Source organism: Gossypium raimondii, chromosome 8, assembly GCF_025698545.1.
Source record: "Gossypium raimondii isolate GPD5lz chromosome 8, ASM2569854v1, whole genome shotgun sequence".
Taxonomy (NCBI): domain Eukaryota; kingdom Viridiplantae; phylum Streptophyta; class Magnoliopsida; order Malvales; family Malvaceae; genus Gossypium; species Gossypium raimondii.
The window spans coordinates 49,347,232-49,419,320 of NC_068572.1; the positions used below are offsets into that span (position 1 = coordinate 49,347,232).

The 72,089-nt window shown below is 32.3% G+C and overlaps 4 protein-coding genes and 1 long non-coding RNA gene across 7 annotated transcripts; 1 reads left to right on the forward strand and 4 right to left on the reverse strand.

The window, feature by feature from the left end:
• Positions 1–18,720: 18,720 nt before the first annotated feature.
• On the reverse strand, positions 18,721–26,717 carry LOC105791871 (DNA (cytosine-5)-methyltransferase CMT2-like). The gene is given in 22 exon segments (XM_052635075.1): positions 18,721–19,087; positions 19,329–19,432; positions 19,517–19,586; positions 19,738–19,781; positions 20,153–20,257; positions 20,332–20,450; positions 21,822–21,909; positions 21,995–22,225; positions 22,416–22,745; positions 22,853–22,919; positions 22,987–23,045; positions 23,222–23,467; positions 23,555–23,610; positions 23,692–23,919; positions 24,093–24,186; positions 24,364–24,483; positions 24,571–24,675; positions 24,872–24,980; positions 25,089–25,123; positions 25,493–26,315; positions 26,452–26,593; positions 26,672–26,717. Coding segments are annotated over 21 exon segments (3,231 nt in total). The 5' UTR covers positions 26,478–26,593; positions 26,672–26,717; the 3' UTR covers positions 18,721–18,915.
• Positions 26,718–29,096: 2,379 nt separating this feature from the next.
• Positions 29,097–39,018, reverse strand: LOC105791870 (DNA (cytosine-5)-methyltransferase CMT2). Of its 3 annotated transcripts, XM_012620146.2 has the most exons (23): positions 38,239–39,009; positions 37,604–37,647; positions 36,720–37,485; positions 36,305–36,339; positions 36,058–36,169; positions 35,757–35,861; positions 35,550–35,669; positions 35,277–35,370; positions 34,898–35,094; positions 34,741–34,806; positions 34,403–34,651; positions 34,172–34,230; positions 34,034–34,100; positions 33,599–33,928; positions 33,343–33,411; positions 33,171–33,257; positions 32,995–33,082; positions 31,361–31,479; positions 31,155–31,259; positions 29,929–29,972; positions 29,756–29,825; positions 29,570–29,673; positions 29,097–29,455 (listed from the first exon to the last, which is right to left on the reverse strand). In XM_012620146.2, exons 1-23 carry the CDS (start codon positions 38,686–38,688, stop codon positions 29,278–29,280), a joined length of 3,558 nt encoding a protein of 1,185 aa, XP_012475600.1. In that variant the 5' UTR covers positions 38,689–39,009; the 3' UTR covers positions 29,097–29,277. The 3 variants fall into 3 exon arrangements, with proteins under 3 accessions (XP_012475600.1, XP_012475596.1, XP_012475602.1); XM_012620142.2 differs by having other exon boundaries at positions 35,550–35,861; positions 38,239–39,010; XM_012620148.2 differs by lacking the exons at positions 29,097–29,455; positions 29,570–29,673; positions 29,929–29,972 and having other exon boundaries at positions 29,762–29,910; positions 35,550–35,861; positions 38,239–39,018.
• Positions 39,019–43,163: 4,145 nt separating this feature from the next.
• Positions 43,164–44,925, reverse strand: LOC105791874 (uncharacterized). Its single transcript, XR_001133127.2, has 2 exons — positions 44,858–44,925; positions 43,164–43,487 (listed from the first exon to the last, which is right to left on the reverse strand). It is a non-coding gene; the product is annotated as an uncharacterized LOC105791874 (long non-coding RNA).
• Positions 44,926–64,331: 19,406 nt separating this feature from the next.
• Positions 64,332–66,659, forward strand: LOC105791873 (uncharacterized). The gene is given in 5 exon segments (XM_052635355.1): positions 64,332–64,829; positions 64,832–64,865; positions 64,968–65,060; positions 65,139–65,179; positions 65,182–66,659. Coding segments are annotated over 5 exon segments (342 nt in total). The 5' UTR covers positions 64,332–64,789; the 3' UTR covers positions 65,316–66,659.
• A 1,570-nt stretch (positions 66,660–68,229) lies between these two features.
• Positions 68,230–70,349, reverse strand: LOC105791872 (uncharacterized). Its single transcript, XM_012620151.2, has 4 exons — positions 69,988–70,349; positions 69,791–69,894; positions 69,616–69,700; positions 68,230–68,510 (listed from the first exon to the last, which is right to left on the reverse strand). The coding sequence occupies exons 1-4, from the start codon at positions 70,198–70,200 to the stop codon at positions 68,421–68,423; spliced, it is 492 nt and encodes a 163-aa protein (XP_012475605.1). The 5' UTR covers positions 70,201–70,349; the 3' UTR covers positions 68,230–68,420.
• Positions 70,350–72,089: the final 1,740 nt, after the last annotated feature.

A 72,089-nucleotide genomic window follows, 5' to 3' on the forward strand; every position in this document is an offset into this window, starting at 1 on the left:
TTTTAATTCGATTTCAAATTCTGTCTTTACTTCACATTTCCCCTTGAACCGTTTAGAATTATAAAGGATATTAGGATAGTCGGAAGGCTCGTACAATGCCAATGTCCCAGACGTGGTCTTACATGTAATCACATATCGATGCCACTGTCCTAGACAGGGTCTTACACGTAAACACAAGTCGATGCCAACGTCCCAAACGTGGTCTTACATGAAAACACATATCAGAATCCTATGTCATGACATATATATATCCTAATTATTCCTAAGGTTCGTACGAGGTTTCGAACATTGAATCTCGATCGAATCAAACACGAAATAAAGTTTCCTGGCGTAATATACATTCGGCCAATACACATATAATCCACAAAATTTAATTCAACAAATAACATTTATATATTTGCAAATTTAACATTATTTATATGCTTATAGGCTTACCTCGGATGTTGTCGGATGATATAATTGACTATTCGATAACTTTCGATTTCCTTGATCTAATTTCATTTTCTTTCGTTCTTGATCTAAATAAATTCAAATTTAATTACTTTAATCACACATTCATTCAATTTAATCCAAAAACACATAAATGAGAAAATTGCCATTTTGCCCCTGACATTTTGCCCTTGACATTTTACACTTTTTGCAATTTAGTATTCCAATACAAAACATATTAATCTAAAACATATCTTTCATTATTCATCATCAAACATCACAAAACACAATTATTCATCAATGGCATAACTCAAAATATTCATCAAAATCAAAAATTCAAGCATGGGTCAGATAGTATTCAAAGCAATGATTACAAAAACGTAAAAATTATCAAAAACCGAACAAAAACTAACCTAGAATCAAGCTTCAAAGATGGTCGAACCTAGCTTAGGTTTCTTTCTTTTTCTTTTCTTTAGTTTCGGTCAAAGAAGATGAGAACATGGCTTTTTAAATTTTGTGATATATATTAAACATATATTAACCTTATTATTAATTTACTATATTAACCTTTACTAATATATATATATAACATATACTATAAGGTTACTTTAGTCCATTTCCGTCCATTACCTTTATTAATGGCTAAATTACAACATAAAGCCTTCATATTAAAAGAACAACCACTATTCGTCCCTTTTAAAAATAACCACTAAATTTTCATTTTACGCGATTAAGCCCTTTTATTTTATCGGACACTTAAACGACGAAATTAAAACACGAAAATTTCACACAAACAAATTCACACATAATAAACACAAAAAATAATATTAAATTTTTTTTTGGACTTGGATTTGTGGTCCCGAAACCACTATTTTGATTAGGGTCAAAATCAAGCTGTTACAGCATTAATGCAAAGGTTCTTCGAAAAGGCAATATCAAATCATATTCAAATAACACTGGCACCGAAAACAATATTCAAATAACACTTGCACCAGAGAGAGATGAAAATTTATTTTAATTGATAAGGTAATATAATAGTATGCCTATTTTTTATTGATTTTACATTTGTTAACTTTTTATTGATTTCAATTATTTCAAAGAACTAAAATTCAAGTAATGATATTCAACGAAGCTATGACAAAATTCAAAGATGTTTTCACAAGGAAAAAACTTATATAATTACAAATGACCTAGTAAAAAATCCTTATGATGAGAATAATAGTGCTCATAATAAATATGAATTGTCATTGAATTTTTTACTATTGTTAAATATGCAACTTCTCTCATTCACAAAAGTGTTTTATTTTATGATTTTGTTTCTTTTAATAATCTAAATATAATAATCTAAAAGAGCACATGGGTAAGCAAATCAGTAAAAATTTATTTTTCACTTAGTATTAAATATATTTTTCACTTTGTATAATCTATAATATTTACTTTTTTTGCTAGATATTATTGTGTGGTTATAAATGTCAAACTATGTAACACTTGATTATCATTATTAACCCGAAAGTTAGGAAAATATGGGATTAAATTGAAATGACTAGTAAATTATCGAACCCAGTTGGGACATTTGAAAGCTTTAGGGGTTGAATTGTGATTAATTAGATCACAATTCTAGTTTAGTTAGATTAAAATTGGCTAGTTCCAAAATGTGAGACAAAATGATTTAGAATGAATGGTAGAAATGACCGATGAAGACTATGCCCAAAAAGTATATATAGGAGTGAGTGGAGACAGAATTTTCTCAATTCTGTTTATAGATCTTCTCCTTTCCATAACATCATCTTCTTCGACCGTTCTGAAGAATAAGGGATGTAGATGAAGAAAGCTCTGCATGTTGCAACAGAAGTGTGAATTTAAGTTTAGGGGTGGAGAAATTAAGGAACTGGTAAGCCTCATTATCTCTTTGTGCTTATGGATTTAAGAAAGGAATAGAGTAAGACTCTCAAAGCTTCTGTATGATTTAAGGTTCTAGGCTTCTAAGAGCTGACCACTATTAGATTAACCGATAAATGGTTGTCATATTTATCTACCAGAACAAAGGAGACTCTGGCAATTTGGATAAGCTAAATTGACAAGGATAATGAAGTGAGGTGAGTTCCTACACCCTACCTTCTAATTGATAGACGTTGTTGTGTGATTTTGTCAGTTATGTGTTGATTGTTTAACAGTAGATAGTTATTGAACATTATCTGGCGTGTTGTACTTATAATAATACGTTGTATAGTATGCATGATATGAGAGGGAATCATCTATGGGATAGACGAAGTTAGGATTGGGAATAAGGAGTGATTTTTGTAAATATCACCATACAATATTGTTGTGTGAAAATTGTGTCATGCAAAGCTCCGGGCCTTTCAAAGTGGACACTGTGGTGTTCGAGCATTAAGGTTAGGAATGGCAAAATGGAAGAATGGGAGGAGGAATCGGGAAATTAGAATTTTGTTAAGATTCCGCCAATAGAGTCCGTTTGGACATTAAACATGGAACCTAACGGGTAAGGTTATAGCTCGGTCACGACGTCTAATGCAGTCTGTCAGGATAGTAAAAATGGGTTAGTCCATCGGGACGGTAAACGCGAGAAATCTTCTAGAATATTAAAAATGGGGATTATAATTAGAAAATCCACGGTTCATGAAGAATGTCAATGGTGAAAATAGAGTTCGCAGTGTGATTGGAGCGCTAAGTTACAAGAAGAAATGAGTTGGTGTGTCTATGGAACATAGACCACCGGGATAATGAGTTGTAACACCCCAAAAGTTACTACAGTAAGAAAGTGATATATTGTCCTTGATACAATAAAATAAGGAAATAAAGTGACAAAAAAGGGAAATTTTGAGTTATGTCAACAAAAATCTGTTTAGGAAGTATATTATGATGTATTAATTCAAAAAAGGACCAAATCGCAAAAGTGAGAAAATTTTTGTGGTCCAAGAGTAAATACTCAAAATTTGAGGGGTTGAAGTGTAAATATAAAAAAGTTGAAGGATCAATAGTGAAAATATTTTAAGGGTGGAAGGATCTAGAAACTAAGGAAAATGGATGAATTAGGACCAATTTACATAACTGGAAAAAGTATGTAACGCCCCTAACCCGAATCTATCGCCAGAATAGGGTTACGGAGTATTATCGAAGTTTACAAATTAATTATCCGACATTTCATTTCATCTAGCATTACATTTGAAACCAATCAAAAATCATACATATTGTCCCTTAAACGAGCCATCGAGGCCCAAATTTACGCATTAGAAACACATAGGGACTAAGTCGAAAACTCAGAAAATTTTTCAAAAATATTTAAAGTTTCCAACATTGTAGAGGTTACACGGCCCTGTGGTCATGCCATGTGACTCACACGGTTTGGAGGCACGCTTGTGTCTCAAGTCGTGTGGGTATTCAAAATAGGGACACACGGCCGTGTTTCAACCCATATCCGTGCTCGTGTGAGTATACTGACTTGGGTCACACGGCCAAGTCACATGCTCGTGTGCTAGGCTGTGTGAGCATTCTCTTTTGTGCAAATTTAAGATATAAGGGACACATAGTCGTGTCACCTGGCCGTGTGTCACACATGGTTGAGACACACGCCCGTGTCTCTGCCCGTGTGGATGAAAATAGGTCATTTTACAAGCCATATTTCTCACCCAATTTTGTGTCTATCTACAATCAACATTACACATATCAACAAGCCATAATCAGATAGTCAAAACAAGCCAAAATAAATGGCTAAACTCAACACACTACATATAAGCCACCATTAAACAAAATACCTATACATGCCATTATAACCAAAATCAAAACATTCGAAAATACCGATAGAACCGATAGATAGTGTGATATATCTCCGACAAGCTTCCAACCCAATCAAGCTTCCGATAATTTGAAAAGTAGAAGAAAACAAATTCATAAGCAATGAATGCTTAGTAAACTCGTATAAATTTTAATCATAATACTTCCTTTTCAAATATGAAATTTATACTTATCAAGAATAATCTAATATTGGTACCACAATACTCATGAAGTTATATTTAACAACTCACTAAGTGAGATCTACAATATCACTTATACATAATATTCCTAGCATAGTAGGATTTTAAACCAACTTTAACTCTTCCAAAATTTCTTTATTTTTCATATGCATTTCTTTACTTTCCACACTCATTCCATATGCATAACACACCAGTCATAAGCATATCATTCAACCATAGATACAAGCTAGTGTATTTAAACATGAACCTTTTTCGAATTAATCACACAATAACTCATTTTATAAGAAATTGCATAACTTAAAACTTACCACTCTTTCATGAGCACAAGTATATTTTCAATTGAGCACTTACCCTTTCAACGCATCATATAATAAACATATTACCATTTAACCAATAACTTGGCACTTGTCTAAGTGTCAACAACAGCACTTGTTAGCATACTTGAATATATTTTATATAAATTCAACATTGATAAACTTATTTTATCAACATATCACACTTGAGTTTATTACTCATCACAACTTACATAATTTCCATGTATCAACATATCAAGATATTGATATATATACATATCATGACACATATCATTCTCTTACTATTTTTTGATATACATATATCATCCAAAAACAACTCTTATTATTTTACCATTCAAAGAACAACTTACAGATGAGTACATTGTTTTCAGAAGCCCAAAGGTTGAACAGAAACTCATGAGAGCTAAACAGAAAGTAAACACGAAAGTTCGCAACAAATGTTGAACCTCAGTTTACTTAGGTAATCTGCCATCAATTCATCCTTTACTTTTTCTGTCAATTCATCCTTTACATTCATAGTGCCATAACCCAGTTATGGTTTTATCATTAGAATGCCATAGCCCAGCTATGGTCTTACATATAAACACTACCATGGTCCAACCATGGTCTTACGTTCATAGTGCCACAACCCAGTTATAGTCTTATCATCAAAATGCCATGGCCCAACTATGGTCTTACATATAAACACTGCCATGGTCCAACCATGGTCTTGCATTCATAGTGCCATAAACCAGTTATGGTCTTATCCATCAATTCATCTTTTTCCACAGAACGATTGTACTCAATCCCGCGTTCTACTTGTTTTGAACATTTAATTCAATTCCATAATTTAACAATAATTTTGTTTTCAATAATAGATATGAATAAATACATAATATCATTCATCATTTTAATAAATAAACATTAAAGTTTAACCATACAAACTTACCTAAATTGAATTGTAATAATTGCAGGAGTTCAGGGACTATTCCGCTATTTTTTCTTTTTCACGAGTATCTACGAAATCTTGATCTAAAATATAAAATTACTTATTCATTAGCATATATTTCAGTTCCAATTAATTTCACTTTTATACCCTTCAATTTTTTCTAATTTACATAATTTCCCTAACTTTTACAACTTTTACAATTTAGTCCCTTAACTAATTAATCTATCAAATCAACTAATTTTCCTCAATTAATAATTTATCCAAATATTCTAGGCTATCAAAAAGCCCTTAATAAAATATAAATTTAATACCAAACACTAATATTTTAACCATTTTCACAATTTGATCCTAACATCAATATTTAACAAAATCACTTTATAATATCATCATACAACAAAATTAAAGTTATAAACCCACTTGATATTAATAAATTCTTTAAATATATTAATTTAGACAATAAAACAATTCATTTCATGCAATTTGGTCATTTTGACATTTTTACTAAATTGCCCTAAAATTTTACTTTTATTCAATTTAGTCCCGAGCCTAAAACAAGCAAATTAGTCATTTTAATGAAAACCCATGCTAGTTGAATAGTCATATACATTTTACTCCTCCTCTCCATTCCACATCCTTAATGTATATAACATGCATATATGTAATATTATTTATAATTCCACTATTTACTTATATGTTCATATCAAAGTTGTCCACTTGAGTCATAATCACTAAATTATTTATATCTTGAGCTACAGAATTCTAAATTAAGATCCGCTTGATGTTTTTGAAACTAGACTCAAATATACTTCTACAATAAAATTTTTAGAGTTTATAGTTTAGCCAATAAGTACAGTAAAATCTTCAAATTTATCCCTGTTCGTTGTTTTACACTTGACCTTTCCTTACTAAAAATTAATTATCTTTTAGTAAGGGTTTTGGATGATGTTTCCATTTGTTTCTTTTGAAAATAGACTCATTAATAATTTAAAATATAAATTTAAACCCCTAATTATTTTTTAAAATTTTGATGATTTTCCAAAGTTAGAACAAGGAACTCGAAATCAATCTAACCATGTCTTACAAAAATTCATATATCTCACAATATGAAATTCTTTTTCTTACATGTTTCTTCTATGTAAAACTAGACTCAATAGGCTTTAATTTTAATACTTTAATTAAACTCTAATTAAATTTCTACAATTTTGGTGAATTTTCAAATTCGGACTATTGTTGTTGTCCAAAACTGTTTTAGTGTAGAATGTTGATAACCAAATTTATAACACCCTCCTTTCCTATCTCTACAATATTTCTCATCACTTTCTCTTATTTCCTTCACTAACATATCAAGAACATAGAACCTTATATAATAAAATTCTACTTTAACATCATTTTCATACTTTTCAATAATATCAAACTCAAAAATATATTGAAATCTTGATGTTCTTACCTTGTCCTTTTAATTTCAATCTTTAACTTGATTTTCTCTCTCCTCCAGCTTCTATTTCTTGAATCTAACTTGATATTCTATCTCCCCATTGTCTCATTATTATTTTTCTCTCTTGGTAGCTATGGAAATTCTTTTGATTTCCAAGTGAAAATGGTGAATTTTTGGTAAAGGACCAAATTGTAAAGAAAGAAAATTTTCTTTCTTCTCTTCTATTCTCAAGTGGGTGCATGGAAAGATGATGAAAATTCTTCATCTTTCTTTCCTTTTTACTAAATAAAATAATAAAATATATCATGAAAATATTAATAAAATAATATTTTTCTAATTAAATAATTATAAAATATCATCAAAATATATCTAATATCATCATTTCCTTCTAGAGTTCTCTCTCTTCTAATTGACCATTTTGCCCTTTATAATCTTTTAAATTTCATCCTTGAGTCATCACTTAATTTGGTAAAATTGTGATTTAATCCTTCATAATTCTTCACCTCTTCAATTTGGTCCTAATTCATCCATTTTCTTAGTTTCTAGATCATTCCACCCTTAAAATATTTGTACTATTAGTCCTTTAACTTTTCATATTTACACTTTAACCCCTTAAATTTTGAGTATTTATTCTTAAGCAACAAAACTTTTCTTACTTTTGCGATTTAATCCTTTCTTGAATTAAAATGGCATAACTCGAATTTCCTTTTGTCACTTTATTTCCTTATTTTACTATATCGGGATACTATCTTACTTTCTCACTGTAGTAATTTTTGAGGTATTACAAAGTATGAGGATTAAATCATAATTTTACTAAAATGAGTGATGATTCAATGGAGGGATTTTGAAGGATCATAAGGGTTAAAATGGTCATTTAGGAAGAAAGATATTTTGAAGAGTAATGATGATGTTGGTGATATTTTAGATTAATTAAATAAATATTAGTTTATTAATATTTTGATTGACATTTATTTATATTTCATTAATTTTACTTAGTATATAAGGAAAGAAAGATAAAGAATTCTCTTCATCTTTCCATGCTTCAAACGTGAGAAGAAGAAAAGAAAGAAAGAAAAATTATTTTCTTTACAATTTGGTCCTTTCACCAAAAATCCACCATTTTCACTTAGAAATTAAAAGAATTTTCATAGCCACCAAGAGAGAAAAATAATAAGGAGACTATGGAGAGCTAGAATATCAAGTTAGATTCAAGAAAATAGAAGTTGGAGGAGAGAGAAAGTCAGTTAAAGTTTGGTTTCAAGAGAATAAGTTATGTATGTTAAGGTTTTATGTTATTTTTAAGTTTAGTAGTGATAGAAAAGCATAAAAATGGTGTTAAAGTAAAGATTTCTCATGAGAAAATATTGTGTTTTTGACATGTTGATGAAGAGAGAAGTTGAGTAAGTGAATCAAGTGGTAGGAGAAGAGCAAAACAAGAGATTTTATTAGAAAAGAGGTAAGTACCCATGAAATTCCTTGTTATTTAAGGATTAAAATGTGATCTTTGTAAAGTAAGTGGTAATTAAGTAAAAAATAACAAATATTAAATAATTTATTAAGTGAAGTATGAATTTATAATAAATGTATAATAGTTGGGTTATATGCTAGCGAAAAATATACAAAATATTAGATAAGTGAAATTATGGGAAAATGTGAAATTTTATGGAAACAATGACTAAATTGAAAGACTTGAGAAATACATGTGGTGGAAACAATACAAGTGAAATACATAGAAATTTGATGTTGAAAATAAGATAGTGGAATTAATTATGTGAATTAAGTGAGATGTTAAATGAATAGAGAACTTTTATGAAAAAGGTGATTAAATTGGAAAGCTATAAAAGTTTACAATGAAATATTAATAATAAATCACATAGTGAAAAATAAAAGAATATATGAATTTTGTAATCCAAACTACAATTATTTCCTAAGTTGTGGAAATTAAGGGTTAAATCGTAAATTTAGGAAAATTTATATTAGAAATAGAAAAGTGAAGTGCATAACACTTAGAATGGAAAAAAATTGATGTTGTAGTGAATTTTGGAATATTAATAAGTATTGAATTACGTTATATGTGTTATTAAAAGTAAAATATATTGCTACATGAAATATTGTGCTAATGAATAAATTACAAAATATATAAAAGTGATGTGAAATACATGATAAGGATTATTAGTGAATTATAGGTGAATATTGAATTTAGAGATATATTATATGTATTAAAGATAGTGGAAGATATAAGTATATGGATTGTAGTTACAAGGACTAAATTATAAAAAATATCAAAATGTTATGTAAAAGTGATATGTGTGCATGATATAATTTGCCCAAGTAGACGAGATTAGAACTATTGGGATATAGATGGCATGCCATTAAGGAAATTTTAGCGTGCATATCGTCTTGCGCTTTAGCGTTTACCGTTTCACACTTCGGTGCTTATCATTCCGCACTTCAGTGCCTACTGTTTTGCACTTCGGTGCTTAATGATTTGCACTTCAGTGCCCACTGTTATATTAGTGCACTTTAGTGCACCTCTATATCAGTTCCTTATATCCTAAATGTTCTATTTAGTCTACTAGGTCTTTGCTAAAAAGGTAAACAATTTTCGTTACAAGGTAAAGGTTTATCTCCGATTAATATTAGAAACATTGAATCAGTAAAGTGAATACATAAGTAAATTGAATGTATTTGAGGGAGTATAAGAAGGACAATGACTAATAAGTTAAATATGTAAAGATAAAGTGTGAAAGAAATAGTGATGGGATTATGAAAATTTACACTAAATGGTGAAATATGATACATGTATTAAAAAGAGTAGTAATTTTATAGGTTGATTTGAGGACTTAAGGACTAAATTGTGAAATAAGTAAAAGTTACAAATGAATATGATAATAAGAAATTGAGATGTAATATGATAAATAAACAAAGGAATGAGATATTGGGAATTAAGGAATTTAATAGATTTTGAATATCATGGGTACTTACAAAGTCTTCACCAACTTAATGCATTTATTTTCAATGCGTAGGTACAATGATTTTGAAGAGTCGTAGTTGAGGTCGTGGACATCCATCTCATCACATCTCCAAGTGCCAAGAGGGTATGTTTCATAATTTGGAATAGAATGGCATGTACTTAGGAAGATCAAGTGAGTTCCAAGTAGTAGGGACTAAAATATAAGTTACGAAAAATTTACTTATTTTAGAGTCTAAAGAAGAACTTTGTTGATATTTGCATTTGTCGAAACCATTTTTATTTTGAAAAACGGGGTCGACTTTTAAAACGAAAATGGAGTCGCCACCGATATTTTTTCGAGGTGTGATCGGGTCACCTTGAGATTAATCATTTTAATAAAACATTTTGATTTATTAAAATAATGATTTTGGTCCACAAAATTCGAGAAAACGGACTCGGGAGTCAGTTACGCACGAGGAAGGTTTAGAACCCTCGTGACGCCCAAAAATTGGTACCTAATTGATTAACTAACGTCCTAATGTCGAAAATTTGAAAAGATTTTAAAATACGATCCTCTTTAAAAACCTGAATAAATCGAATTTGATGTTAAGACCTCCTTGTCTCGAAGTAATAAGATGTCACATCCAGTAAGTTAGGATACGACATTTTAACCCTCGAAACTAAGCTTGTCTCATGCATTAAAGTTTAAAAAGGATATTCGGTTATTTGGATAAAAAAATCGAAACCCAGTAAGTTAGGACACGATTTTCTCAAACCTCCAAAGTACCAAATATTGCCTTATTTTTAAAAGTTTTCTTTTTTAAAATTGTGCAAAATTGACGCAATATTAAAACGATGCGTAAAAACTTTGATAAAAAAACGGCAATATGAAAATACAAATAAACAATTTATAAAACACATAATGGCAATTATTTAAATACTAGCATCAATAATCAAAGACTATGAATTTAAAAAAAAGAGTATAAAAAATATAAGGCAAAATAAAATGTAAACAAATTTAAAAATAATGAATTTGAAAATGAATAATAAGGAAAAATAAATTTGAAATCAACAATATACAAATCAATAAATAAATTATATATAAAAAAAGTAGGTAATATATGTATAAGTTTGGAATAAATAATATATAAAAATGAAAATAAATAATATATATAAAGTAATAATATATAAATGAGTTTAAAATAAATATTGTGTAATAAGGAATTTAGAACAAGTTATACACAAAAACATCTTAAAAATAAATGGTATATAAAATAGATAGTATAAAAAATTTGCAATTGATAATATATGAAAAATTTAAAGCAAATAATCAAACAATTTAAAATGGACGATTTATAACACAAGTTTTAAAAATAAACAACATGTGTGACATAATATTAAAACAAATAAAGTATATAATTAATGGAAGAAAATAAAATAATGATAAGAATGGTTAAATGAATGAACAATATGTAAATAAGAAAGTTGACGGATAAATAAACGAATAAAAGTAAAAGAATAACTAATGATTAAATAATTAAATGGATAAATAAAAAAAGGTTAAAAAAACGCTTAAGTTAGCCTAACTCTCACAATATGAAGATTCAACGAAATTCCTCCAACAAAATCCAACTCAAATGAAAGCAACTTAAAAAGAAACGAAGATGAACAAAGAACAAAATAAGAACAAACCATAGAAAATAAGAACGCAAGAGAGGGAGAAATTTGAGTGAATGCTCTTAAGAATTATTATTGCTCCAAACTCAAGTGTTTTACAGTGAATGGAGAGGCCTCTATTTATAGTTGAGCCTCCCCAAATCCAACGGTACAGATCAATTACATCAACTGTTAAGATTAAAGGGTATCTACAAATTAAATCTCTAAGATTACAAAATCATATCTTCTAAGATTGCATATCATATCTAAGATTGCATATCCTTGAAGATTATGTTTCCATATGTGTCAAGCTTGTAGATGGACCTTCAACCTTTTCAAGTAATGGGTCATTCTGATCGGGCCAAATGATATAATTTTGGACTGGACTTGGACTTTGTTTTATTATTTTGGGTTTTTTTTTGTGAGCCCTGGCTAAATTGGCCTATTACAGCAGTGATTATTAAAAATCTAAATGCATACATGTATAATTGACGGGATATATGTTAAATAAGGTTGATTTGGGATTGTTTTGAATTGGTTTTAAACTTTGAAATGGCTTTAAAACAATGTAAAGGGTCTTTAGCAATTTTTCCAAGTATTTTGTTCAAAAAATTTACCTAAGGTATCGATACCTAAGGGTAAGGTATCGATACTTAAGGGTAACATACCGATACCTAGAGCTTGGTTTTGAAAAATTCCAAAACAGAATGCACTTTTGGTATCTATTTTTAGGTTGGTATCGATAATGAAGGAAAAGTATTGATACTTAGGCCAAAGGTATCGATATTTTGCCCCTGTTTTGTGCAAAAGTCATATTTTTAAATATTTCCAAGCATAGTAAAATATTTGATATTGTCCCTAAACTTTGAGAATGATAATATTGAATTAATTTAGTGAAAACTTTATTTTTTTTATGTCCAAATTTATTAGTGATTAGCCAAAGTTACTTTGGCACCAAATGTAATATTCCTATATCAGGTTCCTTGGGTCGAATCAGGTATAAGAGTGTTACATGAGTGGTGTCAAGGTTATATCTCAACTCCAGATAGAGTGAAAAGGGAAAAGATGCCCATTAAATAAGGAGGTATACGTAGTACATGCAAATACTAGTTCGCCAGGGAAGCTTTGGTGTTCATACGATCTAAACAGACACAGATTAGTCTGCGTGAAGATGTAGTTATATATTGTAAGTCGATAAAAAGTCAATCGAAGGATTTAATAGACATATCAGGGTCTTCATGGGAGGAAATGCACGCCTGTGGCTAAAAAGCCAGAAGGTCTGTTAGAGGATAGTAGAAAGTGGAGGTCAGACATAGTCATGTAGAGTGGTAGAGATCTTGTTGAATTCCAAAAATAGGTGTTGCATGTCCTAATAAGCCTCATTGGGAAATAGATCGATAGAGTAAGGGATTCGGTGTTGTTAATGAGCTCTAATACTCCAAGGTAGTGAGAACATTGGAATCTAAAAAAAACCGTAGATGTAGCAATTACTTAGGCAATCGCCAGGCGTCACTCGCCAAAAATAATGAAGATGATTATTAGGGAGTTTAATTCTGAGCTTGGATGTCTCACATTTTTCCTAAATCTTTATTTGCGGATCTCACCAAGTTCCCCCGAACTTTAAAGTTTTCTGCTTGAATGCAGGTTAGTTAAAGGTTTAGAAATCGAGAGGGACCAAACTAGACTTCGCTAGGAGCTAAGTAAAATGCAACAGATGTGCATGTGTATAGAGGGCCACCTGTAGAGGCTCCGCATCAGGGTTTAGTTGTCATTTTATATTTTCGAATCTGAAATTTTGTGATTGACTCATGAAAATAAAGCTTTAAATTTTTATTACTAGTTTAATACAAGTTGTTTAAATATGTAATTTAAACCAGATTAGAAATTTTGTTAAGTCATTCGGGTTAATGTGGCACCCAATACCCAAACCTGGCGGACGGGTTGGGTGGAGGGTGTCACAAACCTTCTTTTTCAATGAAAAAAAAGGAAACAAAAGCATGATGGGTACAAAGCATACTGTGTTTTAGTTTATAATTTTATTTCTTTTGCTGATCTAAAAGAACACATGGGCAAGCAAATCAATAAAAATTTATTTTTCACTTAGTATTAAACATATATTTACTTTTTGTAATCTTTAAAATTTTATTGTTTACTTTTTTTTTCTAGATATTATTAGTGTGGTTATTAACGCCAAACCAACTTTTCAATAAAACAAAAAAACAAAAGTAGAATGGGTAAAAAGATAAATTATTATTGTTAATGATAGGTGCTTAATCTTTTTACTTTATACGTTTAGATTTTTCCATTTTAATTTTATATAATTTTTAATTCTTTTTATTTTTAGGTTTTATAATATTAATTTTTTTATTTTTTTAAAATTAATATTTTTAGGATTAAAGGTGTAAAAATGCTCAAATTTTTCAAAAAATCAATTAATCCCCTCCTTTTTTTGCACTCAATTGAGCACTTAAACTTTCAAAATTTATCAAAAAGGCCCTCAAACTTCTTAAAAAAAGCATTTAAGCCCCTGCTTTATTTTTTTCACTCAATTGGGTACTTGAACTTTCAAAATGCATTAAAAAGACCCTCAAAATTTTTCAAAAAGCAATTAAGTCCTTGCTCTTATTAAAATTATAAAAAATAAATTTTAGAAAAATTATTAAAATTAATAAAATTTTAATATTTATTAAAATTATAATTTTTTATAAAAGCGTAAAAATAAAAAAATGTAAAATTTTATAAAAATCATAAAAAATTGACCAACACCTAGTTTTTTTAATTAAAGTCATCACATGTCACAATACATGGGAAAATGATTAAAAATAAAAAATCAATACAAATTATAGAAAAATTATAAAATACTTCTTTTGATACGATAATTTTTATAATTTTTTACAAAATTTATATTTCTTTACATTTTATATAATTTTCTTACAACTTCATAAAATTTTATATTTCTATATATTTTATATTTTTTATGATTTTTAGAAAATTTTACAATTTTTATATTTTTACGATTTTTATATATTTTTAAATTTTTAATAAAATTTTAATATTTGAATTTTTATTAAAATCTAATAAATTTTATTGCTTTTATTGGTTTTAATTTTTATAATTTTAAATAAAAGCGGGGCTTAATTGCTTTTTTTTAATTTTAAGGGTCTTTTAATGCATTTTGAAAGTTCAAGTACCTAATTGAGTGCAAAAAAAAGTAGGGACTTAATTGTTTTTTAAAAGGTTTGAGGGCCTTTTGTAGCATTTTGAAAGTTTAAGTATCAAAATGAGTGCAAAAGAAAAGCAAGAGCTTAATTGTTTTTTTTAATAAAAAATTGAGAGCTTTTTGCACCCTTAAGTCATATTTTTATTATAAATTGGACTAATTTCATGTAATTGGAAAATAAAATAATTTTAAAAATTATAAATATATTATTTAATAAATTTAAAGAATAAACACGTAGATTCAAATAGAAGTCATTAGTTTATTATTGGTACATTATCAAAGTGGAAGATTTTTGTTGAGATGGAAAATCACTTTTTTGTTATTTAATCACATCGAAATTCCAAGTGGCAAAAATATATACACAATTGCACCTTTTTACACTTTATGCCACGGACTATGTGACTAGTGGTGTTTTCCCTTGTCGAGGTAAATATCTTGTGCTTTCTTGTGATGAGACGAAGGCTCTTATTTCAGTGGTTTTGGATGAGGTACGTAGAACACTGTTTAGTATGGCTCCTTTAAATGCCCTCGGTGTGGATGAGTTTCAGGCTAGTTTTGTTCAGACTCAATGGGAAATTGTGGGATTGTCGGTGTGTTCTTTTGTTAGACACAGTTTGGGTGGGCTGCGGTTGGATCTGAAATTGAATAGAACATTACTAGTTCTTATCCCAAAAACACTGAATCCGGAGAGTTAATCAATTTCGGCCTATAAGCTTGTGTTCAGTGTTGTATAAGATTCTTACAAAGACGATTGTTAACAGACTGCGACCTTTGATGGTGAATTGATAAGTCAAAACCAATCAAGCTTTATTCCAGGAAGAGATATTGTCGATAATATTATAGTGGCGCAAGAAGTGGTACACTTTTTGAGGAACTTTCGAGGAAACAAATATGGTATGATCATGAAGATAGACCTCGAAAAGGCTTATGATAGAATCAACTGGGAATTCCTACGAGATACTTTGTTAATGGCAGGAATTCTTGAGCAGTTAATTAGTGTCATATTGCATTGCGTTTCTTCTACTTCACTCCAGGTTTATAGAATGGAACTTTTACTAACGCTTTCCAACCGTCACGTGGTATAAGGCAGGGTGACCCTTTATCGCCCAATTTTTTTGTCCTTTGTGTGGAGAGGCTTGGGCATCTTATTGAGGAGGCGGCCGTGAACGGGAGTTAGAAGCCTTTGTTCCTCTCAAGAAGAGGGTCCGCCTTGTCTCATATTTTTTTTGCTGATGACCTTATGTTGTTCTGTGAAGCTAGTAGGGATCAAGCTATTATAGTGAGCAGTATACCGGAAACTTTCTGTTACTTTTCTGGGAAGAAGGTTAACAAGTCCAAGTCGCAGGTGTTTTTCTCCCCTAATACTCCTAGTTCGGTTATTGAGGTGATTTGTGAGAGTGCAGGATTCAGCCGAGTGGATGATCTTGGATGTTACCTTGGCATGCCATTGTTTCATAACAAAGTTACTGTGCATGCTTTCGGCTTTATTGTAAGCAAAGTTAGGTAAAAACTATCTGAATGGGATGTGAGGAAACTTTTGCTAGCAGGACGAATAACTTTGGTTCGGTCAGTTCTTCTTATTCCTAACTACTTTATGTTTACTGTTCGGGTGCCTCTTTCTGTATGCAATAAAATTGAGAGACTTGCTCGTAATTTCATCTGGGGAGCAACTAATAATACAAGGAAAATTGCGCTTCTTTCTTGGGAAGATTGTTATCGACTTTTGGATAGTGGTGGACTGGGTTTGCGAAAGTTATATGATCAAAACAAGATTTTCTTAATGAAGCTTGGTTACCGTCTGCTTGTGAATACTGAGTCTCTATGGGTTCGTGTGTTAAAGGAAGAAATATAATGTACAAGGGACACTTCCAAACTCTATCTCTCGACGCAATTGTTCATTCATATGGAAGTCATTAACACTAGTTTGGCCAAAAGTTGTGGGTAATGTTTTTGGTCAATTGGTGATAGCCGTATGATGAATTTTCGGAATGATGTATGGGTTAGGCAGATGGGTCCCTTGCGAGATATTCTTAGAGGACAGGATTAACTTGATAACACATTGCGCGTTTGTGACTTAGTGACTGAGAATGGTCTTTGGGATTGGGATCGTCTTACTAATCTCGTTCCACGCCCTATTATTCAATAGATCGCAGCAATTATACCCCCATCTGATGTTGAAAGTCAAGATTGCTTGGCTTGGAAATGGATGGAAAAGGATGGTTTCTCATCATTTGTGACTTCTAAGAATCTCTTTAGTTGAGTTTCTGATGATGCTGCTATTTGGAAGATGATTTGAAGAGTTTTGGCGCCTCAAAGGGTACGTGTTTTCTTATGGCTTTTATGGCATGATAGATTATTGACAAATAATGAGAGAAGACGTAGGCATATGACAGATGATGGTCTTTGTCCTTTGTGTACTAATAGTTTAGAGACAAGGATTCATACTTTTCGAGATTACGCTTTTGCTAAAACTGTATGGCGAATAGTGGTTCCTTGGCAAGCCCATAATATTTTCTTTTCTTTGTCAATGAAGGAATGGTTAGTTTGGAACTTGCAAGATAAAGGTAATTTCACTGTGAAGGAATGGAGTGGCAAACACTGTTTGTAATCTTGTGTTGGCTACTTTGGAAGAGTAGAAATAAATGTGTTCTCTAATAATCACAAGAATATTCGGGCTATTGTGGATACCGGCTACGTGTGGGCTAGGAGTTATCGAGATTTGGATGTGCAAATGAAATCCTTAGGGACTATGAGGAGTCTTTCGAGTTGGACTCCTCTTGTAACGGGTTGGATAAAACTCAATTCAGATAGAGCTGTGTCGAATTTGGAACGAAGGACTTTTATTGGGGGTGTTCTTAGATATTCAAATGCAAATTGGTTATGGGGCTATGTGATGAGTTTCGGTAACAAGTCAATCTTTAAAGTTGAAACAAGAGCGATGTTGGAAGGATTATTCTTAGCTTGGGATAAAGGGTTTCAGAAAGTTGAAGTTGAGTGTGATAATACTTTGTTGGTTGAATTACTTTTGTCTGGTGGAGGAGCTAGTAATAGTTTAATGGAACTGCAGTTGTTACATCAAGTTTTGCGTCAAAAATGGGAGATTCGTATCCGACATATCCCGAGAACTCTTAATGGTGTTGCTGATCACATGATTAAATGTGCTGATATAGGTAGTTCTTTGATACGTTTATTTAGATCTCCACCAGCTTCGGTCATGAACTTGTTGAGAAGAGATCACAACATGTCTATTTACTCTTGATTATGGTTTTATCTAATGTAATCGCTTAATGTTATCCTTTTCTACAAAAAAAAGTATGGCTGTAAAATAATAATAATAATATAATTCTTTAACCAAACAACTAAATATACTATTTTAACTTAATGAAATTTTAAAACAAAAAAATAAAATATCTTTTAATTTTTTATAAACAAATGAAAGTTAATCAGTTTTATTTAAAATAAAAATATTTTTAAAAATTAATAATAAATAAGCATTTGTGTATATTTTTATCAAAAACTAGAGTTGTGACCCCTTTATATTAAAATTTTATTTAATTAATATTTAAAATTAATTTTAAAATAAATTATAGTTACTCGGTACCGGTCCCTTTATTACGCCCAAATTTGGGATCAGGCCTCTATATTTTAATTTCCCCTATATTAAATGCATCGGTCGATTTTTATTTCAAAAAAAGAAATATTAAAAAATTTGAAGGAAAGGGAGTTTACAATCATCCCTTTAATTGCCTTCAATCCAAAGATAGAAGGAGAAGCATTTTTGAAGAGCCTGCAACTTATCTCATTTCTACAGTTGTCAAATTTCCAACATTTTACCAAATAACCACTTTTTTGGAACCTAAAATACTCGGATGCATAGCATTTGTTCATATTAAATGTGCCTTCTTTTGGGTATTTTTCCAACCAAAATACACAACTACATGAATGTTACATTTTTTGAACATATAAAGTAAGAATTCAATTCAATCTATCAGTGTTTTGGGACAATGATTTTGCTAACTGGATATTGGTGGAAAGAGAAAACTTTAGGAGGGAGGATCATCAGTGGTTCATTCCCGCTCCCTTTCTGAAATGCCATCCCCATTGTGTATCCTAAGGCTCGACCAACTGGAACAGCAACAGCATTCCCAATTTGACAATACCTATCAATATAGAAACATAGAAACAAAGATTATATTTGTATAACTTGCTAAATCAAAATGTTCATAAAGTTCCCTTGCTTTTTTAAGGCCGAATTTCTCTGTTCAATACGCAGCTATAAGAGCTTATTCTCTTCTTTTCAAATAGCTGTATAATCTTAAAAGATCATTACAGTTAATTTTTTCCGATTTCAGCAAATGTAAAAAGCTTACCAAAATAATATTTAGAACAAAGCTATCATACCTCTCTTTAATTGTCCCGCGGAATCTATAATAGTCAGGAAAACCTTGCAGTCTTGCCCATTCCCGGGCTGTGAGAAGCCAGTCTTGCTCTGGATGTAATATTGCCTACACAACTCCTAAAACTCACAAGCAAATCCAAAGGACTAGTAAATGTGTAATCTTACATACTAAACTAGTGCAAAGTGAAACCTGGCTGTGACAAAAAGGTGCAGTTAGAACAGTCGGCATTGTCTCATCCCACCATAATCTTGCAAATGGTCTGCACATATATCAACAACATTAGTTCCTCTAGTTTCCTCTCTCTCTCTCTCTCTCTCTCTCTCTCTATATATATATATATATATATGTATGTATCTATTTTGGAGGATGAGGGGTTGTTGAAATGAGACAGGCTGCCAAAAAAGCCTAACCTTTTAGATTTTCCTTGTTTCAAGGTAAAGACATAATCTGGTACCTACACAAATGAAAGAGAACCAACATCAGCAATCTGTTTTTCCATTTAGGCATAGTATATTACAGTGTTGGGAAAATGAATTCTTGTTTCATTCCCTTTCTGCACTAGATTCATTTTTGTGCTTTCCTAGTAAAGAGAGAACCTAGAATAAATAGCTGTTTCATCAAGTTTGCAAAGAGACAATGAAAGATGATAAAGAAACGCCACTAAAGAAAATGTCCCAAGCGTTGAGATGCATTCACAAAGAACAAAGATAAAAAAGCCATCCAGGCAAAACCCAAAGAAGCATGTGCTTACATATGAATATCCAGTACATTGATGAACAAAGAAGTGGAAGCTCTGTTGCTCGGATGGGAAAAGAAGACACTCACCAATGGCTTTCCAGATGGTAAAAACTGCTGTTCCTGTGTTCGACCCCTCCAAGCCACATTGTCTGTTCCAACAATTACACCAGGGAGATCTCGAAAATTTGCCCCCTATAAACACATCTAAATTAGGGGAAAAAGATCAGAAGGGAAAAAAGTGGCAATGTCAATTGGAGTTACAAAACCTTTCTCTTTGGATTCAGACAAACTCTAATATAATCATCCTCAGATAACGGAGAAGGCCGATGGTCATACAACAGGTTCGTTATTCTTTTGGCACCATTTAATTCAGAACCAGTCATCTCTGCAAAGCCAGGAAAAAAGGAAAAATGTAAATGAATGACAATTAGAGGTAACAATAAAGAGGATCTGTGCTGGGCTCTGTCCTCCCTCTCTTCTGTGATATACAACAAATGGGTGATGTGACTAATATTCTTTGGTTCACAACAGGAAGAACAGGAGCAACATTTAAACAGAAACAAATACCGGTTTACTAGATATGCTGCATATGTCCAACTCTATGGCCATGCTTACTTGAATTAGCATTTGAGATGCTGACCAAAATGCTACATCATGAATTTGCATATGTTCGAAGCATTCCAAATTCTAGACCCAAGATCCATGATGCATGCTTGTACATAATTTTTCATCCTGAGACTTCAGTGCAAAATTTTTCACTCCCACCAACAAATATTGTACAGGTTGTCAAGAAATTAACTAACCAGCATACCTACTAAAACCTATAGATTACCAGACATGAGACTGCACATAAGTAGCAAAATTTACTTGCTTTTAGTTCTAGGCTCCAATAAAGTTTTCCTCTCTACTTTTGCAACTTCCTTGTGTCTTACAATTACAGACACTTGTTTTGGGATGGTTATTGGTGAAAATTATACCTAACCTAGTTCCACAATCCAATGACTTTTCCTATGCTTGTTCTGTTAGTTCTTCTTGCCAAAATTGAGTTTTGGTCAGAAAGCAGTTTGATTACAGCCCACTGACAGTAAAAGGTCCTTGTTTCACATTGAAATTATGAGCTGCTATTTTCAACTTAACTGGCAAAGAATGCAACTTAATGGCCACCAGTTGTTGATCCTACAACATCCAACCACTTCGCCTACCAGTTGATGCAAGCTTACATCTCCATATACAGAAAAAGGAACACTTGAGAACCTAAGTACCTATTATCAGATTTTTCCACAATATAAGCAACTATACCATAATTATTTCATTTCGTTCTGATAGACATGGATCAGAATTATTCCAATAAACAAGCAAAAACCTGTAACACACTGGATTTCCTACATATTATACCACATTTCTTGGCAACTTCATATTAGGCACCACATTCAGAAGCAGACATTAAGGCCCAAATCAGTTATATTACCAATAAAAATTTCCATCAAAAGACCCTTCACTTTTACCAAAAGAAAGAAAAAGAAAAAGAAATAAAGTACACATTTATTAATCTAGAACAGACATATAAGAGAGATCATCGGGCATAAAATCTTTTAAGACTCCATCAAATGGCCAATTATTTTGGCCTTAGAGAACTGCCACAAAATACTCAGATATACATACGAGGAAAAAAAAGCCAGTTATACAACAAGAAATTTAGTCATTGAAATATGAGATGATCCCAAGGGTAAATGAAATTTAAAAAAAAAACAATTACTATATTCACTTGATCTTATATATCTTTGAAAGTCAGTTTCAGGAGGCTTTTCATATGTCATTTTTTCGCGGGCTTCATTATTTGCAACCTGCAAAGCAGTTAACTTATTAAGTAGAACAGAATACTGCTAAATCTAAGAAGAGGTTGAATCAGTAAAACAAAAATATGATTACTACAGGTGGAAGATCAGAAAAGGAATCACGAAGAACAAGAGCATCTTCCAGCTGACGTGGTTGGCCTTCATCATATGCAACTGTATTACGCTGCACAAGACAAACAGAATTATATGGATGGAACATTACTGGTTCAAGCATTCTAAGGGAGAAAACAGCAACCTCAAACTCAGCAGGATACCCATATCTGATAATAACATCATGAGTAGGAAGTGGAAACTGTGGAAGTTTCTGCAGACACCAAATTACCACAAACACCCCCCCACCCAAATAGGGGGAAAAAAGAGTAAACCAGGGGCAGTTAGATCACCAGCAAGACCAAAATCATTAAATCTACAGGTGATAATAGCACTACTCCAAAGTCAGGGACAGTCAAGGAGTGCTGTAATTCAATTTTATGCAAAAACTTGAGAGTAGTAACCTCACTAGAATGTGCTCCAAACAAAAAAACACGCAACCGAAATTGAGGAAGACCATAACAACCAGCTGCAACTATTCCAAGCCTTGCTTGGTATTTCATAAGTACCAACCGACTTAAAGCATATCTTCCAAGTGAAGCCTTGACAAGTCTCATAATATCAACCACATTTTCCATTAAAACAAACTTAGGTTTTAAATATTCCACTATGTCCACGAAGACCACAATTTGACGATTTTTTTCATCATCCAGTGGAGAATCAACATTTCTATGGCGATTATAACCACTTATCCCTTGGCATGGAGGGCCACCACAAATAACATCAACATCCCCCTGATTAAATTAATTCAATAAAGAGGAATCATTCATAACAAATATTCCAACTATTACAATACTCTAGATTAAGCATCCACCAGCACATCTGATTAAAGAAAACTTACACGGAGGGGCAAGATTTTGGACCTGAATCCATTTGTTACAAATTCCTGAATACATTCTTGGCAATTCCTGAGAGATTTGAATAAGTAAATAATAGCCTAATTCAAGAATGGAATGATGGCAGCAATTACTATACCTTAAGCTTTCAATTGGTTCCCATGTATCATCACTTGCAGAATAACCCTTCCAGCAGACCTAACAAAAGAGATATTAGCACGAGCCAATCTCCACTAAACTATGACATGAAACAAAAAATGACTGAATACCAGTAGAATAGATTGACACAAACAAAAATCAATTAGATTACAAACAAAAACTCACAAAAGGCATGAAAGGAACTACCATCACATCATATAGATCAAATAGACCACCTTAAACTTTAGACCACGGTTGCCTGTGTCGCAGGGATCTCCATAACAAATATCAACGAGACTGGAAACTTCATGTTCATCAGGAGTACCAGAATCTTTTGCAGAACTGGCATTATTCCAGACAGTTTCGGAGATTCTCGATCTTGATGGATATGTTCTTTCTAAATTTTTAACTCTATATTGTTTGCAAAGCTTTTCCCATTCCTTCAGTAGTTGAAGAAAATCATCAGCAGCTTCATTCCTGACCTATATAACGAAAGCAAAAAGATAGTATTATCTGCCACTAAAGATTTGGGGGCATGCCAAATGAAGTTGTAAGGCAACGATGCTCACATGTGTCTCTGGATGATTTAATTTCAAGCTTTCACATGGCGACTTATCGCTGTCAACTGCCCATTTCTAAAATGCAGAATGTAAGGTACATGATAAAATAATTTTATTACTGAATGAATCATCAAATACGAGGTTACCAGTGACTGGATGAAATACCGCCACTAGATCATTGCACGAAGCTTTTGCACCAAGGCATAAACCAGTTGACATTCCACCACAACCAGAGTAAAGATCTAGTTTTGTGAGTTGTGCCTTGTAAGTTCCAAAACTAGGAATATTTGCTGAAAAGGCAGGAGTCGTAGGGAAAACCTCCTCGTAGCACTTTGAGGAACTGTGGCTCTTGAAAGAATTATCTGAAAATATATCTATATATATATAAAGAGAGAGTTACTGGCATTATGATTATCATTTATCAGAATATTTAACCTTTCTCTAACCAGATTATGTTTCCACGATCACCACCCTTTCCTCTCTCAAGAAACACAAACAGAGTTAATCCGGAAGTTAAACTCCATTACCATCACAAAAAGAAGCTTACCAGTTGGCAAGGTGCAGAATGTTGAATAATCCACACAATACTCCATGTCAAAATAGAAATCAGATTGGGGAAGAGAATTTGACTTTGAACCAAACTTCAACGAATTATAGAATAACAATAAATAAATCCAAAATTTCCAACAACATAGTTCTGATAAAGATCAAATGAACCGGAAAAAATATAAAGAAAATTTATAAACGCTATTCATAAACAGTTAGAATAGTAAAAAGGAAAAAAAAACAGGAGTAAATTAAGATTGCAAGAAGCATACCTTAGGTGATATTTGAGTAACACTAACTTTTGAAATAATGCAATCTATGAGATTATCATTCACTATGGTTGAATAAAATAGACGACTTTCGCCATGAAGAGTAGCCTCTTGTTTCATAACCTTTGCATGATGCGCAGAACAGAAGCAACAAAGGTCAGGATAAGAAATATTGGATGGCCTAAAATAAATATTACTTTCCGTACTTACTGTATCTTCAGCTCTATAAAACCACTGGACTCTAAAATAATTTTCTCCATCTGTTGTTCTAAAAAATTCTAATATCCTGCCAATGTGGTGTTTTGCTTCTTCACCCTGCAAAAAATCCTTATCCCATGAGAATTTGCTTGCTTCAATTGCCATATTATTGAAATGTAGAAGTGCCATAGGCAGACAAGAAGAAAAGGATTAGAAGAGAGACCACGTAAACTTGATTTGCCCAACATTAATTAAGAGAACCTAAATGTATATATACAAATTTTAAAACACACCATGTGTTGATCACATTTACCTTAATATAAACACAATCCCCAAGATTTATGGTACATCCATCAATTTCAGCTTGAGCATAATGGCATTCCACATTCCAAACTATCTTGTCTTCATCATCATCATCATCACTATCACAATAGGAACTGGGGTTAGAAGCCCAAGAAAGAATTTGAGATCAATGCTAAATCAAGATAACAAAAACCACTAAACAGAGGGATCTCATAAAGGTTACTTACTCCAATGATATGTCTTTTCTGTTAGATTTTATATTCTGCAAAAGTACAAGATATTCGCAATCAGCATTGAAAAATATAAAGTGGGTGCCATTTACTATTATTTCCAGTTCATTCCCCAACCATTCTCAGTAAAACTAACTGCTTACAAACATTATAACAGAAAATTACATGCACTGATAGTCCAGACTCCAAAGGAGCAAAACTTAAATGTGTAGTTACTAACCATTGTATCAATGTTGAAAACTAAAAGATGTCATAATGCTTGCCAGTTAAAGTTCAAGCAAAATAAAGGGATATCAATCAACATTGGAAACGATTGGTAGAAGAATGGTCATTGGTCACTGTTTCAATCAGCCTAATCAATCAAAGAATTAGCATTTGCCAGTTTAGCTCATATCAATCACCTTCATTTCATATCGCCATCGCCACCTTTCTTGAGCTTTACCATCAGGGATTGGATTGCCTATAAATATGGCATCAGTCTTGGATTGACTCTTCTTCTTTCCTGAAAGAGACGAGCCCTTGGCTTTCTTTGAGAATGTTTCATCTGAGGTTCACATATCTGATTCTGCTGATGAGATCTTAAATTTCTTGGAAGGCTGTTCATCACATGAATTGGATAATCTATTGGAAGAAGAGTTTACTTCAGCACTATCACCTTCAGCCAATAATGTAGAAAGTGAGGAAGGTGTTTTCAACTGCTTTTCAACAGACATTTCCCTCCTATGTTCTCTAAAAGATGCATTACTGTCACCATTTTCTGTTGCGTGCACGGAACTGGGAGATATTCCCAACCGCTTCTCTCCAGAAGAGCCCCTTTCATCCATATCCAATCTTGTAATAGAGACATCAGGGCAAACATTTTTAGTAGCCTGGCTAATTTTCAGAGATCTTCTTAACTGCTTCAATGGAAAGCCTGAGTTAAGATCTTGAAATTTTCTCAAAGACCCATTACCGCCACAATGTTCAGTCCCTGCAACAAATCTAGGAGACTTTCTCCTCTGCTTTTCATCAGAAAAGTTTGGGTCATTGCGCTTTGAAAGAACAGCTTCTTTATCCGTTCCAGAAGGTCTTGTTTCAGAGTAGGAACCATTCTCAGAGGATTTAAAGATAGTTTTTGAAGAGCAATCTTTGGTTTCAGGCGGGGCTGAACTCAATCTTGGAGATCTCCTTAAGCCCATTCCATTGATTCTATCAATAGTCATGATTTTAGCATCTTTATTTCCACTGCCGCAGAAGAAAGAAAAGCAATCAAAATTGCATTAACAATGACGCCAGAAGAAAAAAATTTAAAATGTGAGGAACACACAATGTAGAGCAAGATTGAGCATGTGCGTAATGTTAGTAAAATGCAGCTTCTCACTTTGACTTGAAGCTTTGGCTCTGCATAACCCATGAACAAGAATCCACACAAATGAAACTACCACTAAAAAAGCGCTCATCATTCACTTGTAAAACATTTGAAAAACCCACCCAGAAAGATAGCAGCTGATAATCAAAGCAATCTATAAGTAGAATAAAGAAGCAATGTTATTTTGTCATTTACATTGACCAAAAACAACTACAATGGAAACCTCACTTACAAGTGTAACCGTCTTTCAAAAACAGGAAAATGGTAAAAGCGTGGAATCTGACATCACTGCGCGCTCCGGCTTGCGGAAGATAAAAAAAGTTAGTTGTATTTGTTAGGCTAAACTACTAAATAGTCACTTTTATTTGTATCAAGTTACATTTTAGTCACTTATGTTTGAAATGTTACGATTTAGTCATTTACGATATCGTGTTGTAACATTTCAATCACTAAGTGTTAATTTTCATTAATGGTGTAACGGTAAGCTGACATGGCATGTTAAATCATCATTTCAAATAAAAATTTTAGGTTAAATTATACAATTGGTCCCTATATTTTTTTTCGTTTTGAGCAATTTAACTTTTTCTTTTATTTATTTATTTCCCTTTTCTCCTTCTCCTTTATTTTTCTCTCTTCTCGTATTCTCCACTACAAAAATATAATCTTTGCCCACCAAATAAACCAAGTCCTTGTTTTTTCACATGATTCTTAATTTGAATTTCACTCAAAATCGAATATCAATCATTCTTAATCAAATCTCAATTTGATTATAACCTAATTTTGAAAGTAAAACTGGATCTAACTAATTAATATAAAAAATCATATAATTAATCAAATCTAAAGATAAATTGAAATCTTTATATCCAAAATATTTTTTTCCATTTCAAACTTCTACGAATTGTGTATATTATTCATTCTCTTTTATTTTATTTTCTAACAAGTAAAATTAAGAAACTATAAAATTGATCTAAACTTTTTTGGATATTCCCAAACAAGCTTGATTGAAAACTGAGCATGGATAAACTGAAGAAAGAAAGAGAGTATGGATCCAAACTGGTTTGGATAAAGTTGACGATAAGTTTCGAATGATGGTCGTTTTAGTCTTTGAGAATGTAGAGCTCATTTGAGGAATCCGTGAAACAACGTAGTTTTGAGAGGGCGAGAATGTTGTAGGTAACATAGATAAGGTGGTTGTAGGGGTTGGTTAGGAGGTTAAAGGAACGGGCTCGAGAAACTTTGTTGAGGGTGGACTACCAAAAGTCACGACTGGCGAGGTCTTCGAGTGAGGCAAGCTTGCAAACTAGGTCATTGAAAGATCCAAATTGGTTTGTTAAAGCGATGATAGACGATGAGGGTTTGTAATTGTGGGGTGAGAATATGCGAAGTTTTATTTTGGTTTCAGCTTTCTGCTTCTCTTTTTTCATAAATATAAAAAAATTTTAACAAAGGAAAAAAAAAAGGGAGAATGAAAAAAAAAGTTAAAAGAACATAAAAGAAAAATTAAATTGCTCAAAACGAAAAAAATATGGGGACTAATTGTATAATTTAACATAAAATTTTCATTTGAAATGATGATTGAACATGGCACGTTAGTTTACAGTTACACCGTTAACAACAATTATCTCGCTAAATGACAAAATGTTACAATACGTTAATGTAAATGACTAAAACATAACATTTCAAATATAAATGACTAAAGTGTAACATGAAATAAAAAAATGAGTATTTTGATAGTTTACTTATTTGTCTTGCTTTTCTTGATATAATAAAATGATTGTATTGTATAATAATTAAATAAAGAACTAAAATGATGGTATTGTTATTCAATATGTGGTTATCGGTGTAATTGAAGGGTGGAGCTTCGATTCTTTTAAATTTGAGATATAATTCTTTTATTATTTTTACATTTAAGTTCAAGTTTAGACTCGTAATATAATTTAATAATATAAAAGTATAAAATTTTAATAAAATTTACGAATTTTTATGTCAAATATTATTAAATGTGAATTTGATTTGATTTACAATTAAAGTTGTTTGAGGTGGAGTTTAACTTAATAATTATCGAATTAAATTTAAATTTTTTTTATTGTTAAACTCAAATAGCTTGAGAGCATATCTTATTTAGGGTATTGTTGAGGTTGTGTGAGATGGGATTTATCAGATCCTACAATTATGAAAAGCATAGATGAGATAAAGCAAGCACTGTAAATATTATATATATATATATGTATAAGATACGAATACGTTACATTTAAAACATATTATTATATGTTTAAATATCACAAGCATGGAGCATGGTGAATGGACACCACCAAATCAAACGGAATATGGACAGTTGTTGAATAGAGAACCCTAGTAGCAGTGGCACGGGTGCCATTATCCCTTCGGCTTCTAGCATTCTTTGTAAATGCAAGGAAAAACTTAAGTCCTGCTTATTCTAAAGAAAAAGATTGATCCTTTGGCTTATTTTTTCTCACTTAAATGTAACTCCTTAAGCCCTAAATTAAGATTTCTTTACATAATTGGATAATGACAACAAATTTGGCTACCAATACAAAATTAACTTCAATCATAACATCAAAAATACCATAAACTCCATTTCATTCCTTTACCAGCAAAACATTTCACAAAACATGAAACTATTAGAAAATAGGACCTGTGAGAAATGAAACCATTTCATTACATTTGAGAGACTACAGTAGAGGCTGCAAGCTTTGGCAGGTCAAGGATACAAAGATGCAAGCATAAGAGCTTTTGCATGAAAACTTTATGTCAGAGATACACATTATGAATGGTGCAGTGCAAGCATGCATATAAAGTTAAGAAATCAGTTTTGGTTCAATCATCAGTGCTTTGGGACAATGATTTTGCTAACTGGATATTGGTGGAAAGAGAAAACTTAGGAGGGAGGATCATCAGTGGTTCATTCCCGCTCCCTTTCTGAAATGCCATCCCCATTGTGTATCCCAAGGCTCGACCAACCGGAATTGCAACCGCATTCCCAATTTGACAATACCTATGAAACACAGAAAACATATAATCTTAAAAGGAGATCACTATAGTTAATTTCTTCAGATCTCCACAATTTAAAAATCCTACCAAAATAATATTTAGAACCAAAGTATCATACCTATCTTTAATTGTCCCGCAGAATCTATAATAATCAGGAAAACCTTGTAATCTTGCACATTCCCGGACTGTGAGAACTCGGTCTTGCTCTGGATGTAATATTACCTATACAAGTCCAAAAACTCACATGCAATCCAAGAACTAGTAATTTTGTAATCTTCCAAACTAAACTAGTTTAAGGTGAGACCTGGCTATGACAATAAGGATAAGTTACAACAGTCGGCACAGTCTCATCCCACCATAATCTTGCAAATGGTCTGCACATATATTGATAACATTAGTTCCTTCTTTTCCCCTCTTTTTCTATTTTAGAGGATGAGGATGTTGTTGAAATCAGAAAAGCTGCCAAAAATATCAAACCTTTTAGATTTTCCTTGTTCAAAGGTAAATACATATTCTGGTACCTAAGCAATTGAAAAAGAATTAACATCAGCAATCAATTTTTCCATTTAGATATACACTCGACCCTCTCTATAACAGCCCCATTTATCTACTTAGATTTTACCTATTATAGAGAGGTGGTAACAGCATGCTGTTATAGAGAAATAATCGTTGTAAGCTTACCATAGAAATAATCGTGAATTTTCATCAAATAAAGAAAGTGAGAATTATGTTCAAAAAATAAAAAAAGTGAGGATCAAATCAACAAAATTAAAAGGCGATATCAGGTACATGTATTATTGCTTTTATGCATATTTTATTTTACATTCTTTCACATGATTAATTATAAAATTTATAAATCTAACAAGTTCAATTAATCAATATGAGCTATCAAATTAAATTAATTAATTTATCATGAGTTACTAAATTCAAGCAGTCAATTTATAAGTTTATGATGTTCCAAATTCATAGTAGAATATTTAATTAGGGAACTTCTAGTTTCTTATATTGATATTTTAGTTCCACCCATTAAATATTATTGTCATTTAATAAAATATGATTAATAGATTTCTTCATGTGAAATTTAATCATTTTATTGAAATAATATTATAATTAATATCATTTTCATTTAATATGTGATAATTAATAGGCTTGCTTATATGAAACAACTATAATTTTATTTCAAAATTTAGACCATATGCTGTTATAGAGAACTAATTTAATAAATAACGTACTTCATAACTATGGATGTTGTTGTTATAAGTGAAAAACTGTTATAGAGGGTTAAAATAAAACATAAAAAATCGGTTCTTCTAGAAACTTGGTTGTTATAGCAAAATCTTGTTATAGCAGATGGCTGTTATAGACGAACTGACTGTAGCATTTCAGTGTAGAGACAATGCATTGTCGTTACATTCCCTTTCTGCACTAGATTTATTTACATGCTTTCCTATTAAAGAGATATAACTTAGAGACAGTAGTTGTTTCGTCAAGTTTGCAAAGGAAAATGAAGATGAAAAATAAGCGCCATCAAAGAAAATGTCCTATATGTTGCGATGCAGTCATATGTAGCAGTTTCCAGCTCTACTTTTATCTACAATACTCATCAAGGTACAAACTCAAACAAGCATGCATTTACATATGAATATGCAGTATACAGAAGAAGATGATGTACTGTTGCTCTGGTGAGAAAGGAAGAAACTCACCAATGGTTTTCCAGAAGGTAAAAACTGCTTTTCCCGTGTTGGATCCCTCCGAGCCACATTGTCTGCTCCAACAATTACACCAGGGAGGTCTCGAAAATTTGCCCCCTACAAACACTTCTAAATTAGAAAGAAGTATCTGGCCAAAAAGAAAATTAGAAAGAAATCAGAAGGGCAAAACAGCGGCAATGTCAACTGAGTTATAGAACCTTTCTCTTTGGAATCAGACAGACTCTTGTATAATCATCCTCAGATAACGGAGCAGGCCGATGGTCATACAATAGGTTCCTTATTCTTGTGGCACCATCTAATGCAGAACCAGTCATCACTGCAAAGCCAGGAAAAAGGAAAAATATAAATGGAAGATAAAATTAGAGGAAACAATACAAAGGGCCTATGCTCCCTCTCTTTTGTGATACTCATACATGTGACTAAAATACATTGGTTCACTCAGAGGCAAAACAGGAAAAACATTTAAACAGAAACAGTACTGGTTTACTAGATATGCTGCTTATGCCCAACTTTGTGACCATGTTTACTTGAATTAGTGGTACTAATTGTAATTGATTATTCTGCTTAGGGATTCAGATTTCTTTAGGTTTTTTTTATACAAATTCTGCTTAGGGTTTATTATTCTGCCCAATCCTTTAAACAAGGATCAGTCTTATTACATAAATAAGAAACTTAAGGAAAGGATATCCATTGTGCATTCTTAGCCATAAAATCGTAATATAAGGCAATAAGTTAACTAAAATAAATCACAAACAAGAAACCAAAAAAAAAGGAATAAAATTGTAATATAAACCTTAACTAGAGAATCAAAATTAATGATATTTCTCCTTTTTGGGTCTGGCACATAACATTGTTGCACTCCTAGAGAAAGAGCTTGTCCTCAAGCTCTAAGCCAAGTTAAACTTGGCAAAAGGCACCTTGCTCAAGAGTTATTGATCCGCTGATCATCATTATAATCGAACCAGGAGCAACTTTTTCAAGTAAACTGACCACTACCTCAGTATTATTCCTTCCCATTACTAACAGTGGAAATTGGAAAAGACCATGAATCTTCATAAACTTACTCTCATTTATAAATACCACTGAATAAAGCTTTATTCAGTAATAAAAAAAGGAACTAGTAATTGAGTCTTTATCATCTCCAATATCCCTTTCACTAGGTAACACAGATTAAACAATAGATGAGTTTACAAGGGATTAATGAACAATCAATAATTGGCATTATTCTTCTTGTACTATCTGTCAATGATTTTGTTATTATAGGAGATGATGGTGTAGGAATATCTTCTCTCAAGTCTTTTTGCAGACTAGATTACATATGAAAGACTTAGATCAATTGAAATACTTCTTAGGGCAGAAGAGAAGTTTTATTAACAAGAAGTTTTATTAAAAGACTTAGATCAATATCATATCTATGCTATAGCTTCAGGGGAATGTTAACAGTATGTAGTTTTATTTAGCTATAGGATATAGTTTTATTAACAAGTATGTTAACAGTAGGTGATTAACGTAATTACCCATGATTAATGTAACAAACTTGTACGATCAATTAGAATTCTATTTCTTTCTTTGTACATGGATCTTACGTTAATATAAATACCATGATAATCTGAAGTAATAGACACAACTTTGCTTAAATCTTCTCTATTTTTAACAATCTAGAAAGGTCATAAAGAGAGACCATTGAACAAATGATCCATTATTTTGGCATTAGAGAACTACCACTAAATACTCAAATATATAGACGAAAAAAGAAGGAAAAAGCCATATACCACAAGAAATTTAGTCATTAAATCAGAGATGATTCCAAGGGTAAATGAAAAAAAATTACCGTATTTACTAGATCTTATATATCTTTGAAAGTCCGTTTCAGGAGGCTTTTCATATGTCATTTCTTCGCGAACTTCATTATTTGAAACCTACAAAGCAATTAGCTAAATTAAAGGAGCAAAGTACCATAGAATCTAAGAAGTGGCTACAATAGTAACATCAAAATATGATAACTACAGGTGGGAGATCAGAAATGGCATCACGGAGAAGAAGAGCGTCTTCAAGTTGACGAGGTTGGCCTTCTTCATAAGCAACTGTATTGCGCTGAACAAGACAAAGAAAATTATAAGAATGGAGCATTGCTGGTAAAAGCATTCTAATGGGAAAAACAAACAGCAACAATAGAAACCTCAAACTCAGGAGGAGGCCAATATCTGATAATAACATCATGAGAAGGAAGTGGAAACTGTGGAAGCTTCTGCAGACACCAAATTACCACACAACACCCCCACCAAAAACAAAACAAAAAAGAAAAACAGTAAAGGGGCAATTAGATCAACAGCAAGACCAAATCATTGAACAGATAGGTGATAGTACTACTTTATGGTCAGAGACAGCCAAGGAGTGTTATAATTCAATTTTATGCAAAAATCTAGAACACTAACCTCACTAGGATGTGCTCCCCACAAAAAAACACGCAACCGGAATTGAGGAAGACCATAACAACCAGCTGCAATTATTCCAAGCCTTGCTTGGTATTTCATATGTACCAACCGACTTAAAGCATATCTTCCAAGAGAACCCTTGTCAAGTCTCAAAATATCAACCACATTTTCCATCAAAACAAACTTAGGTTTTAAGTATTCAACTATGTCCATGAAGACCACTATTTGACGATTTCTTTCATCATCCAATGGAGAATCAACATTTCTAAAGCGATTATAGCCACTTATCCCTTGGCATGGAGGGCCACCACAAATAACATCAACATCCCCCTGATTACATTAATCATTGAAGAGAAGTCACTCATAACAAATCTCCAACAATTAAGATACCCCATATTAAGCATCCACCAATGCATTTGATTAAGGAAAACTTACACAAAGGGGTAAGATCTTGGACCTGAATCCTTTAATTACAAATTCCTGAATACATTCTTGACAATTGCTGACAGATTCAAATGAGTAAGTAAATAATAAGCAAAATGAAGAATAGAATAATGGCAGTAATTATTATACCTTAAGCCTTCAATTGGTTCCCACGTATCATCACTTGCGCTATATCCCTTCCAGCGAACCTAACAAAAGAGCTATGAGCATAAGACATCTCCCCCAAATTATGACATAAAGCAAAAAACGACTATGAATAACAGGAGAATAGATTGACACAAACAAAAATCAATTACAAACAAAAACTCACAAAAGGCATGAAAGGAACTACCATCACATCGTATAGATGAAATAGACCACCTTAAACTTTAGTCCACGGTTGCCTGTGTTGCAGGGATCACCATAACAAACATCAACAAGACAAGAGACCTCGAGTTCATCAGCAGAGGTATCAGCATCTTTTGCAGGGCTTGCATTCTTCATGACTGCTTCGGAGGCTCTGAATCTTGACGGATATGTTCTTTCTAAATTGTCAACTACATATCGTTTGCAAAGCTTTTCCCATTCCTTCAGTAGTCGAAGAAAACCATCAGCAGCTTCATTCCTGACCTATATAAGTGAAAGCAAAAACATCGCATTATCTACCTCTATAGGTTTTGGGGCATGCCAAATGGAAGTTGTAAGGCAATGATACTCACATGTGCCTCTGGATGATTTAATTTCAAGCTTTTACTTGCTGACTTATCACTGTCAACTGCCCATTTCTAAAAGGCAGAATGTAAGACATAAAATTTGATAATCTTTTTGTTGAATGAATCATGAAATATGAGGTTATCATTGATTGGATGAAAATACCGTCACTAGATCAATGGAAGATGCTTTTGCACCAAGGCATAAACCAGTTGACATTCCGCCACAACCAGAGTAAAGATCTAGTAGTGTGAGTTCTGCCTGGTAAGTTCCAAAACTAGGAATATTAGCTGAAAAGGCAGGAGTCGAAGGGAAAACTTCCTTGCAGCAATTTGAAGAACTGTAGCTCTTGAAAGAATTATCTGAATATATATTTATATGTATAAAGACAGATATATTAGCACTATTATTAATTTATCAGAATATTTAACCTTTCACTTACCAGGTTATGTTTCCATGATCACCATCCCTCTCCTCTCTTAGGGTACACAAGTAGAGTTAATACAGCAGTTAAACTCCATTATCAGCACAAAAAGAAGCTTACCAGGTGGCAAGTTGCAGAATGTTGAATAATCCACACAATACTCCATGTCAAAATAGAAATCAGATCGGGGAAGAGAATTTGATTTTAAACCTAACTGCAACAAGTTATAAAAGAACAAAGAATACATAAATTCAAATTTTCCAACAACAGAGTTCTGAGAATATCAAATGAAGTAGACAAAATATAAATATATATATATAAAAGCTATTCATAAACAGTTAGAATAGTAAAAAGGCAAAAAACAGGAGTAAATTAAGATCACAAGAAGCTTACCTTAGGTGATATTTGAGTAACACTAACTTTTGAAATAATGCAATCTATGGGATTATCATTCATTACAGTTGAATAAAATACACGTCTTTCATCATGAAAAGCAGCCTCTTGTTTCATAACCTTTGCATGATGTGCAGAACAGAAGCAACAAAGGTCAGGATAAGAAATAGTGCATGATCTAAAAGAAATCTTAATTTCTGTACTTACTGTATCTTCAGCTCTATAAAACCACTGGACTCTAAAATAATTTTCTCCATCTGTTGTTTTAAAAAATTCTAATATCTTGCCAATGTGGTGTTTTGCTTCTTCACCCTGCAAAAAATCCTTATCCCATGAGAATTTGCTTGCTTCAATTGCCATATTATTGAAATGTAGAACTGCCATAGGCAGACAAGAAGAAAAGGATTAGAAGAGAGACCACGTAAACTTGATTTGCCCAACATTAATTAAGAGAACCTAAATGTATATATACAAATTTTAAAACACACCGTGTGTTGATCACATTTACCTTAATATAAACACAATCCCCAAGATTTATGGTACATCCATCAATTTCAGCTTGAGCATAATGGCATTCCACATTCCAAACTACCTTGTCTTCATCATCATCATCATCATCACTATCACATTAGGAACAGGGGTTATAAGCCCAAGAAAGAAGATGAAGATAAAAAGGTTAATAGCAATTTTGAGATAAAAGCTAAATCAAGATAACTAAACCACTAAGCAGGCAGAGCTCATAAGAGGTTACTTACTCCGATGAGATGAGTTTTCTGTTAGATTTTGTATTCTGCAAAGTACAAGATATTCACAATCAGCATTGAAAAATACTAGTGCACTCAAATTACTAATATTCCAGCTCATCCCCAAACCATTCTCTTTAAAAATTAAAACCAAGTGCTTATGAACACTATAGCAGCAAACTACATGCACTATAGTCCAGACTCCAAAGGAGCAAAAGCTAGATGCATAGTTACTTACCGATGTATCAATGTTGAAAACTAAAGATGCTTTAATGCATGCCAGATAATGCTCAAACAAGATAAAGGGATATCAGAATGGACAGAAAAGGAAAGAGAGGCAAAATAAAGTAAAAACTTATGGTCACTGCTTCAATCAGCCTAATCAATCAAAGAAATAGCATTTGACAGTGTAATTCATATCAACCACCTTCATTTCATATCGCCAACGCCACCTTTCTTGAGCTTCGTCATCCGGGATTGGATTGCCTATAAATATAACATCAGTCTTGGATTGGCTCTTCTTCTTTCCTGAAAGAGACGAGCCCTTGGCTTTCTTTGAGAATGTTTCATCTGAGGTTCCCATATCTGATTCTGCTGATGAGATCTTAAATTTCTTGGAAGGCTGTTCATCACATGAATTGGATAATCTATTGGAAGAAGAGTTTACTTTAGCACTATCACCTTCAGCCAATAATGTAGAAAGTGAGGAAGGTGTTTTCAACTGCTTTTCATCAGACATTTCCCTCCTATGTTCTCTAAAAGATGCATTACTGTCGCCATTTTCTGTTGCGTGCATGGAACTGGGAGAAATTCCCAAGAGCTTCTCTTCAGAAAAGACCACTTCATCCATATCCAATCTTCTAACAGAGATATCACTGCTACCATTTTTAGTAGCCTGGCTAAATTTCAGAGATCTTCTTAACTGCCTTTCAATAATAAGCCTTAAGTTTGTCTCATTATGCCTTAAAGGAAAAGTTCCTTTATCCGCTTCCTCGGTCTTTGACAGACATAATCGCTTGCCGTTCAACTTTCCAGAAGATCTTGTTTCAGAGTAGGAACCTTTGTCAGAGGATTTAAAAATAGTTTTTGATGCGCGACCTTTGGTTTCAGGTGGGGCCGAAGTCAATCGTGGAGATCTCCTCAACCCCATTCCATTGGTTCTTTCAATATTCATGATTTTTGCCCCTTTATTTCTACCGACACAAAAAAATAGCATAAAAAGAAAGATCAGGAACACACAGTGTAGAGCAAGGTTGACCATGTCATATTACTAAAATGCACCAATGAAAGAAATTAGCAATTGCTACTCACTTTAACTTGAACCGTTGACTTTTTGAGCTTCGACTCTGCATAACCTATGAACAAGAATCCACACAAATGAATCAGGTAAGTTGCATACCTCTAAAAAAGCCTTCATCTTTGACTTGTAAAGCATTTGAAAAAAACCCACAAGAAATATAGCAGCAGAAAATCAAAGCCATTTATTAGACGAATTAAGAAGCCATAAATGTGACCCACATTTACATGTATTATTTTTTAATTTACGTTGACCCAAATAGAACTACAATTAAAGCCTTAATTACAACTGAAACCGTCTTCTTAGATAATATAAAAATAGAGAAATCCTTCCAAAAAATATAGAGGAAGATTTTATTACCGGGAAAAAAAAAAAGACTTAATACTTTAGCTCGATGAATAGGGGCCAACACACCTAGCTGCTAAACTTACTACGCCGAAATATCTAGTGCCTGTTTACCGAACCCAACCAAGAAGGCTGGACGCATAATCCCTTAAGGCAACAACTATGGCAGACCTCCTAGCTTACCTTAATTTACAGCCCAATGTGTTAAACATATTTCTTCTTTATTTTCAGAATAAATTTAGAAAATCTCGATGGAAAATTAAATTCTTAAGTTAGTGGAAAAACAAAAAAGCAATGGCGTTACCTTCGCGGAAAGAGAGAGGACTTTTTTATTTTCAGCGGCAGCTGAAATGGTAGTAAATCTTGGCGACCTTCTAAGATTCTTACCCTCTACAGTTGTACTTTCCTTAATTTTCCTTTTACAACCTTCAGTTTCTAAACTCACAATGGCCTTGGGCCTCACATTTGCGCTCTCCCTAACGAACAACGCTGAATTTCTGGGCGACCTTCTCAGGCATCTCTCAAGCACCGTTTCTATATCGGATTTCCTCGAAAAAACACTCCGAATTGGAAGTAACTGAAAGATACTGGCGGATCTTCTCGGTAGAAGCTTGTTATCATCGGCGCCGGCGGCAATTTCTTCCGGGACGCAAATCTCTAGAGGCAATGGCTGCTCCACATTATCGTCTCCGGTTGTGACCAAAGTAAGAGACTGAGATTTGGAATCAGAGTCGGAATTTTCTGTTGGCTCCATAAATGCGACAAAAAAAAAAGGCAATTTCGATAATTTCGAAGATAAAACAAGATTTGAAACCAAACAGAAAAACAAAAAAATTCAAATGTGGATGGAAGAGTGAAGGTGGAGCATAAGGGGAACCGCGGGAGGCCACTGCATCGGTAAGTGCAGAAACTGAGTTCACTTTGCCTCACTCCATACGATCTACACTGCACTCCAGCTTTTGGGAGTTCAGACAAGGAAAAACGTTGTTTCTTTTATTTGAAAAAGATAAATTACGGGATTGATGTGTTTAAATCTGTGCTGTTGAAGGCTTGTACGTTTTGAGAATGGGTTATCAGATCAATCAGAGCGCACAATTATGAAAAGCAAGCACGCATTGGTCACTTTAGATATGATCGTATTTATTTTTAACTATGTTACGCCATTTATGATAAATAGAAAAAATAGATTATATAATATTTACGACAAAACATTTATTTAATTTTTTTATAAAAATTAAGATTTTGTTGAAATGGTGAAGGTAAGTATAAAAAAACTATGACGTATTAAATTTAATTTTAATTTTTTAAGATTCTACGTAAAAATATAAAATGAATAAAATATATTTATAGAAATGTTTGGTACTTTATAAAAAATAATTTTGATAGTTCCTCAATTGAATTAGAATTTAGTTAACAAGTGATATCAACTAAATCAGTCATTTAAATAATAATTAGAAATCCTATAATATGTAGAGGCGAGTATTCGATCCAATCAAGTGAAAATTTTTTTGAATTAATTGAGTTGACGAGTCTTATTTTATCGTCCTAACTCGATTTGAATTTTTTTTTCGAGTAGAATCGAATCGAGTGAAATTATTCGAGTTGAATTAAAAAATTAAACATGTCAAATTAAAATATTGTTACAGTATAACTAATTCTATGTTATAACACATAAATTTGAAACAATATATATTTAAAAACTTTTTTCAAAGCAAAATAAAAATATATGTTTTAGTATGCTAAACTTGAATCATTAATTTACTTATTTAGGTTCACAAAATTATTATTCTAGAATTTTATAATTTTTAATAAATATAAATTTTAGAATTTTTATAAATATTTTGAATTTTAAAATTTATTTTGAATTTTTGTAATTTTGTTGAGAGAGACCAATTTTCTCATTTTCTAACTTGGCAAGGACCAAAAGGGTATTTGCACCAATTTGTTATTTGAATTATTCAAGTTATGTAAATTGTAAAATTCAACTTGATTCAAACTCGAAACTCAAATTATTTATTTGAGTTGACTCTAATAATTCAAATAACTCAATTCGATTAACTCAAAATTCGAATTTTTTTCAAATCGAATTAAGTTTTGTTCACCCCTAATCACATGTGGATGTAGGTTGAAACAACAATTAATAATATATGAAATATGTACGATTTATACAAATATTTAACAATTTTATATGACAAATATATTTATTAAAGTTTGATAAACTTTTGTCTGGTAGATGAGCTAATAGTAGTTTAGTGGAACTACGGCTGTTACATCAAGTTTTGGGTCGAAAATGGCAAATTTGTATCCGGCATATCCGGTAAACTCTTAATGGTGTTGCTAATCACATGACTAAATGTGCTGATACAAGTAGCTCTTTGATACGTTTATTTAGATCCCTACAAGCTTTGGTCATGAACTTGTTGGAAAGAGATCGCAACATGTCTATTTACTCTTGATTATGATTTTATCTAGTGTAATCGCTTAATACTGTCCTTTTCTATAAAAAAAGTATATGCATAGCGTCATTGGTTCAAATATCATTATGGACTTTATCAAGAAAAAAAAACCTCATTATAGACAATTTTTTTTTATAAAAAGTAAAAAATACTCACAAAATCATTTAAATTACTTTACAAATATTTTTATATAGTTTCTTAATTGAATTGAGATCGAGATGGATGACACCAAGTTAATAAATAACTTTATAAATAGTATAAATATAATTTTTATTTATAAAATTACTAAAATCTTAATTAAAATTTAGTTAGAATGATAAAACTTATATCTATGAATATCTAGATTTTCTATTCTCAAGTCTCTAAATGAGTTTTTCTAAATTAACTATGGATTTAAATTATTTTTATAGATTCTATATAAAAATAAAATCACTCAAAATAATATTTACTGATGAATTAATATTTAATTAATCTATAACATCAACTCAAACAAATCAATTAATAATTGTATATAGGCACAATATAAATTTATAATTTTTCTACATCAATAACCAATTATATGGATAACAAATTGCAATATGATACTTCGATGAAAATATTTATAAATAAGAGATGGATCCACTTACATTGGTGTAAAATTAAAATTGTTTTACACCCTTTTATATTTTTCCATACAGTTTGGTTGAGCAGGTTTGAACTTAGGAGATGACATTGTTGGGAGAGATAGCCACGAACCCCAAATATGGACCATAAAACAGACTTGCATGGTACCAAAAAAAGTATCTTTTCATACAATTAATATTTTAACGATCCAATCGTTAAATTTATCAATATAATTATACTTGACTTGCACATAATATTTTAAATCAAATCAATATTGATCTAAAATATTGTCTATATTAGTATATACATTTAACGGTTGAAAGTTTTTACATAAAAATAGATTGAAATTTTAATTTTTTTCAAACTTAACCTACAAAATCTATAAAAATAGAACATAAAACATAAAATATCAATAAAATTAGAGAAAATATAAAATCACTTTAATTTTACAATTATAACCAATAAATTCATGGGAAAAGTGTAAAATCTCTCCCTATGTTTACAATCATAAGTAATTAAATTTACTAATAACATCAACCTACCTAATATAAATGTTGGCTCTATACATTGGGCAGGATCTTCAATGTTCAAAATTCAAAGTGAGCTTTATAATTTAATATTCAAATAATTTCTTTTGGCCGTCATATTGAATCAACTAAATTTATTTTATCACATTTGAAAATCTACTCTATACATTAAAAATATCCTCAAGCGATTCTCTATGTGACATATGCCCAGCTGTTTGCTAAATATGTATTTTTAATTTTATTAATTTTCAAGTTTTAAATTTTTTAAAGGAGCTAGAATTAAATGGTATATTTTTACGATAGTAAAATATAAATTTATTATTTTAATAGCATATATCTTTATAAATTTTAAATAATTAAATCAATATTTAAATATTTTAAGGGTCAAAATGCAATTTTATTTTTAAGATTCATAATAAACTTGTTTTAAAATAGTTAGTTCATGATTGATTAGTCAACTTAGAATTCATATTTGGAACTAAGTTTAAAAATCATTTTGATTTTAATTGTAAACGAGCCTTTAAAACTAAGTTTACAAAATCGTTTTAATTTCAGTTTTAATTGCAATCGAGTCTTTAAAATAATTAGGTTGCATGTTTGATTAAAAAAGGTTAAATATTTGTTATATTTTTAAGTGATATATTTTGTAACACCCTAGTTTGTCTCTCACCGAATAGAGTTTCGGAGTATTACCATATATTTCAAAATATTTAAATTCAAACCAAAACAATTATACAAATTATCTCATAAAAATTAATAACTTCATATAAGTCAGAGTAAAAATACAATTATGGGCCTTAAATCGAGTTTACGGGGTCCTAAAGACAGTTTGGGAACATTCTGGGATCAATTCGAAACAAATCAGAAAATTTTAAAAAAACTTGAAAATTTTAAAAACATGGGTCACACGGCCGTGTCGCCAAGCCGTGTGGCATAGCCCAGACCGTGTGGACATTCAAAATATGGACACACGACCGTGTCTCAGCTCATGGGTCCGCCCGTGTAAGTATCCGAAATAGGGCCACAAGGCTATGTGCCAAACCGTGTGTGCATACGATGTTGAGCCACACGACCATATCATAGGTCATGTGCCAGACAGTGTTACATACTAACTTGAGACACATAGCCGTGTCGTAGGCTGTGTCTCAGATTGTATGAAACCTGCACCTAAAATATTAAAGACACACGGCAGTGTGGCAGCCTATGTCCCAGGCCATGTGCTACAAAGTTTTCCCCTAAAACAAGCCATTTTCAACCCAATTGTTTAGGTACCAAGACATAACAAAAACACATGTTTACAAGCCTTCAAAACACAATCAAATAGACTCAAAACATCCAAAAACAATCAACTTATGTGCCTAACCAATGTGCCTTCATTAACACCACAATTCAAACATCAAAATAACTCAAAACCAATGCTAGATTCTCAAGTCACACACATATATCAACCAATTATACTTGACCACCTAAATCATCTTACGTTCAAGATAAACCTTACCATTTCTCTATTTGTGCGTTCGCATTCATTTATACCATATCACCATAGGACATCATTCACTATACTATAGAACAATATAACCAAAATATGTACTTATGAGCCTTTACAAAACCTTAAAAGCATACATATACAAGCACCAAAAATCAATCTAAGGCAACATCTTTCAAGTATAACAAGCACCACAAGTAACTTGTATTCAAAATATTTACACAACACCTATTACATGACAAGTTCCGTACTAAATTTAAATTTCATACCAAACCATGAATTAGCACATTATTAACTAAAGCATATATTTATCACACAAGTATAGAAAAGACCACTTGTAGTAAGTACTTAAAACATATACGAGATACTCCTATTACATGCCACATATACCAAAATTAATCGTTTTCAAAATCTACCAAAAAGAATCTAGATAGTGTGATATTCGTGTTGATCCAATCGCTCAATTCCGGAAAAAAATTATCTACAATGAAACAGGAAAATAACATAAGTAAGCTTTAATATGCTTAGTAAGTTCACAGGTTAAAACGATAAAACTTACCGAATAAACAAAAATAATTATTTAATAACAATGTCAATAGACATTAGTCTTGCCAACCACAATCAGTCAATGGTGAGTTATACAAATATACAAGTTACATAATCCGTTCAATCATACGAATTCAATCAATATCAATTTACGATATACTATAAAAAATCAAGCAATTATTTATACAATTCCATACGCAAGTCATTTAACTATTTTAAATATGCCCGATGAACGATATAACATATATGGGTACGCAGTTATCCACTGAAACACACCAAAACGCTCTAATGAGCCTAACCAACTGAGAACAAGCCTTGGCACCAAGTGCCTAGCTCATAGGCTAACTTCGCTCCAAAAACACACCTCAGCACCAAGTGTCAAGCTCGAAGGCTTTACATCCGCTCCCAATAACACGCCAGAACACTATAAATATAACACAATAGTCCGCAACAAATGCTAGACTCTGGTATATTCAGTGAACAGGAATAAATCAAGAATCATCATCTCATCTCAAGTCAGACCCGTACATCGCGTAATATAACCTATTGGCATGCCAATTGTATCCTATCCTATGTTCATTCGGACTCGATACACATAACCATATAACAATTTCCAATTCAATCCATTTCTCACCAATTCAATCACAATATTTCAAATATGACCAATATCATCAAATTGTATAATTCAAAACAATAACATACTAAAAGTACTCAAAACAATATCATATGAACTTGCCTAGACGAAAACGGTTGCAAAAACAAGGTGGTGACTAATCCATTAATTTAGTTTTTCCCCGATTATCCTTCGTACGAATCAAACCTTGATCTATAATAATTAAATTCAATCTTATCAAATACACATCCCAACTCAATTTTATGCATATGACCCTTAAATTTTCGTTATTTACATATTTTTCCTAAACTTTTACATTTATATTAATTTAGTCCCTAAACCCGAATTTACAAATTTAACATTATTTGAACATAACCCATTCCAGCCGAATATTTAAGGACCTTATACAGCCCTCTATACACCATAATTTCATAATATTACCTTGAGATTTTAACATTTAAACAATTTAGTCATTTAATATGAAAATCAACAAAAAAATATTTTACAAAATAATCCTATTAAACAACCAAGCTTAGTAATCTATCACAATTTTTCACAAATAACTCAAACTCATCCAAGGCGCATTTTTAAAATATTTAATAATTTCAAAAACGGATGTACGGGTTAGCTGGATCTAATTGCAACGATCTCAAAATCATAAAAATTACTAAAAACGGGCTAAAATAACATACCCATGCAAGGAAATAGGAGAACCGAAGCTCCAAGGTGTTGAAAATGGTATTCGATTTGCCAAATGAAGAAGAAAGAAGACGATTGAAACTTTTCTTTTGTTTTTACTATTTAAACATTAATTTTAATAATATTTTAACTAAAAATAGTCCATTAACAACACATAGCCGGCCACTAAATTTTAAGGATGGTTTAATTATCATTTAAAACCATGCAATGATGTTTTTCATACCATTTAACTTAAATAACTAATAATAGTTTATTTTTGTTCTTTTTACAATTTAGTTATTTTCTTTAATTAACTAGACAAATATCAAAATTATTGGACCAAATTTCAATACACTTATATAATAAATTCGTAATATTTGTTGACACTATTTTTTGGATGAAAACGGGGTCGACTTGGGTTTTGGAAAATGAAAACGAAAATGGGAGTCGCCACCGATCCTTTTTGATGAGGTGTGATCGGATCACCTTGCAAAGCGGTTGTTTTTAATAAATGATTTAATTTTATTAAAACAACGATTTTGGTCCACGAAATTCAGAAAAATGGGTTCGGGAGTCGATTACGCACGAGGAAGGATTAGCACCCTCGATACGCCCAAAATTGGTACCTAGTTGATTACTTAATGTCTTAGAGTCGAAAAACTGAAAACTTTAAAGAAATTTAAAATACGATCCTTAAAAAAAACTCGAATGGCATGGATTAAAATTCAAAAGGATATTTGGCAATTTGGATAAACGAGAAATCGAAACCCAGCACCTTAAGGCACGTTCCTCGAATTTCCAAACGCAAAACATTGCCTTATTTTGAAATTTTTGAAGGGGTATTTAGCTATTTGGTTGAATGAGAAAAATTGACACCCAGCACCTTAGGGCATGTTTTCTCAAATTTCCAAACGCAAAACATTGCCTTATTTTGAAATTTTTAAGAAGGATATTAAGCCATTTGGTTGAACGAGAAAAATCGATACCCAGCACCTTAGGGCATGTTTTCTCAAATTTCTAAACGCAAAACATTGCCTTATTTTGAAATTTTTAAGAAGGATATTAAGCCATTTGGTTGAACGAGAAAAATCGACACCCAGCACCTTTAGGCATGTTTTCTCGAATTTCCAAACGCAAAACATTGCCTTATTTAGAAATATTTTCCTTTTTTGAAATATGATATTAATATGCAAAGTGGAATAATAAATATGATAATGTGAACAAAAATAATATGAGCAAAAACAAATCATTCATGTATATACAATAACAAGTAAGAAAAATTAAAACATTAAAAGAAAATTATGGACATATAAATAAATAAATAAATGAACACTAAGTAAACAAGGATAATAAGGAATAAAATAAATAAAGCTATGAAAATATGAAAATATATGTAAGTATATATATGTATACTTTATATATTTATGTAAAAGAGAAGAACTATGTATGTATAAACATATTATGTAAATGTATTCACGTGTATACATATATATATATATATAAAATATAAAAACATATCTACATATTTTAAAATTATTATATAAATATATATATATAAGTAAGTATATACATATACGTATGTGAATTAAAATATGAAAAGTATATATGTATAGGTATATATATATATATATATGAATCATATTATATAAAATACATATAAAAATAAATATTTTAAAAATGAAGAATATGTAAATATATATATTTATGAAAATAAAATACATATATATAGATATGTAAATATGTAAAAAATCATACAATATACATAAAAATGTAGGTATGTATATAAGTATATATATATATAAAAGCAATAATAATAATAATAATAATAACAATAATAATATGAAATTTATTAAGAAAATAAACAAACTAACAAAAGGACTAAACTAAAAATTAAAACGAAATTGGGTTAAATCTAAATAAAATCAAAGGAAGGGACCACATTGAACACGAATAACATAGAGGGCTGGAAGGAAATTTTCCTTCTCCTCTAAAACGATAGCTTCAAAGGGATTAAATTGAAATCTAAAATAAAATAAAGGGATAAATTTAAAGAAATAAAAAACTAATTGCGGAGGCATTAAAAGCGGAGGGCTAAAGCGCAAATATCCCTCCAAGCATAACACGCGATCTTGACTCGAGCGGGTCGGACGTTATCGAGCCCAAACGACGTCGTTTTGGGGCTTACCTGACCCTCCCAAAACGGCGCCGTTTTGTAAAGGCTATAAAAGCCAAATTTTTTTTAAATTTCCTCATTTTTCTTTTCTCAAAAACAAAAACCTTAAAAAGCTCTCAAGCCTTCCCCCCTTTCTCCGATGTCAGGCCTGAAATCCGGCGGGAGAGCCACCGTCAACGCCGTCGTGCCGGCGCCGGCACCGCCGTGCACGGCGGCGGGGAGACCAAAAGTCTCCTCTTTTTTTCCGCCGAACGATCTCCTTGGCCTCTTGAACGCTCCGGTGTTGGTAAAACAAGGTAAAGATGCTTCCTTTCTTCTTTTTTTTGTTTAATATTTTGAAAAAAATAAGAAAAAAATGAAAATAAGAAAATAACCTTCAATCTTTTCTTTCTTCTGAACCATTTTTTTTTATTACAATGGTTTTTAATCAGTTTTACACCGATTTCCCCAAAAACAGAAGTCCCCCCTTTTACAATGATTCATTCTTGGCTTTATAGCCGATTTACATAAGTTTTTTAGTCTATTTCTTTGCTTGCTGATGTTTCCTCTCTGTCATTGCAGGCATGGGCGCACGTGGGTGGAGATGACAGTGGCAGTTGGCGGTGGTTGCGGCGCTGAGGGCAGGTAAGCTAGGGTTTCAGTTCTGAAACCCTAGTTTGACCATGGAGGCTGAGACCTTGGACCCAATGCAACTGGGCTCGGTTATTGGGTCTAATTTGGGGTATTGGGCTGGTGTTGTATTGGGTTTGGTAATGGGGTTTAATTGTTTTAGGCTGAGGGTTAGTGGGTTATTTAGGTGGGTTAGGTTAGTTGGATATTGAAAGTTTGAGCTAGGGCAAAATGGGTCTGGTATTTGGGCCCGTTATTTGTGTTTGTTTTTTTGCTTTGCCTCTGCTTGTTGGGCCCGGGCATAAATTGGGCTGTACAATATATATTAAAAATATTTATAGACTTGTTTTATAGAAACAAGGTCCCGATACCTTATTTTCTAAAATCACTTGACTTTAGGGACAAACCACTTACTTAACTATTTATTCTATTAGCAAAAATTATTAAATTAAAAATTCAATGTAATACTCTACTGACTCGTAAATATTAATTATTTAATATTTACGAACTCTCATGTCAATTTTGTGGTCCCGAAATCACTGTTTTTGACACCACTGAAAAACGAGCTATTACTTATTTAATGTATTTTTTTAAAAGAAAGCATAATCATTAAAAATAAAAAAAAATGGAGGGACAAATAGAGGTGAAAATAATAAGGGACTCGACTAAACCCAAGCTGATAAGCTTACCCCATACATCATTGCCTAAACCCCTTCGTTTCACCCAATTAATCCAACTTATCAGCATTGTCAATACAAACATTAGAACGCACAAAATGGACAGATAACGAATTGTATGAGTTACTTTATTAGCACCCCTACGGATTTAATGGACAGATAACGAATGGTAATCTGTAACGATATGACTTCAATCCAATAATAAAATCCCAGAAGTAGAAACATCTATAGCACCAAAAGAGAGAGGTTGCCTCAACCTTTGACTATCAATTTCAACAATAATGTCATACATGTAACAAGACCAAAGCCAAGATAGAGCCTCATGAGTAGCCAAGATTTCCACCATGAAAGGGTCCATCTTACTCTTCATAAAATCAAATATACAACGCACAAAATCCCCTCCTTATTACGTACAATCGTTGCCTATCCCATATACCCAGTATAAATAAAAACAGCTCAAACAAAATTACATTTGAGATTACCCCCTGGTGGTCGTCTCTAACGATCATAACCACCATCATCCAACCTCTTAGCCATCATCTGAGAGTCATGAACCATCCTTGCCCTCGACCATCCTTGTAGAAATTCATCCACATAACTCACAAGTTTATTCGCAGTCATAGATTTCTACTTCCAAAGCAACATGTTCCTACTAAAACAAATCCCTTAAAGCATGCCCAACGCCCGCCTCCCTTTGTTATTTTGCTTCCCAACAAGCAAACTAGAAACAAGCTCCCCCACTAAAACTGAAGATGGCACAATGCCCACTTCCTGCAAAACAACAACGACAAATGAACAATAAATGAACACATGATTAAGATCCTCATCGGCTTGTCAACATCTTTGGCAAACACTCTCAATACCAATTCCACGTGCAATAAGGTTACTTTTAACAGGAACAAAAGCTCATAGTAATCGCCAACAAAAAATCCTTAATCTTAAGGGGCAAAAACTCATTCTAAAAATATTTCCAATAACCTACAACATGATAATCAACAATATTAGTCGTTATGCGAAGAGTCACTTGATATTTAGACCTCACAAAATAACATCCATTACAAGCAAAATGCCATATGAAGTGATTATTTGAAGGAAACCAACTAATTGGCATGCTAATGACCCAATTCGCATCATACGACACAAGAAGCCTTTCCACCAGATCAGTATCCTAAAAACATCCACTAGGATGAAATAACTTAGAAATTTTTAAATGAGCACACCCTTAAATTGGAACGATATCTACATAAAAATTGCTATCATAGTTAGTCCAATGATCTTTCAAAATATTAACTTCACTAGCCATGCTTTGGCCTTATGAATACTCTTCCAAATAAAAGAAGGATTACACCCTTCCAACGACTCAAGAAAACCACCCTCCAGGAAATATCTAACTTTAAAAATTTTGCACGAAAGAGACTTAGGCAAAGTAATGAATATCACCTTTACTTTCTGAGAATATCCAAATTAAAATGAAACAAAGGGTGAAACCCTATACCGCCAAACTTCTTAAAAACACAAAGCCTATCCCAAACAGCCCAATGGATTATCTTACAACCACTATCAGAACCCCATAGAAAAGAATTCATCATCTTCTATAGGTCATCACATAAGTTGTGAGGCAACATAAAAACACTCATGCTATAAACAGGAATCGCTTTAGCAACCATCTTGATCACTACTTCCTTCCTTTCCCTTGAAAGAAATTTATTCTTCCAACTAATGACACACCTGCACAAACATTCTTTAATAAAAGCAAAACATGTATTTTATTTCGACAAATGAGAGAAGGCAAAACCCAAATTTCTACCATGATTTAGGGGTGTAGTAACACCAAGAACATTATAGACAACTTGCCTAGTATGTTGCTTAGTGTTGGAATTGCACATAATACCTGATTTCAAAAAATTAATTGCATGCCCAAAAGCCTCATCATACTGTCGAATAATATCCTTAACCTTACCAGTCTCAGACTTGCAAGCTTAAAAAAATAAGAAACTGTCATCCATAAAAAGTAAATGTGAAATCGTTATACTTCCTCGGTAAATAATAACCCCGTGTAAGTGTCACGTGGCTAGAACTTTAATCTCACAAACTGTGCGAACTTAGGTGATTTTTTTGCTTCAAATCAGCCTAATTTAGCTTAAATTTAGAATGTTGAAAAATCACAATGGAAATTCTCCATGACACTAAGAGTAAATTGGAAGCCACTTAAAAACAAAGAAGAATGAATCAAACAGAAAAGCTACAAGAAATCAATAACACACCAAATGTTTGAGTAAATGCTCTCAAAAGTATTTTATTACTCAAGAATGAGATACAATGAGATGAATACAAATGAGGAGAAGGCTTTTATTTATAGTTGAGCTCCTCTAGATCCAACGGTACAGTTTAATTTATATCGACGGTCAAGATTAAAACGAATCTACAATTGAGATTCTTAAAGGATTTACATGATCCTCTAATATTACAAAATCAAATCTTTTAAGATTACAAATCTTCTTCCATATTTACCATGGCAATCCTAGTTTTTCTTAAGTGATTCATTGGGCCACCAAGGCTTCAAATAGATAGGTTTCTCCACATGTTCCAGGAATCGGGTCAGTTCAAGTGGGTCTAATAAGCTCTATTTAATCAATTGATTTCCATGAGAATTTCTGTGTGCATTCGTCACGGACTTTGATCTGTGGCCCATAACATAAGTCGTCATTCCTCTTTGCTCTTTGCAACAAAAAACTTAAGCCTTCAATTCACAAAGTAAACAACTATGGAAAAAGTAGATCTCCTTGATAAAGACCCCAATGAGAAATAATAAGACCAATCTCACTACCATTAAATGAGATAAGATAGCTGACCGAAGAGACACAAAAAATCATTCAATCTATCTAACGTCTGTGAAACCCCATGCATTCCATAATAAATCGAATAAAACCCTAGTAAACTCTATTATAGGCTTTACTAATATCAAATTTTAGTGTAACTTCGCCAACCAAACCTCGACTCTTATTCTTCATAAGACGGTTAATTTCAAACACCACCATAACATTGCCAGTAATTAACCTTCTTGGAACAAAAGCCGACTAAAACTGAGAAATAATATTGGATAAAAGTAATTTCAAACAATTATCCAACACTTTCGGCACAAGCTTTTACACAACATTACATAAAGCAATAGGTCCAAGATCCCGTATGGAAGTGGGATTTTTCTTCTTCAGAATCAACACAACAATGGTGTCATTAACAACTGAAGGGAACTCACCATGATTAAGCCAATCATAACATTCTTTAGCCACCTCCTCGCCAACAATATGCCAACATTTCTAATAAAACGCATCATTCAACCCATCAAGATCTAGTGTTTTATCAGGATGCATCTCAAACAAAGCCCTCCTAAACTTATTTGGTTCAAACAGACCAATTATAGCAATATTGTTAGTGTTGAAAACAAAAAGGAGAAAATTTTGAAAAAAAAAAATCATAATTCAAGCCCACAAAACCATAATACAAAGAATTGAAATATTCAATAACAATCGACTGCATACCTGGTTCATCAAAACATTGCCTACCATTAAAGGTGAGCAAAACTTGATTTGATTCAAAAAAATCAAAAAAATTGAACTTTGAGTTAATCGAATCAAGTTATTTGAGTTATTTAAATTATTTGAGTCAACTCGAATAAGTAATTTGAGTTTCGAGTTCGAATCGAGTTAAATTTTACAATTCGAATAATTTGAATAACAGGTTGGTGTAAATACCCTTTTGGTCCCTGTCACGTTTGAAAATGAGCAAATTGATCTTTCTCTCAACAAAAATTACAAAAAAAAAATTAAAAATAATTTTTATAATTCAAAATATTTATAAAATTCTAAAATGTATATTTTATAAAAAACTATACAAATTTCAAAAAATTCTAAAAATTTTATAAAGAAAGTTAAAAATTAAAAACTTTCAAGAATAATAAGTTTGAAACCTAAATAAGTTAATTAATTATTAAAGTTTATCATACTAGAGTATTTATTATTATTATTGTTATTTTGCTTTAAAAAAGATTTCAAATATATATAGTTTCAATTTTATGTGCTCTAATATGAAATTAGTTATACTATAACAATATTTTAATTTGACATGTTTAATTTTTTAATTTAATTAGAACAATTTCACTCGATTTGATTCGACTCGACTAGAATATCATTTCAATCGACTTGATTCGAAATAATTTCAAATTGAGTTAGGATGATAAAATAGGACTCACCAACTCGATTAACTCGAAATTTTTTCATTCGATTCGATCAAATGCTCACCCTACTTACCATTGTAATCACAGAGTATCATTATATGATTGACTTATTTCCATTTACTAGCCTGCGCATCAAAAAATGTAGTATTTGTATCACCATGACACACCCAAAGGACCTTTGCACGTTCCCGCCAAAACACTTCCTCTTGAACAAGTAAACCCCCCAATTTAGGTCGTAATCGAACCAAAATATTGTCATTAGAGCCATTATTCCTTGTGCGCATAATGTTCTCCTTCATATCATGTTTTTGGAAAATTGTTTCTGTAACATCCCATGCCCGACCTGATCGCCAAATCCAGGTATGGAAAGTCACGATCCAAACTGTTAAAATCACCAAACTTTTCTTTTTAAAACTGACTTTTGGAATTGGTGAGGTAACCATTTACTAAAATGGCGTTTCATAAATTTGAAAGGATATATATAAACGAAATTAAAATAGTACCACTGTTACACCCCACACTTGACCTAACTGTTGGATCTGGGTATAGAGTGTTACAGGTTGACTTATTGAATTCCTCAGCGTTTCTCTTTAAACACCCCGACTAAATGGTGGATACCACTTTTGTGGCACAGCATTACACAAATTCTAATCCATATTTAGCTGAAACAAGTTTTAAATGGTATTCTACATTACACAAAAATTTAAAATAAACAAACATAGCCTGCGACGGCAAACTTAACCACTTTCATAAAATGCGAGTAGAAATAGGCTAATCGGGGATACAATTATCTTTCAAATACATACAAAATAATGATTTAATAAAAACGATAGTTCGACAAGGGTTGGCATCTATGTCCTAATAACCTCCTAGCGAATACATGTTATCCACAAAATAAGAAGACTCACAAATAGCCGTAGGTCTGGCGGATTCCTTTCAACACTTCGCTCAATCTAAGAACCTGAAAGGAGATGGAAAATAGGGTAAGTTCATAAAAACTTAGTGAGTTTCGAGAAAGATTAATCTTAATAAATCGTAGCAGACGTTAAGAAATAGGAACTCAACTTGACAACTAACTTGCTATATTTGGTAGATACATCCCTCTAATCAATAAGAAATTTGGTGGATCCTATCACGACTTGCTACTTATATGGTCTAACCTCTTTATGAACATTTGATTTACTATTTATATTTTTTTAATACAACATGCATCAACTTATGCACCATTTTCTTTTTCTCTCGTACTCCCTTTCTTTTCCTATTTTTTTATCCTAGTTCCCGGAGAACCCATCTTTTCATGGATCTTCATAACCTTTCATTTGTATCATACACAAACATTCCCTTCATATCCTCTTCACTCATTTTCTTGTTTGGACACATAAGTGTTCCCCTACAAGGCCAGGTTTTCATCGCTCACAGTTTGTATCTATGTGCCATACTAGAGGTGAATAATTTGTCTTGGATCTTCAATACCAATGTACATATCATTTCACCGATACCACCTCACTCTAGTTTGTATACGGACCTTATACACTAAAGAAAGAATACTCATTCTTTATATATATCAGGTCATTAAGTCCTTTTTATCGCATTGGACCATGCATACAACTGACTCTAGGAACATAATTATCTAGACATGAACACCAAAGAAAAAGGACAATATCATTTACCTGGCTGAACGATGAAAACTGTTAATTGAAATAACATAGACTATAACTCTTGATACAAAGGAACTTACCAAAATACTTTACTTTAGAGTTTTTCTACTCTACTGGTTCCTTGCCTTTTGTACTAGGGTTTTTCTTGTGTCTTTAGATAAACAATGAAACAACTCTTTTAATCTTCCAGAACTATCAAAATGTTATGACATAGCAAGAATCTATAGACATGCAGACAGTTTCTAGGTAGAAGTTTTTTCATTCCCAATATTCAAAATATACTACCACATTTCCTATGTTAGCATCTATCACGTAAAACTTAAAGAAAGGTTTAAGAATTTACCAGCAGACAACCATCGTAGAAGCTTTCTTAAGCTTTAACAATTAACACATTCGTTAGCAAGGAATAATTCTCCTAGTTTTTTCGATGATAACAAGGTCCAGTGGAGAAGATGATTCAAGGGTCTTCTCTCCACTACTACACTATCCTATTTATAGCTAACTCATGGAAAAATCCTAATTAGGATTATCTCTAATCATTACTAGCTTTCACACGCTTCCACTAATTAATCACATCTTACGAGGCCTTCAAAGTGTCCTAATTATCGACACGTTGCCTCCTCTAGGACGTTGAATGACTTTAATATGTCCCACAAGATATTTTTACTTACTTTAGCCACTATGTAAAAACACGGGTGGCGATCTTATTAGTGAAAATGTCCGCCTAATAAGGTCTCCGCCCTAATCTCTACCTCGCTATTACTCACCTATATACTTTGTCGCATTAGTGAAGTTCTACAAAGTACTTCGTTATATTACCATTATTCCTTCATTAGGCTAAATCTAGCAACCGATGCGTCATTTACTGGCATAGTCTTTCCAATTAGACTCGGTTCACCAAATCAGGATGTTACAACCATGCCACTTTATAAGATTAAGATACATGTAATTAGCCTTTGATGACAACTTAGACAACATCCATAAATCATAATTAAAAATAAGCCAAAAAGGCTACCAACCATCATTTGAAGATCTTTAAATATCATTTTAAAATATAATTTAATGACTTTTAGATGGCATCATCTAACAATCGTCCTAGTTTCCCCCAAGTAGATACATGTTACCCACGAAAATTAAAAAAAGGCTCACAAATGGCCGTTGATCTGTCTATTTTCCTTCAGTCACCACGTTCAACTAACGACTTGAAAGTAAGAAGAAGAAACTAGTTAAGTTCGAGAGAACTTAGTGAGTTCCTGAGATTTGAATCATATTAAATTACTATTAGGCACTTCAAAGTTAGACTCGAATGAATATATTAGCTCGCCATACTTGTCGAATGAATATATTAGCTCGCCATACTTGACGGATACAACTCTCTTTGATCTGGAATACCCACTAGCGGATACTAATGCAATCAGAACCAGCCTGTCGATGGACACTAACTGATTTTTAAAACTAGCGTATGATGGACACGGATACAACTGCTTCACGTGTGCGCCACTTATGCTGACTACCATTTTATAACTATTTGGCTTACTATTACCTTTCATACAATATGCACTACTTATTTTGCACACATGCATCCTTTTTTCACATACTCCCTTCTTTATGCTAGCTTCTAACCCTAGTCCGAAGAATCATATTTAGAACACCCTATACTCGGTCCAGTCTCCAAGCCCGAGCTATAAGATGTTATAACATAAAATCGAAACATTCACAAGTAATTTATTCGATAATATCTAATAATCAATAAATACAAGTTAATTTCATGTTAAACATGCATCACAATCTAAACCAAGTCTTAATTAGGCTTACAAAAGCCATTGAACAAGTTCAAAACTAAATTGGGACCAATCTGGAACATTTACAAAATAACAGGTAAAAATGCAAAACATGGGTCACACGGCCGTGTGACAGGCTGAGGCCATGTGGTGCAATATCACATAGCCGTGTTCCTAAACCGTGTAACAACTTCATGCCTTGTAATATAGGGTCACATAGTAGTGTCGCCAGGCTATGTAACTCACTGTGGTCGTGTGAACTAAAAGTCACCTTGAACGTGAAGCAAACATGGTCATGTCAACCACCCATGTGTAACATACGACCGTGTGGTAGCTTATGTGCAGTATAAATGACTTGTTTTAAGTAATTTTCATACCATTCATACCAAATGACCTATAATGCTATTTAACACCATTCAAACATACTCCAAATTATGCACATTACAATACCAAAACATCAATTTACTAATCATTCAAACAAGCAACCAATATGCCCTCATTGGCACCAACAATTCAACCATTAAACAACAAGAAAACTTTACCATTCTTGACAAGTTAATCATACCTAAAAATTCATATATAATCATCAATTCTTTAACTAGAATATCAATAGGCAAAGTTCAACATATGGCTTAAAACATTATACCAATTTCATCAAGCAAAACATACCATAATTACTAATGCCTTTAACATTTTCATATCACAACTCAATTACACCAAATGTAAACATTTACCTAACATAACCAAAGTCCATTTCCATTTCATGCTATCATCTAGACAAATACCTAATGCCATCTATGCCTTTTCCATTATCATTTATATGCTAAGTTACCATATGCATATATTCATATATTTATATACATTCAAACTCAACCATGCCAAACCACAAACACAAGCTTTACATTTCAATATTTAACCCTTCTAAGTACATGCAACAAATAACCAAGCTCGAAACATCAAAATTCTACCTAATCGGGAGATGAAAGGTGTGTGCTTCTCGATGATCTGATCGACACATTCCAAACATCCAAAATCTACAAAAAAAGTAGTAATACGAGTAAGTATATTGCTTAATGAACTCATACAATATAAACAAATAGCTTATCTTAACCATTTAACAATTACATGAATCAATATGAAACAATTTCACCTATCATAGCATTCAAAACAACATCAACCAAATGAGATTTAGTTCAAACCACATATATAATTTCAAATGTTAAAATACCAACTTCAACTTAAAATTCATCATGAATCCATGTTCTAATTTATCACTTTGTTCACTTTTATCATTCAAATTGCATCATATATTCTTATCATAATCATTCAAATCATGTTCATCCTTTTTCCCAACACTAATTTCATATTTTCACATTTCCATCTTTTATTTCTACACGATGAAACTTTGTACAAGAACTCTATATACATGTGAGAATAATAGTGCTTGGTTAACCATTAGGGTTAAGCCTACACAATAAAGAACCTGGCCAGGGATTTATATTCCTATATTCTCGAGTCTATAACATATGTAAGAGCCTATTCTTGTAATTTCTAGTCCGCAACATATGCAAGAGCTTAGAACCTATTCTTGTATTTTCGAGTCTGCAACATATGCAAGAGTTTAGAACCTATTCCTGTATTCTCGAGTTCGCAACATATGCAAGAGCTCGGAACCTATTCTTGTATTCTCGAGTCCACAACACATGTAGGAACTCAGAATTTGGGCAAGAACTCATAACCTCGTATACGAGACTTTTAATAATTTTATTAGGATTTATTTCACATTATAACACAATTTCTAATTCACCAACAATCAACATTAACAAATCAAATATAACACATTAGCATAAACAATTTAAATTATATTGTATGAACTACCTGACAAAACGGTACTGCTTTAGGTAACAGGGACTATTCGACAACTTTCCTTTTTTTTGCCTAAGTTAACAACTTGATATGCATGGTTAGAAAGCTTAGAATAGTTCGGTCATGGCTTCATAATCTTCTTTCTTTCTTCAAACTGTGGAAAATAATGAAACGGTGAAGATTGCAACCATGTTAATGTTTTTTTAACATAACATAATATAATATAATATAATATAAATTTTAATTTATTTAATATATGTTAATTAAAAACACCTATCCAACCATCCACCATAATTAAATATGGCATAATTTCCATATGAATCCATTCAATTTTAACATTTGCCCCAGGCCGAAATTCCTAGCATCGCCAGACTTCATTTACTCATTAATTTCATTACATTGCGCATCCTTGAATTGTGACTCCAATATTTGGGAAAGGAAAATTGGTCGTGCCTTTAATTCGGCGAGAATTGACCTATCATTAGCCAGACACACTTTTGTTCTCAGAGAAGTTAGGGTTGATACGGTTTTCCTACTCAATGCATCAGTCACCACAATTGCCTTGCCCAAATGGTACTCAATGGTTAAGTCATAATCCTTTAACAGATCGATCCATCTTCGTTGGCGTAAGTTCAATTCCTTTTGGGTGAGCAAATACTTCAAGCTCTTATGGTCTAAAAATATACGACACTTCTTTCTGTAGAGATAATATCTCTAAATCTTTAAAGCTAACACCACTATAGCCAGTTCCAAATCATGGGTTGGGTAATTCTTCTCATGTGGTTTGAGCTGGCGTGATATGTAAGAAATCACCTTCCCCTTTTACATAAACACACATTCTAACCCATTCAAAGATACATCCGTGAACATGATGTATTCTACTCCTGTTTCTGGCTGACTCAACACTAAGGCTTTAGTTCATGCTTTATTTAGCTCATCAAAACTGTGTTTACATTTTTCAGACTAGTGAAACATCACTTCTTTCCTTAACAAACACATCAATGACGTTGCAATATTGAGAACCCTTTCACAAACCTTCTATAGTACCCCATCAGACCAAGGAAATTGCGTACCTCTGTAATGCTTTTCGACAGATTCCATTCGAGTACAGCCCAGATCTTTTCAGGATCTACCTTAATTCGTTCTACAAAGATGACATGGCCTAAGAAGTGAACTTCCTTTAGCCAGAATTTGCACTTGCTGAATTTGGAGTACAATTTATATTTTCGAAAAACATTTAAAACTATCCGCAAGTGTTCATCGTGCTTTGTAACACAATGATCAAGGTAGGGTTGGAATACTCTGTTCATTAGATCCTTAAATATTGCGGATGCATTAGTTAAGCCAAAAGACATCACTAAAAAATCATAGTGGCCATTAAGGTTGTAAATGAACCGAGTTTGAACAAACAAACCTCTATTCATGTTTGTTTGTTTATTTTTAAAGCTTGTTCGTGTTCAGTTTGTATTCGTTAAGAATTTTAAATTTTTATTCATGCCCGTTTATTTCAAATTCTGTGTGTTCATGTTCGTTTGTTAATGTTCACAAACATGTTCATTTAACTTAATCGAACATGTTTACGAACATTAAACGAACATATTCATGAACATAAAATTGAACATGTTCACAGACAATGTTAATAAATAAAAAGCAAACAAACAATAAATATATACACACATATTGTTTAGATATAAAATAGTCAAATATAAATATTAATAATTATATTATAAATGAAAAATACAAACCAATATAATTTTCTTAATATAAACTAATGGAACAATAAACGAGTTTTAAGATAATTTAATTAATATATCATTAATAAATAAGCGAGTCAATAAACGAGCTTGTTTGTAAACATAAATGAACCGAACACACCTTTGTTCGTGTTCGTTCGTTTATTAAATGAACATAAAAAAATTGTTCATATTTGTTTATTTAGCTTAATAAATGAACATAAACGAACCTTATATAAATGATTCACAAATAGTTCATCGAACGTTCTGTTCATTTACACCCCTAGTGGCCAGAGCGCGTGCAAATGCTGTTTTAGGAATATTATCCCCTTTAATCTTTACTTGATAATATCCAGACCGCAGATCAATCTTTAAAAACACCTTAGCTCCGCTTAGCTGATCAAACAAGTGCTAAATTTTGGGTAACGAATACTTGTTCTTTATGGTTACTTTGTTCAGCTGTCTATAGTCAATACACAACCAGAGAGTTTCATCATTCTTTTTAACAAATAGGATTGGCACATCCCAAGGCGAAACACTTGGTCTGATGAACCCTTTATCCAACAGTTCTTGCAACTGATATTTCAACTCCTTCAACTTTACTAGAGCCATTCTATACGGTGCACTTAATATGGGAACAGTCCCTAGTGTTACATCAATAGAGAACTCCATATCTCGGTTTGGCAGGATCCCCGATAGCTCTTCTAGAAAGACATTTGGAAATTTATTCACAATTGGTACTTGTCCGAAGTCTTCCCTCACCATATTAGAATCTAGGATATATGATAAGTAAGCATCTCTGCCCTTAACCATCAATTTTTGAGTTGAAACTGCTAAGACTAAATTGTTTTTGATATCTCGATTTACTCCCGAGATAAACACTTCATTGCCATCGACAAATACTAACCATACCCCTTTGGAGTTGCACTCGACTACTGCGTTATGTCTCGTAAGCCAATCTAGCCTACATATAGCACCGAACTCATGAAAACTCAAAAGAATTAAATTCACCAAGAATACATGTCTGCCAATACTTAACGAATAGTTTTTTACCACATTATTTACTACATTACTTTGGTTTAAAAGATTAGTGACTAACATGCTAACCTCTGTGAGGACAACTCTAAGACTCCTCCTAGCCACAAACTTATCACAAATGTAAGAATGAGTAGACCCAGGGTCTACCAATACATATATGCATGTGTCAAATAAAGAGAATTTACTCGTAATGATGTCGTGAGCTTCGACGTCCTCCTTTGCCTACATGACATATACTCTGGCTGAAGCTTTCAGGCTAGGGTTATTTGTATTTCTTCTTGGGGCTCCCTAGATCGATCCTGATTTAGCCACTGTCTCTATATTCACTTCAGGTTGGGACTCCCTAACTACCTAAACAGATTTTTCAGTATTTCCTCCTACCCTTATGGGGCAATCCTTTTTGTAATGGTTCTAGGCTCCCCCCAGTGGCCATCCAACATATACCAGTATGGTTTTTCCGCAACTATTACACACGAGAACCCTTATTATCTGGGTTCCTTCCATGCTAGCTATGGATGTCGCTTGGCATACACTCCAATCTCGGTGAAAACCTACAGTCTGTGTCTCCCTTGCTGGGATAGTTGAATATCCTTTTACATCACTGGGCCTCTTGAAGCCAACGTTAGAAACTATGTCGGAAGCTCCGCACTTGCTCCTTTCTCTGTCTCTGATCTTGTTTCTTTCCTGAATAGTTGTCTCTATTCTTTGAACCTTTGCAGATAAGGTAAAAAATTCTCTAATCTCAAGGGAAAACTACAATACCCTAAGCTCCTCATTTAAACCTAATTCGAACCTAATACACAAACCTTCCTCATTTGGAACTAGGTCCTTAGTGTACTTTACTTGATAAACTCCTTATCATATTCAAATATCATCATCTTTCCTTTCTTGAGCTCTAAAAAAGTATTTATTCATTTGTTCAATGAAGAGGCTGTTGATGAAGTTTTCTTTGAACTTCCTTAGGACAAAAATCTTAATTCACCTGCTCTCTTGGGACTATATTGGATATTGTGGTCCATCACTGATACGCCTCATCCTTAAGCAAGAAGATGGCGCATCTCAGACTCTTGAATGGGGAACACTATAATTCCTAAACTACCCGACAGACTCGAAAAAGCCAATTTTTTGCTGCAACTAGATCATCTTCTATACTGCCTCAAAACTCCTTGGTACCATGCTTACGGATGACCTCCAAAGGGTCTCATCGAGACACTGCTACAACTGAAACTGGAGGAGCAGAATTCACTGGTGGTGCAACCTTTGCTATACTCATCGTCTCCTCTTATCTCAATGATTCGTCACGGTATCTATGGGACGAGGTTGGTGCAGCTCCCATGTATCGGTCGAACCATTGTCCCATCACATGGCCTATCATTTCCATCAATGCCTTCTTAGCCTCTGTTCCTATAACTCATTGACTCGCAGAATGAGCAAGGCTACCCACTGGTGGAGGGGCATTTCTTTCTATTTCCTCCCCTTTAGCGTTTCTAGAATTTATCGACATCTTCCTTCTTTCTTTTTTTGCTACAACACACAAATTTAGTTAACAATACCAGGAGGAGTCCAACTAGATTTATGTAACATGTATTGAAGGGTTTCTAACTAACGATGGTTTTCGAGAATTAGCTAAACCTGACTATGATACCAATAAAACTGTAACACCCCACGCTTGAGAAGGTCGTCAGATCTGGGTATGGAGCGTCATAATCCAAACCATTGAAATCACCAAACTTTTCTTTTTAAAACCTACTTTTCAAATTAGCGGGGTAACTATTTACCAAAATGGCGTTTCGTAAATTTGAAAGAATATATATAAAAACAATTTAATAGGTGAATGATCTGAGGTAATACTAAAGTTCGCTTTGGCTCAGTACCATTTTATTTTAATTTTGTTTTTATATATATAACCTTTCAAATTTACGTAAAGTCGTTTTGGTAAATGGTTACCCTGCCAATTCGGAAAGTCGGTTTTAAAAAGAAAAGTTTAATGATTTCAACGATTTGAATCATGACGATCCATACTCGGATCCGACAACCAGATCAGGCGTAAGATGTTACAGCACGACTCATAATCAATATCCAACAGTGTGGGATCCTCGAGTACAACCATCAAATCCACATCCTCATTTTCTTCCAACAATAAACTTTGGATTTCTCACTCCATTACAAAAAAGAAAAAAGAAAAAAAAAACCGACTAAAAAATGCTTTGACGAGCAAGAAAAACCATGCACTACGGCAGAAAAACCTTGCACTCACTCGGGAGGAGAGGCAAGACTTTATATGTAGTTTATCTACACGTTCACTCAAGATATTTAATCTACTCTAGAAAATGTTTTAGTGAATAATTTAACATTCCTACTATGTTCTCATAAATTTAATTTTTTTATAATCATGTATATATTATATATTATAAGTCCTTAAGAAACATTTGCGTTCACACTAAAAAATTAGCATTTAGCATCATACCATGTTGGCCATGTTTTAAAAATTAAAACAAAATATGATGTAATAGTATAAATACTATTTTTATTATATTATTCCATCATATTAAGTTTTTAAATAATAAAACATAATTTTATTATATTAGCTAAAATATTTGAAAATTATAATATTATACGGTTATATCATGTTTTTAAAAATCAAAACATAATTTCAATTACATTAGTTAAAAAACTATCTTTAAATTTTTTAAAATCACATATTAAATTAAATAAATATTATAATAGAATAAATACTTTGTTAAAAATATTTAATGTTTGAACATTAAGTTGTGACCTATTAATTGGATGTTCACTTTTTTAAAATAGTTTAGATTCGAATCATCATTATACTAAAACCTATTTAATATTGTTATTAAATTATTATTTTTTGAAAAATCATGCTTAAAATAAATTTTAAAAATAAGTATATTTTAAAATTAAAATACTTGGAATTATTGTAATAAAATATTTGAAATTTAATTAATATATTTTAACTATTTTTGTTTTTTTTATTTTGGATCACGAGAGTTATTTATTTCAATGTCTATTTTTTACTAGTAATAGATATTGGTACTTATCTAGATTTCCTCCTCAAATTATAAGGTGGGAAGGTAAGAAAGTCGAAACTATTTTATACAATTATTTTTATAGATAGTTTTCATGAATAAAACAAAAATCATAATAAATATTACGATTATTACATTTTAAAATTTTATTATTCATAACTGCAAATTTAACCCTCAAAAGTCTACCAATTTTTAATTTGTCCTTATTCTTTTGGTTTTTTTCAATTGCACCACCAATCTTTCAATTTTTATCAAATTGATCAAATTTGGATGGAAAAAACTAATGTATCCATTAATTGACTAACAATTGATGAAATTCATTGATGTGGCTCGCTAGATGTACTTAATTATTGATGTAGCACTATTTTATCTTATACATCATGTCAACAAATTATTTAAATTTTATAAAAAAAATTGAAAATTTTTTTTTTAAATAATGTGGAAACTTTTATAAAATTCAAAATATGTATAATTTTTTTAAAAAAATATTTCATCTTATTAACCCATTTCCATTGCAATGCGGGCGTCTTCTCAGCCTTTCATAATTTTCCTCAACCACTTTTTGGGCATCCATTACACCATGTTTGGTTGGGTGTAATGGCTAATCGTGGGCCCCACTCAATACATTGTTTGGTTGGGTGTATTAGCCTAATACGAGTCTATTACATTACTGATCTAATCCCCAAATTCCACTGATTTCCAATCCCTTCCTTGTGCTCAGTTTAGGTCCGGATTGAGTTTTGGTCCCTGTTTTAACCTCCTGATTCACGCTTCTGTCTTACCCAAAATCCACCGTCTTCTGTTTCTTCCTTCTACCTTTCTTCTCCACTCTCCTCACCTTTCTGTCTTACCTTTCTATCTCTACCGATTCACGCTTCTACCTTTCTGTCTTACCTCTCTTTGGAGTCACAACTGGACTTCGAACACCGATCAGAAAGCAGCCTCCTTCTCACGTTTTTCGTTCCTCTCCATCGGTGAAACTGTGTTCTGTCCATTGGAACCGGTAAGGAAGATACAACCTTATTTTTTATTTAAAAATATGTTTTCCCAATGATTATTGGATTCAATTTCATCCTTTTAATAGTTTTGTTTCTTGGTTTGGAGATTTAGAAATTGGATTAAAGGAAACAATGGAACACGGGTCTTTCAACGATAATAGTCTTGCCACTTTTCTTTAAGCGATGAGGATCATACCATAGCTAACGTGTTAGATTCACTTTGAATCAAGAGTCAATTCACTCACCTCTGTTTTGGCTTTGATTCATCTTGGGTTTTCTTTATTTTAAGTGATTGTATTGAAAGTGGAAGCTATCTTTTTATGTTGTGCGACCCAAGGGTTACATTCGTGGCTACGATATTCCTCATCCTTGAGGCTCGAGTTAATATTAGAGTTCAAACCACGGGTAAACTCAATATAACACTCTTTTCAAGTACTTTGGTTGGGTTCAAGTTCCTTTAGTTGTTCTATGTGAAAATTTGCGGTGATCCAAGAAGAGAGGTATTGAAAGATGCATGTCAAAATCGATGTTGATGTGTAGGCATGTGAGGTGCACTTTTGACAAGGCTGTTGAAGATTTTAAAGCAAGCAATGCTGTGAAGGCTATGAAAATTGATTCACAAGACAGTAGTGGTGATGATTCAGAAGAGAGTGAATGAAAATGATTTCCTACCATCTATCTTTCACATCTTAAGACTATCATGTGGTCATTAGCTCAATCTGAATTACTTCTTTTTGTTATCATATCAAAAGCTTTTCGTTTGATATCTCACTTATCATCAACTATTTTCATTGGATTTGCAAACTAGAGTTGCCTATGCAAGCTATTCGGTTTACCTTGCTTGCACAAACCTATTTATATTTAAGGAATGAGTTAGGGAGAATACAATAGCATGTTGTTAGCATCCACTATTTCAGGCTGTGGGGATTTTCTGTTTGGTTTCTTCAAGTTCGAAGTTGTTTCTCCTGGCTTCGACAAATGTGGTATGGATCTCCAATAGCGCTTTTGAACTCTGATTATCTTCTTGGGAACGTCCTTAGCCTGCTTGCTAGCCTACATTAAGCATCGATAAACATCAACTCAACCATTTTGTAACAGGTAAATGCAGAAATCATATCTATTCCTTGAGTTATCAATTACAAATTCTGGGATTACTGTGCATATGCTCCACAATCAAATACAACAACAATACACAATATTCTTATGCACATTTCCGCACAAACTATAATATTTCATGTCTTCTACATTAAGATTGCCTCACGGTGGTTTGAACACTTCTAAAACCAAAACAGAACCACACAATCAACTAACCGAATGATTGAGTTTCGGTTTGCATTTGTTTTCCAGAACCTATAAAATCTTTCACTGCTTGCTAGAAACCTCTGAAGTTATTTGAAATTGTGTTTAACTTCATTGGGCTCATTGCTTCGGTTGTCTTTTCCGGTACCAAATCATTATACATTTGTTTCTTCCATTGACAGAGCTCCTAACTCAACAAAAAACCAGTAGTTTTCCAACCAGTATGACACTATCTACCAATATAAATATTTCCTCCTTAGTGATTATAATGAGGGGCATATTTGTTGTCAATGTCCAGCTTTGATGCAACATGCTAATGTGGAAAATAAATAAAACAAAGAGGACATATGATAGGGCACTATGTGAAGATTGTTTTAAAAAGTATGATCTAGATGTAAGATATGTTTTTTTAATAGCTGCCATATCTTCCTTTACTAACTCAACTTTGTTGTTTAAATCAGTTTATTGCCCAATTGTTCAATTAAGAAAAATAATGTGCTATGTTAGTGCTGAGGCAATGGGATGTCGTCCATATACTTTGGGTGGAATTGCAATAATAATTTTATTGCTGCTGTAGTAGTTTGTATTGATGATCTTTTTCCAGTTTCATGTTGTCCCTGAATTGTTCTCAAGTCATAGTACCATTACTTGTGTAATAGTTACATAAGTCATATATTATTATTCTGACCACTGTTGTTCTAGTAAATTGATGTTCTATGTGGAATTTTGTAGGTATTGGACTGTTAGCTACCGATTTGCTCGGACATAAATCGCTTGTCAAGTCAAGTTTGTAGTTGCAATTCAAGAGGTTTGGTAACTTATCAAACCTTCTAAACTAAAGAAAAATTGTAAGACATATATATGTTCTGTTTTTTTTTTTTTTGTTTACTCCATAGTAATGTTTGGAGAGTTATATTTTGCAAGTGGTGATGTAGTAAGTTGATTTTTATTGGTATATTTAATTTGAATTTGGGATCAATTTCTTAAGTTGATGTAGTTCGAAAATTTTGATCGAATTTTTAAAATTGGAACATTAGATATAATCAAGTAAAGAACTTGATTAAAAACAAATATTCAATATATTAAAATTGAATCAGAGATATAATACAATGAATAAATTGTAAGGTGATTAAAATTGAATGAATAAATTAGAAAAATTTTATTAAAATAAAACTAATTAAATGTGTATATTCATATACACGCATTAATTAAAAATATTTTAAATAATTAAAATAAAAATATTATTTTAATAATATTACATATATATCGACTTTTGAACCAGTGGGAACTACTTCAGTACAAAATAAAAAAGGTAATTAATAAGCAGGCTCATTTATAATTTTTTCCCCACAGAATAAATGATGTTATTTGCAAACAAAAACAGTCATAAAAAATCTTCTCCCAAAATTTTTGGGCCATTGATATAAATATAAACCAGTTAATGTGGTATATTAATATATAAAAGGAAATGAGTATATAAATTCATATAAGAATATTGATTATTAAGAATTTTATTAAATTATATATTTTAATTATAATATATTTAATAATAATTATGTTAAAATATGATTAAATTATTTATTATTGATATTAATAATCTTATTAAAATTTAATAACAATAACAATAATTATTTACCTAAACAAATTTATGCTATTCTAGTCATTTTAGTTTTTTCCATTATGTTATTACACCTCCATTCCATTCAACCAAACACAAGAATGCTATTACACTTCTATTCCATTACATTCAACCAAACAATTGATTTGCTATTATGTCTCTATTCCATTACAGCGAACCAAACGTGCCCTTAATTTCTTCAACCCACCAATATGCTTCCCCCCTTTTGAACACTTGAGTGGACTAAGTTCAAATATAAATATGTTAAAGTGACCATTTATCTTAAATCAAATTTCTTTTAATAATTTTATATAAGCTATTACAAAAACATATATAATAATATTCATTATTCCGTGACACCAATCTAATCAAAAGTCTTAAATTAATACTAGTTTATGACATACAATGTGAGTAAAAATATATTTAAGAACCAAATGAAATTTAGATTGAAATGAAATAATTTAAAAAATAAAAATAATAGTATCAGTATAGATGACCAAACAACTCTATCTCATGTCATATCGGCATAAACCAATCCCACGGAGAAACCCACACCCTCCGTAATTTTTGACGTCACTCTAACATCAATATTTTAAAATGACAAAAAAAAAAATCAAAAGAAAAGCTGAAAAGGGAATTCTATCACAAAAAGATATCAACTAAGCATCCAAAATCATTAATGAAAAAGAAACACCACATAAGCCTTATTATTTGTTTCTCAATCCTCCCACTTCTACTGCATGTTTGTACCATAAAATTTTAATGTGGTCAGTCAAATAGCACAAAAGAGAGAGCAGAGGCAGGCACCTTCCTCTTTCATGACTGTCTATGAAAGATTCTAGAAATTTAAGTACAAAAATTGAGCTTCTTCATCACCTTTGCATATGCGGCAGGTACTATAGCAGGTTGTCGCAGTCTCCGTCTTGATTTCTTGGACTGCATTAAACAACAGACTATCACTATATTGCAAGATAAGTCATTGATTTTCAACACTCTTTATATGCCACTAAGATGTAACAACTTGTAGAATTAAGCTAATGATAAGAAAAGAAGCAGAGATGATTGTATTATACTGGTTGAGCTTGAAAGAAGAAAACTGTGTTGAGCTCATGATCTCCAATACTTCATTTATCGGTGACAACCATCTCTAAGGTATTGATTATAAGGTTTGCCCTAGATTTCCCTTGGCTACAACTATTTCCTACGTTGTGGATTAGATAAAGATTTTAAGGACAATAATCCTGTATTATCCCAAACTACAATGTTGGAGTTTTGGAGACCTTGGCCAAAGGTCCATATTTACAATAATATCATTTCAAGAAATTTTCAGTCCATTAAATGAACAACAGAAGTGCTAGATGTTGTGAAGCAGCATACAAACATCTGTGCATTTGCAATCATACAACGGCATCTTGCCTAATGGCAAGCCATAGATATTTGCCTCTGCCCCCCTTTTTTATGCCCAAGATCGTTCCTCGATATAAATAAGGGCAATTTTGTAGCAGTGAAAGTACAAGGTTCGCCTGAATTCACCTCCAACATGAAGTCTACACCATTACACTCCCACGATCTAAAAATCCCTGTTTTTTTAAAGAAAAATAGTCCAGAGGATGGCTAAACGCACCATTACCCTCCCACCATCACACCACACAGGTACACGCATGTGCGCACCCACAACTCAGCAAGAGTGCAAGACAGAAAGCAACTACATAGGTTGAACCCTAAAATGTCAAAGGCAGCTGAATAACTGGCTTCACAAGAAGTAACTTTCAAATCTTAACAATGATTCTTTCAATTCCTAAATAACCCTCAAAAACCCATCAGGTGCGTGTTATACGCCTACTCAGTGAGACCAAGATATCTCCTTTATGTTCTAGCTGGTTACGTACAACCAGAATTTTGTTAAGCACTAAGGATGCATATGGAACTATTGACGCATAAAATAAAGCATGCTTTCAGCTCAAAAAAAAGAAAAGAAGAAAACTCAAACCCAGAATAAGAACATCAAACTGGAACTGGAACAATACAAAAATGGCATTACCTTCAAATGTGCATTATGATTTTTGCCTTCCCTCCAGCGACGAATATTCCCATCATTCATTGTCCTAAATCGGGACTTATAGGACCTAATCGAATTCAAAGTAAAACATTAACCAAACAAATCTACCAAAAAAATGGTTTCCCCAAAAAGAAAAAAAAATTAGGAACAAGCTTACGAATAAGATTTCATCTTAATCTTCTTGAGTTTGGAAGTACGTGGAGTCATGGGCTTCCTCCTCTTTGCTCGTTCTCTTGACGAAACATGCCGGACTTGGACCAACTACAGAAAAATGACACCCATAGTTTAGAATCTCGTTTAAATAAAGGATAAAATTTCAACAACCATTGAAATGCAAAGGAACCGAAAGTTTACAGAGAGAAGCAGTGGGGAAGAAGAAAAGGAGTTGACGGCGAGAGGAGGTGATGCGACACTGTTATTGAGAAAGGGTTCAAAGCTCCATTTGGTTGAAATAAAGTGGACTGGAGGAAACGAATGATGCAGAATGCGACGAGAAGCAGAAAGAGAGGGAAGAGTTTGGGTTGATTGGAGAGCCAAAAAGCGGAGCTTCGTACATAATCTCTGCATCGTCTAATCTTTGGTCCCTGCAAGTTGCAGGCTGCAACCAGGACACAGTTTAGGGTTTAGGCTGTGATTTAGGGATTGTGGAGGAGTGTGTTTGGATTCTGGGATTAGCATGACCTGAAGTTTAGCTCGGAGTGAGTATTCAATAGAAACCTTGGTATCACAAATTAATAAAGGATAACTTTCAGATTTAGTCACTTATATATAGTTTAAATTATATTTTCGTCACTTATTTTTTAAAAGTTATGATATGGTCATTAATGTTATCAATTTGTTACATTTTAATCACTGAACTGTTACCTGTGTAACGATAAGCTAATATGGCACACCATATCATCATTTCAGAGAAAATTTTTAGATCAATTTATATTTTTTTCTTTTTGAGCAATTTAATTATTTTTGAATAATTAGATCTTTGTATATCATCTGACCAAATCTCACAAATATTATATTTAGATTTAAACACTTCAAGCCAAAAGGATGACTGGTTGGAGAGTAGTTGGATACCCAATTTTTTAAAAAAAGAAGAGGTTTTGATTTCTAATTTATCTTAAACCAAGCCTTCCATTTTCCAAAGGCATGTAGCAATTTTCACATCTAACTAGAGCTAGTTTACTTTTTTCTACTATAAAACCCCACACTAATTTTCAAACAAGCTTCTCGATCTCAAGACTAATAATTTTAAGAATAAGAGTTATGAATAACACTGATTTTACAAGAGTCACTGTGCTTGCCTTAGATAAACACCGATATTCCATCCATTAAAATGTCAGCGAATTTTCTCAATGATGAAGCAATATGTCTCCATTTTAGGTACGTTTATGAAAGAAAAGAACACCAAGGTAGTGACCAAGATCCAAAACCTTATAGAAACTTAATTTAGAATATCTAAGTGGTGACAATATGAATGCTTAAAGAATCGCAAACAATAACCTCCTTAATAATGTTCGAATCATCAATGAAATTATTTTCAAAATCTCCTTAATTATAATTGTAACGACCCAGTTTTAGTGGTGTCAAAGTTTACGATTTTGGACCTCATTTCCATAAACCAAGTCTATAAATATTAAATAAGAATATTTACGGAGTTAAGATGTTGTTGAATTGAAAATTGGCTAAGTGATTTAACCTAAATTGTGTTTAATTAAGGCCTAAGGACTAAATTATAAAAGTTTAATCGCTATAAATTTTTAATTAGGAATAAGGCTTGGGGACTTAAATAACAATTATTAAAAGGACCAAAATGGTTAATAAATCACTTTGCGTAGTTGTTAGTGGAAGATGAGGTAGGATGTCACTAAATAAGCTTAAACATGATTAAAGTTAACTAAATTTGATTAAGTAAGTTAATTAAGATTAATTAATAAAACTAGTCATAGTATAAAAACCAAATTTTAGTGAAAGATGTTACCATCCTTAATTTGGTAAGTGTAATTAAGTCCTTTTCTTGTAAATTTTATACATGTGAGGTCATTGGAGCTTGATTTAGCTAGCACATGTACCAAATTGTAGAGTTTTAAAGTTTTAAAAGTTTCCATTGTTGATTTCTTGAAAATTTAGGTGTGAAAATGATAGAAATTAAACTTAGTTTAAGAAAATGACTAAATTGTAAAGCATAATTGATAGTTTTGTAGATCAGGGACCAAATTGAATAACATGAAAAATTATTATGAAATTTTGGTAGGAATAGAAAGTAGAAGGTCCCTAATGAATATATGTGAAATTGGATTTTAATCTAAAGGTCTAGATAAAAAGTTATGCTTGTTTCGAATTTAGGGACTAAATTGAATAAATTACAAAATATGTCTGATTTGGTATTTTATTGTGAATTTGGCTGGAAATTTACATTGATTTATGTTTTATGACTATACGTAGCTAACATCAATGCTGGG

Excerpts from the sequence above, each read along its gene's own strand:
- LOC105791872 (XM_012620151.2), bottom strand. The coding sequence starts at position 70,200 with ATGCAGAGATTATGTACGAAGCTCCGCTTTTTGGCTCTCCAATCAACC. Across the intron at positions 69,895-69,987 it reads CTTCCCCACTGCTTCTCTCT|TTGGTCCAAGTCCGGCATGT; the intron begins GTAAACTTTCGG and ends ATTTTTCTGTAG. Across the intron at positions 68,511-69,615 it reads ATCATAATGCACATTTGAAG|TCCAAGAAATCAAGACGGAG; the intron begins GTAATGCCATTT and ends TGTTTAATGCAG.
- LOC105791870 (XM_012620142.2), bottom strand. The coding sequence starts at position 38,688 with ATGGAGCCAACAGAAAATTCCGACTCTGATTCCAAATCTCAGTCTCTT. Across the intron at positions 34,807-34,897 it reads CTTCCATTGATCTAGTGACG|AAATGGGCAGTTGACAGTGA; the intron begins GTATTTTCATCC and ends TCTGCCTTTTAG. Across the intron at positions 34,652-34,740 it reads TAAATCATCCAGAGGCACAT|GTCAGGAATGAAGCTGCTGA; the intron begins GTGAGTATCATT and ends TCACTTATATAG.